The following is a 72,089-nucleotide window of genomic DNA, read 5'->3' as shown; positions in this document are numbered from 1 at the left end:
TTAGCACAGCAGCAAATGTTGAGGTGTCGTTGCAAGGCCAAAGCAGTCAGGGAATCCCACTGTTATATCAACGAAAGACTGAATATAGGCCATCAGAAAGAACACCAACTCCATCACCAACCCTCTCTCAGTCCGCCCTGTCCACCGCTAATTTCACCATATGCAGCTCTCAAGTCCAGCTCACCCTCCCAGAGACTATGAGTAGGTCAAGAAAGTACTCAGTCTCTCATCCGCGTACACTGGGTTTGAACGCCCACATTGCCAAACTAATCTCGTTAGAGATGATGCCCTATCGGTTGGTGGAAAGCGCAGCTTTCCATGAACTCATGGCCTATGCAGTACCACGCTATGACCTACCCAGTCGCCATTTCTTCTCTCGCAAAGCCATCCCAGCCCTCCACCATCATGTGAAAGACCGCATTGTCCATGCACTCAAGCAGTCAGTGAGTGGAAAGGTGCACCTCACAACAGATGCATGGTCCAGTCGGCATGGCCAGGGTCGTTACGTGTCCATCACTGCACACTGGGTTAATGTGGTGGATGCAGGGTCCACAGGGGACAGTGGTGGTGGGACATTGCTGCCTAGCCCACGGTATAGGAAACAGTTGGCTGTAGGCGTTCGACCCTCCTCCTCCAGAAGCGAAAGCTCGTCCACAGAGCGCAGTCGTACGAGCATTCCATCTGCAGCTGCCACTGTTGCACACGAGGTGTCCCCCTATCGAGCAGCCAGTGGAAAGCGTCAGCAGGCTGTGTTGCAGATGATGTGTTTGGGCGACAGACACACCGCGGAGGTGCTGGCCGAGTACTTTCTGCGACAAACTGAGTCATGGCTGGGCAGTATACATCTTGAGGCAGGCAAGGTAGTTAGTGATAACGGCCGTAATATTGTGGCAGCCATAGCCCTTTCAAAACTCAGCCACATACCTTGCTTGGCTCACACCTTGAAACTGGTGGTGCAGTGCTTCCTAAACAATTATCCGGAGTTAACAGCCCTGCTCCAGAAGGTGCGAAGACTGTGCTCGCACATCCGCCGGTCACCTGTACACTCCATTCGTACGCAGAAGCTGCAGCGATTGCTCCACCTTCCCAACCACCGCCTCATTATCGACATTGCAACAAGGTGGAACTCCACCCTGCACATGGTTGAGCGGCTGTGCGAACAGAGGCAGGCCATAATGCATTTGTTGGAGGATACACGTCCTGGCACTTTGAGAGCAGACATGGAGTTGACAGGTGTGCAGTGGTCGAAGCTGAAAGACCTCTGTAAAGTCCTTCAGTGTTTTGAGGAATGCACACGGCTGGTAAGCGCAGACGGCGCCATCCTAAGCATGAGCATCCCACTTATCCGTCTGCTCATGCAAACTTTGACGCACCTTAAGGAGCAGGCGTCTGCAGCCAATGTTGACGAGGAGGAAGAGGAGGAGGGAATCCTTGATGACATTCAGCCATTGTCTGCTCAGGGAACTCTCCTGGACGAGGTGGAGGAAGAAGAGGAGGAGGAGGATGATGATGGGGATGATTACTTAGGGGAGGAGGATGCATCTCGTGGGGCAAGTGAAAATGTTGGCGTGGCAAGGTCTGGTACAGGGTTTGTGCGTGACTGGAGGGATGTGGATTTGCCAGAAAGTGCTCCTCCACCCAGCACTCGCAGTGCATCATTGACACCGGGAACATTGGCCCACATGTCAGATTATGCCTTGCAGATCCTAAAAAGGGACCCCGCATTGCCAAAATGATGAACGATGACGACTACTGGTTGGCCAGCATCCTGGATCCACGCTATAAAGGCAAATTACAAAACATCATGCCACAGGAGAACCTTGACCTAATATTGGCTAATAAATAAGCAACTCTGGTAAACCGGTTGGTTGAGGCATTCCCAGCACACAGCAGCGGTGATGGTTCTCACACGAGCTGTACGGGCCGGGGGCAGCTTGGCAGAGGTGTTTGTGGTGCACACAGCAGAAGTGGCGTTGGAGCCAGGGGTTTCATGACAATGTTGTGGACTCATTTTTCAAGTACCGCTCACACAACTGGTAATACTGCATCGATGGAAAGTGACAGGAGACAGCAGTTGTCAACTATGGTTACAAACTACTTTTCCTCCCATATCAATGTTCTCCCGCACAGGTCATTCCCCTTTGATTATTGGGCCGCTAAACTGGACACCTGGCCTGAATTGGCACAATATGCCTTACAGGAGCTCGCTTGCCCAGCTGCAAGTGTGCTATCGGAAAGAGTCTTCAGTGCAGCTGGATCAATCCTGACAGAAAAAAGGACCCGTCTGTCAACCCAAAATGTGGATGATCTAACCTTCATTAAAATGAACCATGCATGGGTTTCCAAGGATTTTGTCCCACCTTCCCTTGATGACACATAGGTTGCCAGAAAAATGGCTTGCTTTGGTCCTCCTCCTATTCCGTGAACTTGACCTATTTCGCCTTTTGCAGCAGCTGAATGTCCCACATCAACATATGCCACTTTGTAAACCGCCCTAACTGGGCTGCCCCCCCCATGGCAGGGGTCACCACCTAGCGCACGCAACCGTGCGAGTGCCGTCGCCCTGGACAGGTGGGTAGGCCGACTCTTGGGCACGGGCACTGGCACAGGGTCCCTCATAGTGCAATCAAGTGTCTCTGACGGTGGTGGTACACACCCGCCGTCAGACACACCGCCGTACTATGAGGGGCCCAGTGCCAGTACTGACGCCCACGAGTGTGCCCCCCTTGCTTGGGCAGGGCCCCAGCATTTGCAATGTTTACCTCTCCCTGCTCCTCCGCTGTGTAGTCTGGGCTGTCAAATCCTTCACTGGGAGTGCCACTACAAATTGATTGAACTGAAAGATGATAGTTAAGATGTAGCTATGCCCTGTCCTGCTGGCCGGGCTCTAGCTCCAGATGATCAGTGGCTTCCATTTCTTATGGACGTCGACTCACAATTACATGCAGTGGTGGTTTATCATTAGCTTTCACAGTTTTCCTACTCACAAACGTGTGACATTCCGGCGCACATTTTAAAATGTGCCCTCTCATGCCAATCAAATAGAATCGCCTACAGCCTGTGGCTTCTGTCTTTTGCACTCCAAAGTTACGTGACAGATCATGATAGCCAGTGAGCACCATGTTTACATTGCTCCCTGTGATAAAAATCTGATTGAGTTGCGTAACAGTGAAGGAATCAACGGAAGTGCGATACAGCAAGACTTTATTCACAAAAAAATGTTTTCACTGTCTCAACACACAAATTAATTGAGGGTCAGCATCGCCTATGAGAATTGTGATGGAAGTTTTTCCCGTGAATAGTAATTCCTAGATTTCTGCAATCACTAGCCTTTATGTCAGTAATTGTATGCATCTCATTTCCTATTGCGGAGAGGCTGGACTGTATTACTGAGACAGAAATATATATGAAGATTTAAAAATAACACCAAAAGTATATAGTTGTGTACGCCTCAAATGCATTTCCTTTTTTCCACTTTTTAGATTGCTGTGTAATCCATACTGAGAACACGGAGATTTTACATGTTTAAACTATGCTATATATACCTGCTATCCAGTGATAAAGTACCCTTTCTCAACTTTGCACAATCTGGTCAAATCCATACTGGGCCTGAGAACATCTGAGTCTGCCTCCTGATCTATAGACATATTTTTAATGTGTAAACTAGGCTACATATATACGTGTTATCCGGTGAAACTGTACCCTTTATCAACTTTCTACAATGTTGTTGAATCCATACTGGGCCTGAGAACGGCTGCCGAGCAGTTAAGCAAGCTACAGCACCTGTGGTTTGGACACGTAATTTTTTCAGGAATGACGGTTAGGCCTAACTCCGAAATTGCGGTTGACCTGAACTTACTGGGAAATCATCGTTCGCGGGGAATAATCTGAATCCCAGATCCCCATCACTAACGGAGTTCAGCAGGTTATCTGCACCTGTAAGCGACGAAAGCTGGTCCTTTCAGTGTAGCGTGCATGCAGCCCTGGACATGTACGGGAATGCTAGACCTGTTATTGCGCGATCTCACATGCCAGATCCTCGCTTATCCCTCTAGTAAGCTTGACGCGTACTGCTGGGGCATGCCGGAGTCTCGGTTGTTAAAGGAATAAAGCTGAGAAATCGCTAGCACAACTACAAACAAACATACCACACCACACACAGAATCGACAAAGCTTTCAAAGTGTGCATCTTTTCTTTAGGTGGCATGGTTGTGGTTTCCCGGGTGGAGTCCAATTAAGCCACAGGCTCCACTCCTGGTGGTGCCCTTTTGGATATTCCTTTAAGGTTCAGCTTTGCAATCATACTGCCCCCGGAAACCAAAAACTTTGCCTTCATGCTGTTTGGAGGTTCGTGGGAATAACGCCGCCCAATCAGCAGTCGGCATATGGGTCGCCCTCCCAGGGCTGTGGGGTACTCGGTACCGGGCTGGTGTCAGTGGGATGTGTCACAGCAGCGGTGACCCGGACGGTGGCCCTGGGCGCCCATGTAAATGGCGCGGTATAATGGTAAAGAGTTTATATAGATAATTTGACGCCACCTGTGGTGTTCGGCAACATAGATGTTAGGCCGACGCTGCATGCAGATCCTCTGGGACTGATGGTGTTGTGCGGCAAAGATGGTGAAGCTCCCCACAGGTGGAGCTGGAGTCCCAGGGAAGTGTAGATGTAGTGATGGGGGAAAGGCACAGGTGGTGTAGGTGCTGGTACCCAGATGTAGCGGTGCTGGAATAACTGTAGGACACCAGAGTGTGCAGTTCCAAAGCTTTACTCACAGTCTGCAGGTTACACAGATGCCTGCCTCCGTGCTGTGTCCTCCGGGTCAGGACCTCAGCCAACCTCCGGGACTAAAATGGAAAGCTCCCTTCCAACACTCCACCAACATGTACCTTCCTGAACGTCTCCTTTCTAGCGCTTGTGGGGGAAGCACTCACAGGACCGTGGTTCACTGAAGCGCCTCCTGTCTAACAGATGTTCCTCAGACTTTACTTGTATGGCAGACAGCTGTAGCCTTTTCCTTCTGGCTCCCACACGTCGATGCTGGGGCCTCCGAGCCTTAGTTGGGTACAGAGCATTTATAGCTGCTACTTCCCCCGGTTTCTGCTGCAGGGACGTCAGTGTCCCTACAAACTCGGAGACCGGAATCGGGACCATGCGCTCCAGCTAGGAGTGAGCCTTAACTCTGCTCATCCTCCAGCTTCCCTTCTCACGTCCACACACTTCCCCCTCCCTGCACAGAGTGCCCTAACTTACCTCCTCCCGACCACAGAGAGCAGCTCCTCAGCAGTCAGGTTCAGAGGTCTCCCTGCTAGCCTGGAGTGGGAAATGTGTTGTGTGTTGGTTCACTGCTAGAGAGATCCTTCGTTGCTCCCAAGCTTGACAACACACTCCTAGGAGGAAGGTAATGCCACAGTGGCGACCGTACTCTTGGGGACGCCACAAGTGCACTGAGGCCGAGCCACTGCTGGATGATGCTGCTGGTACATTGACCCAGACCACTACATTCCCCTCGCACTCTACACTGCCAGAATCTGACCCCGAGGAAACTCAGGTTACCCTTCCCACATACTATACCACTTTACACGGTGACGAAGAGGAAGGTGCAGATGAAAGTGCAGGTTCCTTGAGCAGGTGGGGGGAGCATACTCATGGGCGATGGCACTGGCACAGGGCACCGCATAGTACGCAAAAGTGTCTCTGCCGGTGGGAGGGCCTAAACAGCCAAGTGCAGTGAGATGGAAGATGGGGACGACAAGGATTTCAGAGTAGAGCAGGGATTCCCTAGCAAGGAGACTTATGTAATTGTTTTCAATGTTGGGACAGCAATTTTTGGGGAGCACTATACTCTGGTGAATGATATATGGGGCCCACCATACACTGGAGCATTCCAAAGGTGGACATCAGACACTGGAGCAGCATTTACAGGGCCCATTATACACTAGAGCAGTAGAAATGGGGCCCATTATATATGGAGCATTATTTGGGCCCATAAGACAGTGGAGCTTCATCCATTGGGACCAACATATACTATAGCATTATGTGGAGCTCATCATATACGGTTTGAAACATTATATGGGATCAATGATTCCATATGGAGAAATATATGGGCCTCATTACTCTGTATAGCGCACTAAGCGCTGGCCATAATAACGTATGGAGTTATATACTGTCTGTTTTTGGAGGTATTGGAGAATTTAAAATGGATATCAGTCATGAGATGCAAGAAGTGAAGTATTTTTCATTGTACTATACTGCTATTTCTCTGCCGTATCGGAGCATCATGAGCTGTGGTATGTGTTAAAGGGGCGCTCTTTGGCCCTGGGCCCACGAAAACCTGGAGCCAGCCCTACCCCCCCACAACTGTAGCCAAATAACCCCCATTTTTGAGTGCGTAACTAGTATTATGAAGTAAATTAAGGTTGACAAGCTTAAGTAATAAGAATTGATGCTTTTGGCATTCAAATGGGCCCTGTAGGTGTGTGTTTCCTGTCCTCCTCTCACTGCTGACTTTAATTCCCCATTGACTTACATTGGGTTTCGTGTTTCGGTCGGACCCCCGACTTTTCCCTATAGTCGGCCGATTTTGCTCGACCCGACTTTTGGAAAAGTCGGGTTTCATGAAACGAAACTCGACCCTAAAAAAACAAAAGTCGCTCAACTCTAGTGGTGAGTTCTCCTTCAATAGAAGTCTTAAAACAGAGGCTGGACAAACATCCGTTTGGGATGATTTAGCAAATCCTGCTTTGAGCAGGGGGTTGGACCAGATGGCCCAGGAGGTCCCTTCCAACTCTACGATTCTATGATTCTATATTTTACATCATTATTTTTCAGATGCCAGGATCCAAAACACAGAAGAGGTGATTCAGTTATTATTTTTCTCGTCTGGTTTTTAGCTTACACTGTGTGAATGAGGTGAGGAAGCTGCTTGTATATTGTAATATATTGTAAGTCCTTACTCCAGAAATGAGTGCACACGTGCAGGAGCTGCGGCTGGCAGATGTCCAGATGTATGACACTGTGATGTGTAATGGACTCCGACTCCTAAACAGAAATGAATCAGACAGATGCACACAAAATAAATAAATGCACGAAGCATTGTAATTAGGTGTCAAACGTTCTCAACTTTATTGAAATTCACAAGATACCAAAAATAGCACAACCCCAGACTCACAAAGAGTCACCCCCCAGCACTCAGGAGAGGAAAACCCCTTGTGGAGGAAACCTCTAGGGAACCACGGCTGGAGGATCAACCTTCCCTTGGGCTTAGACACTTAATGCCCATATAACAGATTGAATGGCAGAATTTAATAATTTGTACATTTTACCAGATTTACAGAGAATGACATATCAATATAGATTATAAATGTGATAAGCCAGATGTGGGAGAGATCTGGTTGCGATATCTGGCACCACATTGACTGCTAGACCCAATTTGTTTGATCTGATTTCCAGGTGTATGTACAGGATCATTTCTCCCTTTTACAGATCCAGGTCCAAGTCTCAAGAAGTTGGATACTTGGTTGCAAGGATTGTTCATTATGGATGACCTCTAATAGGATAAATATCCTCTCCCCCCCTTCTCCTCCCCATCCCAATTTATCCCCAGTAAAGTTATAGATCTGTCCATCAACTCCCAAAGGAGAGCATCTTTTTGTAGAAGGTAACAGAAGGGGATCATTTGCTGGGGAACACCTGTTACCTTCCCATGCCTTGGGGGTGTCTAAAGCAGACAACCCCTTTTCCTGCTAGAACCTCCAAATTTCGCCAACGTGGGCACATTACATGAGTTGGTCAATCTCAACGTCCTCAGATGCATCAGTAATGGCTGTGATCACGGCAGCGTGCCCTTCTGTTATGGAATCTTCTTTATCACACTAGTTTATGACCTCAGAACAGTTGTCATGGTTACTACATGGGCTATTACTGATGCAGGGCCCAAGTATTAACCCTTTCATCGTTGGTAATTGACTTGCATTATAGAGGCAAATTACTGCACTTGTTACCACCAGGCACCTATCATTATGGCTTCCCTTAGGCACCATAAGAAATACAGATTGCAGATTAAATGTACAAGTGTTTCAGGAGGGTTTGGCACTTTTTAGATGCAGAGATTGGCAATTTACAAAGAAGAAAATTAAGTGGAAATTACTTGTAAAATAATATTATGGGGAATTGCATTTCAAGCATTTTCCTATTGTACATTCTACATAGTTATACTGTATAGGTTGGAAAAAAAAACCTAGGACCAAATTCAAACTATCTTCAAAGTTATAAATAATTTAGCAATAGAAAATGTATAACTCAGAATGTCATGTTTTGTTAAAAAAAAAAAATATCCAGACCTTTTTTAGACTGCTCTAACTGTAAAGAACACTTTCATATTTAGCTGCCAGAATTGACTTTTCTCCATTTGTAGAATTGAATAAAAACAGAACATTTTGTAAAAGGTCTCACATTTTTTCAGTAGCATTGGGAATGTTCCGATGTCATTGAATTCTAGTATCTACTAAAAAAAATTGTTTTGAATTTTGTTATCCAAAAAATGGCTGGCTATCCCTATCTTTTCCTATTGCTAGTGTAAGATGGCTGAGCAAGGTTGTCATGGGCGAGCTACTGCTCTCTCTCTCTGGCACCTTACATACAAAATGTGTCCCAGTCCCAGTGTCCTGCTGTGTGTGGGAGGTGCATCACACTTACTTGTGGCCCATAGGTCTCCACTGGCTCCAGGCGCTCATCTACCAGTACCTTCCAGCAAACAATCCAGGGGACACTGAATTCATTAAAATAGTCAAACTGTTAAATGGCAGCTTTCGGACATTACAATCAGGCATATAGGATAAGGCACAACAGGTTATAGTCTTTCCCACAGGTACCAGATGACTTAACTTCAGCCCTGGTATGGGTAGAGAATCCCTCTTGCTAACTCTTCTAGCACAAGGAAGTCTTCTCCACCACTAGCAGTGAACCTGGATTCCATCACCCCCTGCCTCTGGGGGTTTGAGTCCATCTTTCCCTGCAGTTCCGCAGACTTAGTGCATCCAAGGGCCCTAACGTCTATCTTGAGGTTCGCAGGCTGACAGACGGACTCACATGGAAGGGTTGTTTGGCAATCTGCTACCTTGAGTAGCAGGCTCACGCTCTCCCTAGCAGCCTATTGCCTGTGACTGTTGCTGTCACTTCATCACTCTTTCTCTAACTGCCCTTGGCACTAGCTGAACTTGACACTAACTCTTGCTTCCCCTCCCTAATCTTGGTCAGCTGTTACAGTTAACCCTATCTAGGCAAGACTGCAGCCCCAGAGGGTTTTACTCTAAGGATAAGTTCAGATTTGCGTTTGAGTCGGCATACGCAACATTTTTTCTCCGCATCATCTTACGCATGATGGCAAAAAAACACTGCATGTGCATGCATTTGCATGCATTTTGGCATGCGTTTGCGTTATTTATGCACATGCGTTCGATATTTCCAATGTTTTGCAATAGCTTTTCCTTGACATCAGAGACCCAATGGGCATGCCTCATGGGATTTCTATATACAGTATATAGACACACTACACTGAGGAAATCCTCGTCTTTGGCTGCTGTATCCAGCTGCAAGATGGATCTTGACATGCAGAGCTTCTATGATAATCTGGATTTACAATTGAAATTGGCTGTTGCCTTTGCTTTTGATTGAAGAAAGAAGAAGACAAAGACTGAGAAGATGTCGTCGTCGCTACTGGCAACAACCCATCCTAGAACTCTGAGAGAGCCATGGAGCCTACCACTCTTTGTACACCGAGCTACGTGCAAATCCTCAGAAGTTTTTTGACTACACAAGGATGTCTGAACGGAGTTTCAATGACTTGCTGCAACATGTTCGAGGATCCATCACCAGGCATGACACCCAATTCCATCAAGCAATTCCTGCTGAGGAATGTCTGTTGGTGACCCTGAGGTACGTAATTGTGAAAACAGACACATGTTCATAGTATTATTGTTAGAAAACCCATGTATTTTTCCATTTTCTATTCGGCAGATTCCTGGCTACCGGAGAGACCTTATCATCTCTCCATTTCCAGTTCCGGATTGGAGTTTCCATCCTTTCTGGGATTGTTGGAGACACCTGCAGGGCTTTATGTGATGTTCTGCGTCAAGAATTCCTCCCCCAACCCACAATTGAACTCTGGCTGGAAAATGCTTAGAAATTCAAAGACATTGGTGATTTTCCTAACTGTGTGGGTGCTGTGGATGGCAAACACATTCGGATTATGAAACCTGCTGGAAGTGGAACAGAGTATTTTAATTACAAAAAATACTTTTTGACTGTTCTCATGGTGATTGCAGACGCTGAATTTTGATTTGTTGCCATGGACATTTACTCATTTGGACAAGTCCAAATGTCTCTGACTTTCAAAAACTTTGACATGGGCCAATGTTTATATCAAAATAATTTCAATTCTCCACAGCCACAACCTCTTCCCAACACTGAATAATAATAATCTTTATTTATATAGTGCCAGCATATTCCACAGCGCTTTACCGTTTAACAGTTCCAAACATAAGGACCGCCAATGTTGTTTGTTGTGGTTGCGGCTTTTCAAATGTGTGCCAACCTCCTAAAACCTTACTCAAGTAGGGACTTAAATCACACCAATCGGATTTTCAACTACCGACAAGGTCACCAAGAACTGTGGAGTGTGCCTTTGGCTTGTTGGTATCTAAATGGCGCATTTTGGGAACAGCCATAAATCTAAAAATTGAGACAATTGATGAGGTTGCGAAAGCGTGTGTTGTTATGCATAATTTCATCTTTGCAAAAGAGCGACCCAACTTAGAACCTAAGGAACCTGTTACATTGCATGATTACAAAGATCACCCTCTGAGAAATACAGTGGAAGTTGCCCAGATGAGGGATAAGTTTGCTGCATACTTGTTTCTGATAATGGTCATGTAGCATGGCAAGACAGAATGGATTAAGCCACTAAGTAAAATGTACCTGTAATGTTAATATGTACCTGTAATGTTTGCAGAATTAAATAATAAAATACCTGTAGTAAAACACCCATTACAAGTTCCCTCAACAATACAATACACACAAGTGTGTGTTTGCGGCGGCGGCGCTTAAAGAGACAAAGAAAACACAGATATTGTGAAGAAAATAAAAATTTTATTTAACAAAAAAATACTTGGGTTTAGGATCAGGGTCTATCTGAGGTTGAGATGGGGTGGACCTTGGGGTTGTGGAGCAGTAAGGATTGGGTGGTAGTTGATGAGGAAGGGGTTACAGGGGAAGGGGTAACAAATTGAAGGATTGGATCATGGATGGAATCATGGGAATGAATAGACAAACTGGGAGGTTCAGACACATTTGACAACAGAGACACATTGCTAGGTGAGGGTGGAGGTGGTGGGTCAAATTTTGGCAAGGATTTTTGCCTCCGGGTCTTCGTCCTGATGGTAATCTGTTTTTTGTCCTTTGTTTTCTTGGCCGAGTGGGAGTGGTGGCTTCTGTAGCAGTCTTCTGGTGTGCTGCTGGACTGGGCAGCGTGGTGGATGCTGCTGGCTGCAGGGGTGCTGAACTTTGGAGCGTGGTGGATGCTGCATGCTGCAGGGGTGCTGAACTTGGGAGTGTGGTGGATTCTGCTAGCTGCAGGGATGATGAACTTGGGAGCATGGGGATGCTGCTGCTGGCAGCAGGGATGATGAAGTCTGCAGCATGATAGAGCTCTGAACTGGAGGCGGTAGTGGTGGAGGATAGTTCGGTGCTGTCGGAGTTGTAAAGATGCTGGTAATATCCTCTGGCCTGTGGATTGTAGCTTTTGGACTGCCGCTGCAATGCATGGCTGTAAGCAGCCTGGCAGGCCTGCATGATGTTGAGCTGGAATTGAGGCGTAAGGTTTTCAGACACTTCCTGCTCTATTGCTGAAAAAAATGTTGCACCGGTCTCTCAAGGTCGGCTTCCAGGAGGTCAAGGTGTTTGTTGTGACATCCTGTATAAGTGTATTGACATGCTTGAATCCACTCTTCTCGCTGTCACCAAGCACCTTAATCCCATCCTGGAAGACCAAGCTTAAGTACATAAACTTGGGCACGAGTGACCTCTCTCATGTCTTCTGCCACTGACAAGAAGACCCAACAAAAGCAGCGGCAGAGGGCTGGTAGAGGGGAAAACCTGATGGACCTGCGGCTGCCTGTTAGTCAGCCTGTGAGGCCTGACAGGTTGCTACATCACTGGTGGATGATTGGGACTGCGCCTGTTCATTGTCTGGTCGATGAGGGAACGCTTCAACAGAGGATGATCCAGGTTGTGTTGTGCTGCACCAGGTTCTGTGGTGAAAATAAAAGAAAAACATTAGCAAATAAAATGGTTAAATAATAGTAACACAACACAAAAAATACTCAAGATCACCAAGCAAGCACAGGCCTCAGAAAAGGAAGGTTACGGTGGTATTTGTATTTTCTTATTATTCTTTGAGAAGCACCACTTTTAACCTGGTTCTCCGGTCTAATGTCCTTGATGAAGCGATTCTTCATCGAGCGCCAACGGACTCTTATTCTCTTCACTATGAAGAGGGAAAAAAAGGAAAAAATTAATTGTAAAACAATGCACCTACATTTACAGTTTCAATGCGCGTCACACCACATTGCAATACTTACCAAAATCAAATAAAAAATGTTACACCGGCGCCTAGTAAACACACAGCTGAGTTGAAAGCCGCTAGCAAAACAAGCAGATACAGTGTGCACTCTGCCAAACAAAAGACACAAAATAAATGAAAAGTTGCCGCGCTGACAATGCTCTGTGGCCTGAAAGAGTTAGAAGTGAATGAACAATCTGTCATGATCCCAGTGTAGGTTTTTGAGCTGCACACCTGGGGTTAATGTCTGGAGCTCAGTGCAGGTTTTGACCTGCACACCTGGGGTTAATGATGGTGGCCTCTTTCTGGTTCTGGGAGAGCTTCTTAAACCCCTGGGAAGCTTCAATCCCTGCCAGTTATACTTTTGCCTTTGGCCTAGTGTGCTGACCCCTGTGTGCCTGTTTGTTGCTATAGCTTGTTTATACGGTTCTGACCCGGTTCTGTTTCCCGTTGTGAGTTTGCCTGTTGATTTTGTACTGCGTTATTATCTCTGTGTATGACTCATTGCCTGTCCTACCTGACTACTCTCTGCTCGCCCCTCTTGTACCTTTGCAGCTATCTCTGTGTGTGACTCACTGGCTACGTCTTGACTATTCTCCCTGTCTATGCCCCCTGGCAACTTTGTCTCGCAGTTACCCTGCTAGGAGTTATCTTGCAGCTCCTAGCTCTGTGGAGTTTAGGCCACGCCCCTAGCAGTCACGTGCTTCAGGTCTTGCGGCTCTGAAGTACGCATCTACTCGGCTGCTGCCCGCTCCACAGGTATCTTTGAGCACTGTTCGCTTTACTCAGGACACGCGCACTGGCTCAGTGAGCAAGTTCAGTGCGGTGTTCCTGACATTATAACTGGCCTACAATTTTTTTTTCTCTCCTCACTTCTGCAGCATGGACCCAATGTGTGCTTTATCTGAGCAGGTGAAATGCTTGACTCAGTCGCTGCAGAAGCTTAGTTTGAAACACCAAGCTCTGGCTCAGTCCCAACGGCGGGTGGAGGACTCAGTTCAGGGGGTGCTTTCCGCAGGCTTCAAGCAGGTGGGGAATAGAGATGTTATTTTAGTCTCATCTGAATCCCCGGTTAAATTGCCAGATAAATTTTCTGGTAACAATGATGATTTCAGGGCATTTAAGGAGGGCTGTAAGCTCTTTTTCTCTTTGAGACCCCGCTCCTCTGGGGATGAGAAACAGAGGGTGGGGGTAGTGATGTCCCTGCTTAGGGGGTCCCCACAAGCCTGGGCATTTTCGCTTTCCTCTTCTGCCCCTGAGAGAATGTCTGTGGATGCATTTTTTGAAGCCTTAGGGCTTATGTATGATGAGCCTGATAGAGTGCGGTTGGCTGAGGACAAGGTGATGAGTGTCTGTCAGGGGGAGCACTCGGCCGAAGGGTTCTGTACTGAATTCAGACGTTGGGCTGCCGAGATTTCATGGAGTGATGCCGCCCTTCGGGGGCTGTTCCACAAAGGCCTGTGTGAATGTCTGAAGGATGCATTGGCACTTCATCCTCCGCCTGACTCCCTGGAGGATGCCATGATCCAAGCGGTTCGCATGGATCGCAGGCTGCGGGCTAGAGGCATTACGCAATGGGAAACACCATTATTCTTCAGTGGAGGTGAGACCTGGACTCTTCCTATGGCTCTGGAGGTGAGCGCTGTCATCTGTGAGGGAAAGGAAAGAAGACGCCGCCGGGAAAAGCAATTGTGCTTCTATTGTGGGAAATCTGGACATTGGAAGAAGGACTGCCTCTCCTGTCCATCATCCTCCAAGATGGCGGGAAACGACTAGGTCTGGGTAGTAGTCGAGGAGGCTACCCAGACCTTCAGGTACAAATTTCCTCATGTGCAAAAATGGTGCTGCAGGTGGAACTGGAACTTGGTTACGGTCCTGTTCAGACTACTGCTTTCATTGACTGCGGTTCTGCTGTGAACCTGATTGATACTAAGGTAATGACTAGTGTTGAGCATTCCGATACCGCAAGTATCGGGTATCGGCCGATACTTGCTGTATCGGAATTCCAATACCGACTTCCGATATTTTTTCAATATCGGAATTCGGCATCGGAATCGGAAGTTCAGTTGATTGACGGCCTGACGTCATCATGATGCGCGGTGTGTGCGCATCATGATGCGCCGTCATTTCGGGCCTTCCGGGGGTCTCTGCCGGCCTGCCGGGGGGCTGTGCCGGCCTGCCGGGGGGCTGTGTGGACTGCACCGGGGTCTCTGCCGGCCTGCCGGGGGGCTGTGCCGGCCTGCCGGTGGTCTGTGCACCCTGTGGGGGTCTGTACCGGCCTGCCGGGGGGCTGTGCCGGCCTGCCGGGGGGCTGTGCTGATGTCCGGGGGTCTGTGCAAGCATCGTCCGATGGGACTACAAGTCCCATCGGGCGATGCCTGCTACCATGACAGTGATTGACACATTAGCCAATGATGGGACAGTAGTAGTCCCATCATCCGGCTAATGTGTTAAATGTTAAAAAAAAAAAAAAAAAATACTACATACTTGCTACATACATACTACATATATACTACATACATACTACATACATGCTACATACATACTACATGCATGCTACATGCTACATACATACTACATGCATGCTACATACATACTACATATATACTACATACATACTACATACATGCTACATACATACTGCATGCTACATACATACTACATACATACTACATACATACTACATGCATGCTACATACATACTACATATATACTACATGCATGCTACATACATACTACATGCTACATACATACTACATACAGTATATACTACATACATACTACATACATGCTACATACATACTGCATGCTACATACATACTACATACATACTACATGCATGCTACATACATACTACATGCATGCTACATACATACTACATGCATGCTACATGCATGCTACATACATACTACATGCTACATACATACCACATACATACTACATACATACTACATACTACATATATACTACATGCATGCTACATACATACTACATGCTACATACATACCACATACATACTACATACTACATATATACTACATGCATGCTACATACATACTACATGCTACATACATACCACATACATACTACATACATACTACATGCTACATACATACTACATATATACTACATGCATGCTACATACATACTACATGCTACATACATACCACATACATACTACATACATGCTACATATATACTACATGCATGCTACATACATACTACATATATACTACATGCATGCTACATACATACTACATGCTACATGCATGCTACATACATACTACATACATACTACATGCTACATACATACCACATATATACTACATACATACAATACATTCATACAATACATACATAGACATACAGTACATATAACATAGAGTAACATACTTACCAATACTTGTCACATTGTTCCCCGAAGCCATTGTCTTTCCGGAATAAATATTAACATAACAAACCACAAAAATACTCACCCACGATCCGAAGCAGTCCACGAGTGTGTCCCACGACGATCTTGGGTAGAGAACTGCAGCATCAGATGATGCTGCCGTTCTCTATGGGCTGCAGGAATCCAATGACGGAAGGTAGGTATCCTTCCGCACTGTATTCCTCCGCCACTTAAAAAAAAAAAAGTCCCTAGTCTCACTTTATGCCATTGCTGCGTGTGAATTTCCCACACAGCAATGGCATAAAGTGAGACTAGGGACTTTTTTTTTTTTTTAAGTGGCGGAGGAATACAGTGCGGAAGGATACCTACCTTCCGTCATTGGATTCCTGCAGCCCGTAGAGAACGGCAGCAACAGCTGATGCTGCAGTTCTCTACCCAAGATCGTCGTGGGACACACTCATGGACTGCTTCGGATCGTGGGTGAGTATTTTTGTGGTTTGTTATGTTAATATTTATTCCGGAAAGACAATGGCTTCGGGGAACAATGTGACAAGTATTGGTAAGTATGTTACTCTATGTTATATGTACTGTATGTCTATGTATGTATTGTATGAATGTATTGTATGTATGTAGTATATATGTGGTATGTATGTAGCATGTAGTATGTATGTAGCATGCATGTAGCATGCAGTATGTATGTAGCATGCATGTAGTATATATGTAGTATGTATGTAGCATGTAGTATGTATGTAGCATGCATGTAGTATGTATGTAGCATGCATGTAGTATGTATATGGTATGTATGTAGCATGTAGTATGTATGTAGCATGCATGTAGTATATATGTGTTATGTATGTGGTATGTATGTAGCATGCATGTAGCATGCATGTAGTATGTATGTAGTATGTATGTAGTATATATGTAGTATGTATGTAGCATGTATGTATGTAGTATGTATGTAGCATGCATGTAGCATGCAGTATGTATGTAGCATGCATGTAGTATATATGTAGTATGTATGTAGCATGTAGTATGTAGCATGCATGTAGTATATATGTAGTATGTAGCATGTAGTATGTATGTAGCATGCATGTAGTATATATGTGTTATGTATGTAGCATGTAGCATGCATGTAGCATGCATGTAGTATGTATGTAGTATATATGTGGTATGTATGTAGCATGCAGTATGTATGTAGCATGCATGTAGTATATATGTAGTATGTATGTTGCATGTAGTATGAATGTAGCATGTATGTAGTATGTAGTATGAATGTAGCATGTATGTAGTATGCATGTTGTATGTATGTAGCATGTAATTTTTTTTTTTTTTTTTACATTTAACACATTAGCCGGATGATGGGACTACTACTGTCCCATCATTGGCTAATGTGTCAATCACTGTCATGGTAGCAGGCATCGCCCGATGGGACTTGTAGTCCCATCGGACGATGCCTGCACAGACCCCCGGAGCCTGCACAGACCACCGGCAGGCCGGCACAGCCCCCCGGCAGGCCGGCACAGCCCCCCGGAGCCTGCACAGCCCCCCGGCAGGCCGGCACAGCCCCCCGGAGCCTGCACAGCCCCCCGGCAGGCCGGCACAGCCCCCCGGCAGGCCGGCACAGCCCCCCGGAGCCTGCACAGACCACCGGCAGGCCGGCACAGACCACCGGAGCCTGCACAGACCCCCTGGCACGCCGGCACAGCCCCCCGAAAGGCCCGTACAGACCCCAGAGAGGCTGTACAAGGGCAGGAAAGGGTTTTTCTTATTCCGATACCGGAAGTCCCATAGACTTGAATGGGACTTCCGGTATCGGAATCGGCGATACCGATACTTTTTTTAAAGATCGGCCGATACCATCCGATACGATACTTTGAAGTATCGGACGGTATCGCTCAACTCTAGTAATGACTCTTAATAAGATAGGGACAGTCAGGCTTCACGATCCTGTTAAACTTGTGGCAATTGACTCGTCTCCTCTTACCCAAGACGGTATCTGTTGCAGGTCTGAACTTTTTTCTCTAAAAGTGAGTTCCACTCATGTGGAAAAACTAAGTTGTCTTGTGCTAGATAACTTGCCTGCAGGACTGGTACTGGGGATGCCTTGGCTTCAACGCCATAATCCTACCATTGATTGGGTTACAGGGGAAATCACTCAATGGGGATGAAATAATAAATGTGGTAACCTGGGACATCTTGTTAACACTGTTAAATCCGTGTCTGTGTCGTCTGTCGGTCTGGAAGGTATTCCGGAGTACCTGAAGGATTTCGAAGACGTTTTTTCCAAAAGTGAGGCTGAGGCGCTGCCAACACATAGACCCTACGATTGTGCCATTGATTTAGTACCCGGAGCCAAGTTACATAAGGCTCGATTGTTCAATTTGTCTGGGCCTGAGCGCCAAGCCATGAAGGAGTACATAGCTGAGAGCCTCCGCAAAGGGCATATCAGGCCTTCTGTGTCATCTGTGGCAGCAGGGTTCTTCTTTGTGAAGAAAAAAGATGGTGGTTTGTGGCCGTGCCACGACTTTTGGGAACTGAACAAGATAACGGTTAGGAACTCTTACCCGCTTCCCCTCATCCCAGACTTATGTAACCAGTTAGCTTGGGCCCAATGGTTCTCCAAGTTAGATCTGCAGGGGGCCTACAATCTGATAAGGGTTTGGGAAGGGGACGAGTGGAAAACCGCATTCCTCACATCAGAAGGACTCTTTGAGAACCTGGTAATGCCGTTTGGGTTAACTAATGCACCCGCTATTTTGCAAAATTTCATCAATGTTGTGTTTTCTGATCTGATAGGCCGTTTTGTTATTATTTATTTGGATGATATTTTGGTGTATTCCCCTCACAGTCAATCTCACTTGCAACATCTAAAGACAGTTCTCCAAAGACTCAGGGAGAACCAATTGTTCGCTAAATTGGAAAAATGTTCGTTTTTTGTACAGGAGCTGTCTTTTTTGGGGTTGATTGTGTCCTGTGAGGGGTTTCATATGGATCCTAAGAAGGTGCTGGCGATCACTGATTGGGTTCAGCCTCGAGATCTCAAGGGGCTCCAGCGCTTCTAGGATTTGCGAACTATTATAGGAGATTCATTAAAGGTTTCTCACAAGTGGTTAAACCACTCACGGATCTTACCCAGAAGGGCGCTGATGTAAAAAATTGGTCTGTACTCGCTAAGGAATCCTTCTCAGCGATTAAGAAATGTTTCATGTCTGCCTCGGTGTTGGTACAACCTGACCCGTCCAAACCATTCAATGTGGAGGTGGATGCTTCTGAAGTAGGGGTGGGGGCTGTGCTGTCCCAGGGTCCGGCCACCCTTACCAAACTCAAACCCTGTGCCTTCTTCTCCAAGAAGTTCTCTTCAGCTGAGAAAAACTATGATGTAGGCAATAGGGAACTTCTTGCGGTCAAGCTGGAGTTTGAGGAATGGAGGCACTTTTTGGAAGGGGCGGCTCACCCTATCACGGTTGTCATGGATCACAAAAATTTGGCATACCTTGAATCTGCTAAGAGGCTTACTCCTAGACAAGCCCGTTCGTCACTTTTTTTTTTTTCACGATTTCAGTTCTCCATTAATTTTCGACCGGGGTCCAAAAATGTTAAAGCGGATGCCCTGTCCAGAAGTTTTGATCCAGTGTCTCCCCCTGAGCCGCCGTCCTCCATTCTTCCCCCAGGGGTGGTAGTGGCGGGGGTCTCAACTGAGTTGGAACAAGAAATTCTAAGGGCTCAGGCCCTAGCTCCGGCAACCAGGCCAGAGGATAAACTGTTTGTTCCAGATTCATTGCGGCCTAGACTTCTGCAGGAGTTTCATGAGTCTAGGCTGAGTGCTCATCCAGGTATCGCGGCCACTAGAGAGGCAGTAGCCAGGGGTTTTTTGGTGGTCTTCATTAAGGTCCGATGTCAAGGAATTTGTTTCTGTTTGTGGCATGTGTGCCCGCTCCAAAAGCTCGCATAACCGACCAGCTGGGGAACTTCATACCTTTACCGGTTCCTGATAGGCCATGGACTCATCTTTCCATGGATTTTATTACCGGCCTTCCACCTTCCAGGGGCAATACCGTGATCTGAGTGGTGGTGGATAGGTTTTCTAAACAGGCCCATTTCATTCCCTTGGCAGCATTACCTTCAGCAGAAACATTGTCAAGGTTGTTTGTGCAGCATGTGGTTCGATTGCATGGGGTACCCCTGAATGTTGTGTCTGACAGAGGTGTGCAGTTTGTGGCGAAATTTTGGAGGGCGTTCTGTATGAAATTGGGCATCTCACTCTCCTTCTCTTCGGCATATCACCCGGAGAGTAATGGTCAGACAGAACGCACCAATCAATCCCTGGAACAAATTCTCAGGTGTCTGACCTCCGCCAGACAGAAGGATTGGTGTGATGCATTACCGTTGGCTGAATTCGCTTTTAACAACCGGGTGAGTCAGTCCACCAACATGTCCCCATTCCTGATTAACTATGGGTTTAATCCGCATTTTGGGGAGTTTTCTCGGGTGGATTCCGGTTGTCCAGGGGCAGAGGGGTCCGTTCAATGGTTAAAAACCCTCTGTGCTGAAGTCCGGCGTAATAACTCTCGGGCCCAGGGGAGGTACAAATATTTTGCGGATAAAAAGTGAGCCGCGAGAGACATGTTTCAGGTGGGAGAGAAGGTTTGGCTCTCCACACGTAACATCAACTTAAAGGTATCATCAGCTAAGTTTGGACCAAAGTTCATTGGTCCGTACGAGATTATGGAGATAGTCAACCCAGTGGCATATAGGTTGCGTCTCCCCGCCTCCTTAAAAATATCTAATGTGTTCCATAAATTTCTGTTGAAACCCACAAGATCTGTCAAAGAGAACTCGGAGTCTGTTGTTCCTCCAGTGCTGGTGGAGGGTCAATTGAAGTATGAGGTCGGACATATTGTGGACTCTCGGCGGGTGTGCCGCTCTTTGCAGTACCTGTTCCACTGGAAGGGATATGGACCAGAGGAGCACTCATGGGTCCCTGCTCACTCGGTACATGCAGATCGCCTGGTTCGGGCTTTCCATGCCAAGTACCCGGGGAAGCCTGGGGGTCCAGAGGCCCCCATTGAGAGGGGGGTACTGTCATGATCCCAGTGCAGGTTTTTGAGCTGCACACCTGGGGTTAATGTCTGGAGCTCAGTGCAGGTTTTGACCTGCACTCCTGGGGTTAATGATTGTGGCCTCTTTCTGGTTCTGGGAGAGCTTCTTAATCCCCTGGGAAGCTTCAATCCCTGCCAGTTATACTTTTGCCTTTGGCCTAGTGTGCTGACTCCTGTGTGCCTGTTTGTTGCTATAGCTTGTTTATATGGTTCTGACCCGGTTCTGTTTCCCGTTGTGAGTTTGCCTGTTGATTTTGTACTGCGTTATTATCTCTGTGTATGACTCATTGCCTGTGACCTGACTACTCTCTGCTCGCCCCTCTTGTACCTTTGCAGCTATCTCTGTGTGTGAATCACTTGCTATGTCTTGACTATTCTCCCTGTCTATGCCCCCTGGTAACTTTGTCTCGCAGTTACCCTGCTAGGAGTTTTCTTGCAGCTCCTAGCTCTGTGGAGTTTAGGCCACGCCCCTAGCAGTCACATGCTTCAGGTCCTGCGGCTCTGAAGTACGCATCTACTCGGCTGCTGCCCACTCCACAGGTATCTTTGAGCACTGTTCGCTTTACTCAGGACACGCGCACTTGCTCAGTGAGCAAGTTCAGTGCGGTGTTCCTGACATTATCAGCGAGAAATTGCAAATCGGGGTACTCTCTGGTGTTCGTGCTCTATGCTGGTATTGCTCCGTTCCTCTGTAGAGGCCAGTGGATAGAAATAAGAAGGCTGATTTAACTGCAGGGAGCATCCTCCCGTTTACATGAAGAAAAACCCCCTGAAGAGCGTGCCACAGTGAGCGGCTGCAGCCATTAAATGTCACCTGCTTAACCCAGCTGGAAGTACAGCAATGTCTAAAAATCACTAAAGTTGACAAATCCTCGGGTCTGGATGGGATACACCCCTGAGTACTGCAGGAATTAAGTACAGTCATTGATAACCATTATTTTTAATCTTTAAAGATTCCATAACAACAGGGTCAGTACCACAGGACTGGCGTATAGCAAATGTGGTGCCAATATTCAAAAAGGGGACAAAAACTGAACTTGGCAATTATAGGCCAGTAAGCTTAACCTCTTCTGTGGGTAAAATCCTGTTTTTTTTTCTAAGAGATACTATACTGGAGTATCTGAAGAAGAATAACCTCATGACCCAATATCAACATGGGTTTACGAGGGACCGTTCCTGTCAGACTAATTTGATAAGCTTCTATGAAGAGGTAAGTTCCGGACCGGACCAAGGAAGCGCAGATGACGTGGTGTATACGGACTTTTCAAAAGCTTTTGATATGGTGCCAAACAAAAGGTTGATGCATAAAATCAGAAAAATGAGGATAGGGAAAAAATGTGTAAGGCTCGTTTCATATTAGCATTTTTTGTGCAGCGTATTGTGCGCATCCATGCGCATGTGTCATGCGTACCTATGTTTAACATGGTGTATGCATGGTCTTGCGTTTGCATGCATTTGTCTGCGTTTTCATGCGCTTACGTTTTTTCAAGGTGTGCATCTAGATGCGCCAGACACAACCTGTTGCATTTTTGGGTCCGTCCAAAGGAGTCAAAAAAGCATGCGAACGTTTGCGCACGGAATGTGTCAAAACAACGCATTACAGTCTATGGGAACGCAGGCATGTGCATGGACATGCGTACGCCAGTGTTTGCATACGCATGTGTTTTAAGAGTAAACATGGCTAGGAACTGGTTAAAATGAATGCGCATAACGTAAACACATGCAAAAACGAGTGTGCATTTTTGCATGCGTTTCTACTTGCGCACGATGCGCTGCGCACAAAGACGCAAATGTGAAACTAGCCTTAGTGGGTTAAGAGCTGGCTTAGGGATACGAAACAAAGGGTGGTTATTAATGGAGCATACTCGGACTGGGTCGTGGTTAGCAGTGGGGTACCACAGGGGTCAGCATTGGGCCCGCTTCTTTTTAACATATTTATTAATGACCTTGTAGGGGGCATGCAGAGTAGAATTTCAATATTTGCAGATGACACTAAACTCTGCAGGGTAATCAGTACAGAGGAGGACAATTTAATATTACAGGAAGATTTATGTAAACTAGAAACTTTGGCTGATATATGGCAAATGAGCTTTTGTGGGGATAAATGTAAGGTCATGCACTTGGGCATAAGAAATAAGATGTATAATTATGTGCTCAATCGTAAAACACTGGGCAAAACTGTCACGGAAAAAGACCTGGGTGTATGGGCAGACGACAAACTCACATTTAGTGGCCAGTGTCAGGCAGCTGCTGCAAAGGCAAATAAAACAATGGGAAGCAATAAAAGAGGCATAGATGCTCATGAGGAGAACATAATTTTACCTCTATACAAGTCACTAGTGCGACCACACTTAGAATACTGTGTACAGTTCTGGTCTCCAGTGTATAAGAAAGATATAGCTGAACTGGAGCGGGTGCAAAGAAGAGCGACCAAGGTTATTAGAGAACTGGGGGGGGGTCTGCAATACCAAGACAGGTTATTACACTTAGGGTTATTTAGTTTGGAAAAACGAAGGCTTAGGGGTGATATTATTACACTTTAATGTATAAATATATGAGGGGACAATACAAAGACCTTTCTAATGATCTTTTTACTCTTAGACCTGAGACGGGGTCAAGGGGGCATCCTCTACGTCTGGAGGAAAGAAGGTGTATTCATATCCACAGATGCGAATTCTTGGGGGCGTGGCTTAAAGCGTCGATGGAGTATGTCGCACATTTCTTGGTGCTCTAGGGTGACCCTCTACAAAACCGACAACAAGTGCCTAAAGTCTCAATTTCTCCTCAAAAAGGTTACAACTTCTTATTTAATAATTTTGACATCTTTCTTGGATAATTATTCACTTATTTGAGGATTTTTTTCTGTCAAAATCACCAGCAGCTGTTGCCTAGTTACTGGGCCCTGAAGCAGTGTCCCGTTTACCTCACAGTTAACTGACATATTCTGACTGACTTTTTTGTCTTTATTGGCTCTTTATACAGGAATTATTTTATTTTTGTATTTTTTCTATAATTTCCTTCAGCTAAAGGAATATTTTTATGATAAAGAAATAATTTACTCTGGTTTTTGCTTGTGAGGTAAATATTTGGGGGTTTCAGCGGAAATACCAGTACCTCAGTAGTTTCAACATTATTCCTTATGGCAAAAACCTTGTTACCTGGATTCTTCAGTGGGCTTTCCATGGTGGACATTTGCATTTGAAGTGGATTTTCTCGGACCAAAGATTTCACAGACTGGCATATACTGGCTGCTTACATAGTGCTTCCATTGGTGTTGCTGGGACTTGTGTTCCTTCCCCGGAGTCTACATGGAAAGAAGATTGGAGTCTTATAAATTTCAATTTTGAAGTCATGGGACAATTTCTCTCTATTTTCTGGTGAGATAAAGCTGTTGTGGCCATTTGTGCACATTTGCACATGCGCAGGTGATTGTCTGACTGCTCCGAGGTGTTGCGGACAATAGCGGTATTTTGGTCCTGTACGCATAGTCCTGCGGGATACTGGAAGTGATCGGTGGCTTAATTCCTATTATTTATACCTAATCTGCTGTCCCGGATCGGATGTATATTGCTTGAAAAGACTTCCTGCTCTAAACAGTTACCAAGGGATGTGATAATGAGAATACACTCCTACCATATCAAGGAAATGTTATAAAATTTGGTTAAAATAAAAAAAATTCATATTTCGAGACCCCGACCACTACTGTGTTTTAGGCAGTCCCCAAATTTAAGAAGCATCATTGTCAGAAGCTCCATGTCCTCTCTAACAGATACAGGAACTATTCCTTGCAACCAGAAAAAATGTGAAACCTGTCCATTTATAATGACCATGGAGAAGATAAATATCGCCAACTCACATCAGGACTACAAGATCCCACGTACTTTCAGCTGCATCACATCTAATGTGGTGTACTTAATTATTTCTACTAAATGTCCAACTGGCGGTCTGTATGTGGGGGAGACAGGGCAAACGATTAGAACAAGGATGAATTCTCATTGCCACGCAATAAGAGAAAAAAGAATGGATCTACCTGTGGCCCAACATTTGTGTATCCCTGAACACAACACCATGGACATGAAATTACTTGTATTGAAAGGTAACTTCAGATCTCAGAGAGACCGAAGAGTCTGGGAGTATAAACTTATGACAACCTTTGACACACTTAGTGCAGGAATGAATGTGTCGCATGGATTTATGTCTTTTTACATCAATTAAGGAATTTGCTCCACAGACCTTGTGGGGGCATCACAGCACAGAACCAGACTCCAATCAGAGGACAATAAAACTTTCACACTCCTTATCTATGAACTATTCCAATATTTATGTTTATCCCTCTCCCATAATGATAGTTCTGCTTCACGTCACTTGTATTATCTATTGCATTATTTATATGCTGTGTTGTGTATAAAAATGTGATTCTTCGGGTGTTGTATTATCTGTTCACATTGTGCAGCAGTAATGATCCATCCTGGATATGGTTTAATCTGAATGGTTGTGAACTATTTTCTAGCAGCCCTGAGATAGTGAAGAACCTTTTAGGCTGTAGGAACCCACACTGAGTTTGCGAGGAAACCTTGTATGCCTTGAATGATGTTATCAAAAAAGAACCATGCAGGTACGGTGCCAGCCTGTCACTGCTATACCAACACCTGATCCAGGAAAGATCATTACTGCTGCACAATGTGAACAAGTAAGGAAGCCATTCAGGTCATCCTTTCCTATATAGTCTAACATCCATTTTAATAATCCTATTGAGCACATCTCAGACTTGGTTTTATTTTTGTATTTTCATTGGACGCAGTCCTGTGTGCACCAAGGCAAAGAGTGCTTCTGAGTATGCAGCTATAAAGGAAGCTGGTATTTATAGCGGTAGTGCTCATTTTCTTTTTTAATGCAATGTTAGTCAATGATTCAGTGCTCATCTGGATTTTTTTCTCAGCTCAGATTGGACAGAGAAAAAAAATCGCAGCATGCTGTGAGTGGTTGCATATATTGGATGAGACTCTCCAAAGACAGTCAAATGGTGCGAGAAAAAAAAAAAATCGCACCATACATGGACCATGCGTGTGCTTAGGAAACCCGACATTTCATCAGTCGAGTACAATAAATTCACTGCGTGAATCCTCAGAATACAATAGAAGAGATATAGAGACTAAAAAGAAAGGCATGAGACAGTATTACACTGGAATTCTCGGCGGACAGGTGAGGAACATTGTGGCTTATTATTTTTCATTTTACAGTAATAAATGGGAAAAAGAGGGACAGTAGTTTTTTTTTCAAAATATAGGACTTTGTGTGTTTCTTTCAAATAAAGGACTTTATTCTGGCTGTGTATTTTTATATTATGACTATGAGGGTGGTTATTCACACCTGTGTGTGATATGTGTGATGTCAGTGGCCATAAAATAGTTGACATCAACCACAACTCTTACTAGCAGGGCAAGTGGGAAGAGTGAGTCTAAGCGCCTGATTTGGTCCATCTTATGGATGCGCCATTTCTGGTGTCACTGAGAGCTGATGTTCTTAGTCTGGGAGGGGGCCAATATCCATGGCCTTTTCCTTGCCTATTAATGTCAGGCCCCAGCTGTCATTCACCTGCTCATTCATTCTAAGATTATACTGCTGCTTCCATGTATCATCTCCTTGGCTATCCCTGACTATGCTCCTTTAAACTACATTGCTGATCTTGTGTACAAATTCCTTGGCGATCTCTGACTACGCTACCTGCTGGTGCTGCCCCCAGTAGTTGCAATACCACTACTCCAACCCAGATCAGTCCATAATAATAGCCTTTGCTGGTTATTAATTATAAGTGGAACCCCACGTCTTTTTTTGGATGAGTCCCCCATTTTAATACCCAGTAAAGACAAAGTAGACAGCTGTGAGCTGATGTTAATAGCCTAGGAAGCTCCATGTTTATTACCCGCTTTATCAGGCTGTAATAACCGGCAGGAACGCGGGATGCAGTCACACACGTGGAGGCAGAGCAAGGGTTACACAGGTTTATTTACAGGGGGATGTGCTCCACGCAGGGAGTGAGAGATTGCAGGGTGATGGTGAGGAATGGGGCAGAACTGGAAAGTTGACAGGGTAGGCGAGGGATGAACGAGAGTTCAGTAATAAATAAACTTATCGGACTGTAGTCTTTTGTTGTGAGGTAGTACAGGGTTCCAACGTTGGCACCAGCAACAGCGGCGCGGGTCATCTCGTTGCAGTCTCTGACAGGTGGTAATCCAACAGTGGTACCGACGACAGCGGCACATGCAGTCTGTCAAGTCTCTGTCCACGATAAAGAAAAAGAAACAGCTTCTGGGGAAAACAACAGGATGATGGGCGGTGAGAGGGGGTCCTGCTCTCACCACTCTTAGTCACAAGTCCACACGCAGAACGTGTCTTCGCAGGGATGATGCCGTGCTCCTCGGTCAGTCCAGCTATTACTCTCAGGGGGTTCAGATCTGTCACTGCACACGCCAGCCTGCACGCACTAGCGACTGTCTCAGGCTTGTCAATGGGGTCCCCTCCGGTCATGGAGGCTGGCGGGTCCATGTTTACACAGAAGGCGCTCACCGCGTACTGTCAGTCTGTCTCAGTCTTCAGCAGCAGGTCTCTTTTGAGTATACGGTCACTCTTGGGCAGAGCGGGTGCGGTACTCACTGTCTCCGAGTGGCTTAACTCCGCATGCTCCACTCTGCTGGCACAGCTCCGCACACTCCGCTCTGCTGACATAGCTCTGCACACTCCGCTTTGCTGGCACAGCTCCACACACTCTGCTCTGCTGACATGGCTAATTCCCCCAGCACCACAGCTCTTATTCCGGGCAGCAGCGCGGCCTGTTACAGGGTCAGCACTCTCTGGAGGAGGAAGCAAAGTGTGCTCTCCTCTGCATGCTGCACTTACTTGGCGCCAACTCCTGCTGCAGCGCATGCTTTTCCTTCTTATCCCCCCGTGTCAGCTTGCTCTCTCTGGGCTCTCCCTGCCCCCTTCTGTCAGTAGGAAACTCCGTCTCTCCTCTCCTTCCCTCCTGCAGCAGGGGAAGGACCGCCTCCCTTATGCTTCCCCCCCAGAAGCAGAGGATGCAGCCCCTTGAGTTCCGGATCAGTCATGCAGGTACCTACAGTCCGGTCCACCTCCTTACAAGGCTATAAACATCAGCCCCCCAGCAGTCGGCTTTCCTTCAACTGGTTATTAAAAATTAGAGGGACCCCACACCATTTTTTTCTTTTATGTATTTAATTAAGAGCTAAATTCATGTACAGTAAGCTGCACTGCACTAATTATATATCTCAATTACATCTATGTGTGTATCTATGTAACTGTGTCTAAGATTGTTTTATTAGTTACTAACAGAGAATTCCTGTATTTAAAAGCTGATATTAAAAACGCGTTGGATAAGCATTTCATACGAATATCATATGGATGCTAGGTGAGAAAAATTGCATTGTACTCGCATTGCACTTGCATGACACTCATCCTACTTTTCAAGAAGAACATCGGACTGATTTTTTTTTAATGCTGATGAGTATGAGTCGAAAGGCTAAGTTTCCACGATGAGTTTTTCATGAATTTTTGAAGCTGAGTGTATCGTCTTAGGCCACATGCACACATTGAGTATTTGCTGAGTTTTTTGCCCCAATATTTGTAAGCCAATACCAGGAGAGGGTGAAAAATGCAGAAGTGGTGCAAATGTTTCTATTATGCTTTTCCTCTGACCACTTCATTCCTGGTTTTGGCTTGGTTTGCTGGGGTAAAAAACTTGCCAAATACTCAATGTGTGCACATGGCCTTAGGCTACGATCCCGCATTGACTATTTGGTGAGATTTGCATATTTTATGTAGCATTTCTGAACATATTAGGTAAATTAGGTTACTTGCGTTATTTTAATTATGATTTTGAGTGCATTTTTTTAACATTTTTTATTTCATTTCTTTTCTCTTGTTTGTATGTCATGCTTTATTTTGTTGCTGTATTCAAATACGCATGTTACCATATCTAAGTGTAGCATAGCATAAACTTTATGAAGTCTATGTTAGTATCATACACTGGAACTAATAGATATCATAAAATAAATAATATTGTGGACTATCTAATATATAAAGCTCAAAGTGTGTATGTATGTATGTATGTATGTGTGTATGTGAGTGTGTATGTGAGTGTGTGTATGTCCGGGATAGGCATCCACACCGTCGCAGCTATAGCCACAAAATTTGAGAATATGTATGACGGGTATATGGGCATGGGACTATGGGATGGAGGATGTGTGATGGGTATATGGGCACTCGACTATAGGATGGAGGATATGTATGATGGGTATATGGGCACTCGACTATGGGATGGAGGATATGTATGATGGGTGTATGGGCATGGGACTATGGGATGGAGGATGTGTGATGGGTATATGGGCACTCGACTATGGGATGGCGGATATGTATGATGGGTATATGGGCATGGGACGGTGGATATGTATGATGGGTATATGGGCATGGGACTATGGGATGGAGGACAATTATAATTTGTTATAACTAACCACAGTTAGTTACTATGCTCGGGCAGCGCCGGGCTCTTCAGCTAGTATTTAATATAATTAGATTAGTAATTGCTGCTATGTTTGTGTTTAAAAGCAATTAGTTTGTATAAGAAAACAACCACCAGATCATTTTTCTATCACTGAACTGTCGCGATGGACGAATTAAATTAGTAATCTATATTAAAATTTGGTTTCCATAATAGTGATCCAGACCTTTCACAAATAAGGTCACCATTCTTACTTTCATGAAGACTTAGAGATGATAGATGTTTAATAAAAGGCCACCCAGTCAAATCCCATTGTTTATCTTTATTCATATAAGTTATATTATATTTTATTAGATATATACTAAAAATAGCAAAACCGACAACCAATCCGGTCATATATTTAATGAGAATAAATATGGGAGGACTTGTACATGATTATAAATTATTATTACGAGCGCATCATAGAAAACCAGAACTATGAACCCTGTTATCTAAAGCAATGCAGTAAAATATGCAATATCATAGGCAATAAAAGATATCACGTTTGTGCACAGAAATCATAGGCCCCCTTAAAGCTTAGGCCACCTCACCTCCCCCACTGATTCATGTAGTAAAGCTGCTATTTTATTCAGTGTTCACCTTCATTTCATAAATTTGGTTTATAGGGTCAGTCCTCCTTTTGCACACATATTTACCTTTTATGCCGGCCTAACACATTTTTAAAAACAGGGCAGAGTTAAGTATATTAAGGCACAAAATATTACCTACTTTACTGCATCTTACTGTACCTTGGGATACAAGTTTGCAGACACTGTATGTGACTGCAGACTTGTGAATCCTCACAGTGCATAGTGTGTGCAATGTGAAGATTTTCTGGTGCCCGGAGTGGCTGTCATGTGACTGCAAGTTTGCAATTTGCATACTTCCGGCCACATTCCAATTAGACACGTCCACCCTCGCTCAATACTCTTGCATAAAAGGAGGCCACGCATGTCTAGTTGCAAGGGGAACACATGTATGTAAATCACATACTTGCAGTCAAGAGCCTCGGCTCCCACCGTAAAATCCTGGAAGCGTACACACTACACACTATGAGAATTCCTAAGTCTGCAATCACATAGAGTGACCCTTTAACAATAATGTAGGGTATATCAGAAAACCAGCATCCATTGTAGCCGAAATCTATGTTCGCTAAGGACTTGGAGGATTTCATGTTTTAGAACACCAGCAGTCCAAAGATGTCCAAATTGTCCAAAGGGCAATCTTGGCCAAGTTCCCTGACAATGATGTTATCCCTTACATAGTTATAGGGGAGAGGGGGTGGGGAGTTATTTAGACTGGATTTTATAAAGCCATTTTTTCTTGTAGTGTTTGACAATGTTTGATATATTTAGGTTAGTGTAGAAACATTACTCCACTTTTTACATCACTCCCTTACTGTGGTGAGTCTTCAACTGTTATTTGAGATTTTTAAAAAAAATGTGTATTTCATAACTCTGGCTAAACCCTTATTTACATAGCTAAACCATGACCACTTTTGAAGAGCTGAAGATAGAAGTAAAAATTAGCATATTCTAACCACTACTACCATAGACTAGACCAGGGGTCTCAAACTCGGCTGGTTATATGGGCCGCATATAGAAAAAAAATTGAATTTGGGGGGTCGCATTCCTTTGAAGGGCAATGTGACATTTTTAGTGATACCATTTTTTCCTATATACCTTTTCAACATTTTTGCCGTGTTTTTTCAATTTTTTTTAGATTGTTATGAATTTGGTTATAACAAATGTGCACTCATATTGTAGTTATGTCCCCATGTCCAGGTCCCCATATTGTAGTTATGTCCTCATCCAGGTCGTCATATCGTAGATATGTCCCCATCCAGATCCCCATATTGTAGATATATCCCCATCCAGGTTCTCGCATTGTAGTCATGTCCCAATATCCAGGTCCCAATATTGCAGTTATGTCCCCTTCCAGGTTCTCATATTGTAGTCATGTCCCCATATGCATGTTCTCATATTCTAGTTATGTCCCCATATTGTAGTTATGGCCCCATCCAGGTCCCCATATTGTAGTCATATCCCCATATCTATGTCTCCATATTGTAGTCATATCCCCATACAGGTCCTCATAATTATGTCCCTAGGTTTTAGAAGAGGAAAATAGAAAAAAAAGTGAAGCAAAAAATGTGGTACTAATACCCCATTCTGGTATATAGGTATATATATATATGTCTCCAATCCAGGTATATATGTCCCCCTCATCCGTATCCTGATATGTGCATGGGGACCTCATCCCTATCCTGGAATGCATGGCCTCCTCATTTCTATTCTGGTATGCATGGCGCCCAACCCCATCCTGGTATGTATGGTCCCCTCATCCCCCATCCTGATATGTATGGTCCCCTCATCTCCATCCTGGTATGAATCGTCCCCTCATCACCATCCTGGTATGCATGGTCCCTGTAACGGTGCTGCAGTGCAGTATAGCGCAACCTCCACCAGGGGGTGCTGGTAAGGGAAGAGAAGTTGCAAACACAGTGCAGCACCAATGAGAAGCAGAACAGACACCACCTGGTGGCGAAAAAGAGGTCAGCCGAGCTGAGTCAGGAACCAAGAGGGAATGAAGTACAAGAGGTCACAGCAATACAAGTAGTCAAATACAAGCCAGAAGTCAGAACCAGACGGGAACAAAGATAACAGAGACATGAGACAAAAAAACAAGCCAGAAGACAAGCCGGGTCACATACCAAGAGGTCTAAGCACAGAGAGCAAACACTAAGGCAAGTGGGGTGGCAGGAAAAGGAAGTAATGGGATCAGAGTAAACGGGCAGAGGACAACACACGGTATCAAGGGGACAGCTGCTCTAGCCTGGGAGCATGAATTATCACTGATAGAGTTGAGCGAAACGGGTAGAAAAAATTCAAAAGTCGCCGACTTTCGCCAAAGTCGGGTTTCATGAAATGAAACCCGACCTTAGCATGAGGTCGGCCACGAGGTCGGCGACCATCGCGCCAAAGTCGCATTTCAAAAGATGCTTTTGCGACCTTTTTCAGCCAATCAGGAAGAACGGACACTGTGGGCAACATGATGACATAGGCAGCGGTCACCACCATCTTGGAGAAGGGCATGCAAGTGATTGGCTTGCTTTGTGTGGCATCACAGGGGGTATAAAAGGGCAGGGACGCCAACCACCATGTTACTCATGCTGATCTCAGAATAGGGAGAGCTGCTGCAGCTGCTGATTCTGTAGGGAGAGCGTTAGGAAGGCAAAAAGAAAAAAAAACTGCTTCTGCTGCTAGCGCTTTTCACTGTAGTTACTGTGCAGTGAAAGGTGAAGATTTTTGCTTTTTTGCAGCAGCGCTGGTGGTGATTAGCCTGCCTTTTAAGGCTAGCTGCATTGCTGTGTGCACACTGGTGTTCAAACTGCTTTTTTAAAAGCAATCCAAATTGTATTGTTTTGTCCTGGTGAGGTAGTGAGCGTTCATTTTTTCACGCACCGTACAGCGGTGTATGCTCCTCACACCGTACCGTGTAATGGCTGTTATCACGGCCAAATTGAAGCTATCTACGTGTGTGACTCTGTAAGGAAAAGCCGAGGAGTTTGTCCGTTCTTACAGACCTACACCTTATAGTTATGTCCGTTTTTCAAACAGTTTAGTATATTTGCTGCTTGATTACATTCAAAACTAGAGAGAGACAGCATGTGTTAGTCCGTATACAAAAACACTGAGCTTGACAATTTTACATACACCGTACAGTGGTGTACGTGCACGCTCCTCTCTCAGTATCGTGTAACAGCTGTTATCATGGCCAAATTGAAGCCATCTACATGTGTGACTCTGTAAGGAAAAGTCGAGGAGTTTGTCCGATCTTACATACCTACACTCTAGGGAGATTCCAATTCTGTCCAATTCTATATACACCTTGTAGATTGTCATACACTAGGCAATTTCTGCCTGTCACATTGCGGTGTAATATAAACAGGGCCTGACAGAATCCAACTGTGTCCTGAAGTCTAGAGAGATTCCAATTCTCCACAGTCCTCTATACACCTTTCTTACACCATCCAGAATCTGCCTGTCACATTGCGGTGTAATATAAACAGGGCCTGACAGAATCCAACTGTGTCCTGAAGTCTAGAGAGATTCCAATTCTGCACAGTCCTCTATACACCTTTCTTACACCATCCAGAATCTGCCTGTCACATTGCGGTGTAATATAAACAGGGCCTGACAGAATCCAACTGTGTCCTGAAGTCTAGAGAGATTCCAATTGTCTACAGTCCTCTATACACCTTTCTTAGACCATCCAGAATCTGCCTGTCACATTGCGATGTAATATAAACAGGGCCTGACAGAATCCAACTGTGTCCTGAAGTCTAGAGAGATTCAAATTCTCCCCACTCCTATATACACCTTGTACCTTGTTTTACAGTACCATATAGTTGGTGGTTTTTTGGGTACATTTTCCCCAAAAATGAGGAAGTGTGGTGGAAGAGTCCGTGGAAGTGGGTGGGGGTTGGCAGCTGGTAATGATGGTGTAGGTGTTGGTTGTGGATATGCTGGTAGTGGCAAAAGCAAAATAGCACCTAATGCAGGAGGTGTTCAGTCTGCATCATCGTCTGGCTCCACAAGGCCTCGAAGGCTCCCTTTTCTGGGAGTAGGTAAACCGCTTTTAAAGCCGGAGCTTCAAGAACAAGTTTTGGCTTACATTGCTGACTCAGCCTCCAGCTCTATCGCCTCCTCTTCTGAAGTTTTAAAAAATAAAAGCACTGAGTCGTCATTGGAGGCTCATGGTCATGAACCACACCTTTCCTTGTGTCCATCACCCCAACCAAAATTGAAGGATGCGGCAGGCCACACTACAGATTACTCCATGGAGCTGTTTTCACATACCATACCTGGGTTATCAAGTCAAATCGTGAATTACCCATGCCAAGATGAATCTGACATGGAGTGCACTGATGCACAGCCACTGATAGATGATTCTGCTGGTACATTCACTCAGAGCACTACATTGTCCTCGCAGTGTACTGAGGCAGAATCTGACCCTGATGAAACTCAGGTGCACCTTCCCGCATACTATACCACCATACACGGTGACACAGAGGAAGGTGCACATGACATTGAAGAGGAGGTGATGGATGACCCAGTTGTTGACCCAGATTGACATCCATTGGGGTAAGAGGGTGCCACTGCCAATAGCTCAGAAGAGGAGGAGGAGCATCCGCAGCGGGCATCAACATCACAACAGCTGTTATCTGGCAGGCCCGGAGCTGTCCAAAAACAGGTTACAAAAACCAAAAGAGTTGCAGGACAGCTTTGCCAGACGGTCAAAATAGCACAGCGTGCAAGGCCTCAAAATGTCTTCCATAGTAGGAAGAGTGCAGTGTGGCACTTTTTTGAACAAAATCCTAATGATCAGGCAAAGGTTATATGTAAGAAGTGCGCAAAGACCTTTAGCCGAGGGAAAAATCTGAGAAATTTGAATACCAGTTGCATGCTAAGACATTTAACCACCATGCACTTGCAAGCGTGGACGGACTACCAAATCTCACGTACCACATGTGCAACTGCTCCCAAAGAAGGTAGTCAGCAACACTACATTGTTTCCCCCACTGTAAGCCCACCCGTTAGCACACCACCAGCAGCAAATGTTGAGTTGTCGTCGCAAGGGCAAATCAGTCAGGGAATCACACTGTTATTGCAACGAAAGACTGAATCTAGGCCATCAGAAAGAACACCAACTCCATCACCATCATCAACCCTCTCTCAGTCCGCCATGTCCACCGCTAGTTCTACCATATGCAGCTCTCAAGTCCAGCTCACCCTACCAGAGACTATGAGTAGGACAAAAAAGTACTCATCCTCTCATCTGCGTACACTGGGTTTGAACGCCCACATTGCCAAACTAATCTTGCTAGAGATGATGCCCTATCGGTTGGTTGAAAGCGCAGCTTTACGCGAACTCATGGCCTACGCAGGACCACGCTATGACCTACCCAGTCGCCACTTCTTTTCTCGCAAAGCCATCCCAACCCTCCACCTTCATGTGAAAGACCGCATTGTACATGCACTCAAGCAATCAGTGAGTGGAAAGGTGCACCTCACAACTGATGCATGGTCCAGTAGGCATGGCCAGGGCCGTTACGTGTCCATCACTGCGCACTGGGATAATGTGAATGTGGTGGATGCAGGGTCCACAGGGGACAGCGGTGTTGGGACAGTGCTGCCTAGCCCACGGTATAGGAAACAGTTGGCTGTAGGCATTCGACCCTCCTCCTCCTCCTCCTCCAGAAGTGAAAGCTCGTCCACAGAACGCAGTCGCACAAGCACTCCATCGCAGCTGCCAGTGTTGCACACGAGGTGTCCCCCTATCGATCAGCTAGTGGAAAGCGTCAGCAGGCTGTGTTGAAGATGATGTGTTTGGGCGACAGACACACCGCGGAGGTACTGGCCGACTACTTTCAGCGACAAACTGAGTCTTGGCTGGGCAGTCTACATCTTGAGGCAGGCAAGGTAGTTAGTGATAACGGTCGGAATTTTGTGGCAGCCATAGCCCTTTCAAAACTCAGACACATACCTTGCTTGGCTCACACCTTGAACCTGGTGGTGCAGTGCTTCCTCAATAATTATCCGGAGTTAACAGGCCTGCTCCAGAAGGTCTGAAGACTGTGCTCGAACATCCGCTGGTCGCCGGTACACTCCAGTCATATGCAGAAGCTGCAGCGATTGCTCCACCTTCCCAAGCACCGCCTAATTATCGACGTAGCAACAAGGTGGAGCTCCACCCTGCACATGGTTGAGCGGCTGTGCGAACAGAGGCAGGCTGTAATGCATTTGTGGGAGGATACACGGGCAGGCACTTTGAGGGCAGACATGGAGTTGACAGGTGTGCAGTGGTCGAAGCTGAAAGACCTCTGTAAAGTCCTTCAGTGTTTTGAGGAATGCACAAGGCTCGTAAGCACAGAGGACGCCATCATAAGCATGAGCATCCCACTTATGCGTCTGCTCATGCAAACTTTGACGCACATTAAGGAGCAGGCGTCTGCAGCCGAGGATGATGAAGAAGAGGAGGAGGGAAGCCTTGATGACAGTCAGCCATTGTCTGCTCCGGGAGCTCTCCTGGACGAGGTGGAGGAAGAAGAGGAAGAGGAGGAGGAGGATGATGATGGGGATGATTATTTAGGGGAGGAGGATGCTTCTCGTGGGCAAGAGAAAATGTTGGCGTGGCAAGGTCTGGTACAGGGTATGTGCATGACTGGAGGGAAATGGATTTGCCAGAAAGTTCTCCTCCACCCAGCACTCGCAGTGCATCATTGACACCGGGAACATTGGCCCACATGATTCACCCTCTGTTACCCTCCCTTCCTTTGAGGTGCACTCTGTGCGCATCTACTCCCCCTCCAACCTCCAACTGGCTGTCATCTACTGCCCCCCAGGGCCAGCCACCACCTTCTTTGACCACTTCACCACCTGGTTACCTCATTTCCTTTCCGCGGACATCCCTACTATCATCATGGGCGACTTCAACATCCCCATTGACACTTCCCTCTCCGCTGCCACTAAACTCCTATCTCTCACTTCCTCCTTCGGCCTCACTCAATGGTCTTCTACAGCCACCCACAAAGAGGGCCACACACTGGACCTCATCTTCACCCGCCTCTGCTCCCTATCTAACCTCTCTAACTCACCTCTTCCTCTCTCTGACCACAACCTTCTCACATTCTCTTCCCTCTTCACTCCATGTCTACAATCCCCACCCCACAAACTCTCACACCCTCGCAGAAATCTTAAACACCTTGACCTACACTCATTCTCTGAATCCCTTCTCCCTCTCACAGATATAAGTTCCTTACACAATGCGGATGACGCTGCCGCTCTATATAACACCACAATAGCTGTAGCTTTGGAATCCGCTGCCCAAAATACACATACCAAAGCTCGCAAAATCAACAGACAGCCCTGGCACACCAGCCTGACCAAAGAGCTGAGACGAGCTTCCAGGGCTGCTGAGCGCAGATGGAAAAGATCCCACTCCAACGAGCACTTCATCGCATTCAAACAGTCCCTCACTACTTTCAAGACCACACTCGCCACAGCTAAACAAACCTACTTCTCATCTCTCATATCCTCCCTGTCTCACAACCCTAAACAGTTATTCAACACCTTCAATTCTCTCCTCCGCCCCCCAGCACCTCCTCCCTCCCCACTCATCTCAGCTGAAGACTTTGCCTCATTTTTCAAGCAGAAGATTGATAACATCAGAGAAAGTTTTGGTCAACAACCCCCAGAACCCTTCCTCCCGACTTCCCAGCCCTCCACCTTCAAAACCAACTTCTCCACCATTACAGAAGATCGACTCTCCACTCTACTCTCAAGATCACATCTCACCACCTGTGCACTCGACCCGATCCCATCCCACTTCATACCAAACCTCACCACAGTCTTCATCCCAACCCTAACCCATCTCTTCAACCTATCACTAACAACTGGTGTTTTCCCCTCAAGCTTGAAACATGCCTCCATCACACCTATCCTCAAAAAGCCCTCTCTTGACCCATCCTCTGTATCTAGCTATCGCCCTATATCACTTCTCCCCTACGCCTCCAAGCTACTGGAGCAACACGTCTACCTTGAACTGTTCTCCCATCTCTCTTCTTGCTCCCTCTTCGACCGCTTACAATCTGGCTTCCGGTCACACCACTCCACTGAAACTGCCCTTACTAAGGTCACCAATGACCTCTTAACCGCCAAGAGCAAGCGACACTACTCTGTCCTCCTCCTGCTGGACCTGTTGGCTGCCTTTGACACAGTGGACCATTCCCTATTATTACAGGCCCTCTCATCCCTCGGCATCACAGACTTGGCCCTATCCTGGATCTCATCATACCTAACAGACCGGACATTCAGCGTCTCCCACTCACACACCACCTCCTCACCTCGCCCCCTATCTGTTGGAGTCCCACAAGGTTCAGTCCTTGGGCCCCTGCTGTTCTCTATTTACACCTTTGGCCTGGGACAGCTCATAGAATCTCATGGCTTTCAGTATCATCTCTACGCTGATGACACACAGATCTACATCTCTGGACCAGATATCACCTCCCTACTAACCAGAATCCCTCAATGTCTGTCCACTATTTCATCCTTCTTCTCCGCTAGATTTCTGAAACTCAACATGGACAAAACAGAATTCATCATCTTTCCCCCATCTCACGTGACCCCCCCTACGAACCTATCAATTACAGTAAATGACTGCCCACTCTCCCCAGTCCCACAAGCTCGCTGCCTCGGAGTAATCCTTGATGCTAATCTCTCCTTCAAACCACATATCCAAGCCCTTTCCACTTCCTGCCGACTTCAACTCAAAAATATTTCACGAATCCGTTCATTCCTCACCCAAGAATCTTCAAAAACCCTAGTCCATGCCCTCATCATCTCTCGCCTTGACTACTGCAACCTCCTGCTCTGTGGCCTCCCCTCAAACACTCTCACACCCCTCCAATCTATTCTAAACTCTGCTGCCCGACTAATCCACCTGTCCCCCCGCTATTCCCCAGCATCTCCCCTCTGTCAATCCCTTCACTGGCTCCCAATTGCCCAGAGACTCCATTACAAAACCCTAACCATGACATACAAAGCCATCCACAACCTGTCTCCTCCATACATCTGTGACCTCGTCACCCGGTACTTTCCTGCACGCAACCTCCGATCCTCACAAGATCTCCTTCTCTACTCCCCTCTTATCTCCTCTTCCCACAATCGCATACAAGATTTCTCTCGCGCATCACCCCTACTCTGGAACTCTCTACCACAACATATAAGACTCTCACCTACCATCGAAACCTTCAAAAAGAGCCTGAAGACCCACCTCTTCCGACAAGCCTACAACCTGCAGTAACCACTGATCGACCAAACCGCTGCACGACCAGCTCTACCCTCGCCTACTGTATTATCACCCATCCCTTGTAGATTGTGAGCCCTCGCGGGCAGGGTCCTCTCTCCTCCTGTACCAGTTATGATTTGTATTGTTTAAGATTATTGTACTTGTTTTTATGTATACCCCTCCTTACCTGTAAAGCGCCATGGAATAATTGGCGCTATAACAATAAATAATAATAATAATAACATGTCAGATTATGCCTTGCAGATCCTAAAAAGGGACCCCCGCATTGCCAAAATGATGATGACTACTGGTTGGCCAGCATCCTGGATCCACGCTATAAAGGCAAATTCCAAAACATCATGCCACAGGAGAACCTTGACCTAATATTGGCTAACAAACAAGCAACTCTGGTTAACCGGTTGGTTGAGGCACTCCCAGCACGCAGCAGCGGTGATGGTTCTCACATGAGCCACAGGGGCCGGGGGCAGCTTGGAAGAGGTGTTGGTGGTGCACATATCAGAAGTGGCATTGGAGACAGGGGTTTCATGACCATGTTGTGGACTGATTTTTTAAGTCCCGCTCACACGACTGGTAATACTGCATCGATTGAAAGTGACTGGAGACAGCACTTGTCAACTATGGTTACAAACAGCTTCTCATTCCATATCGATGTTCTCCCTCACAGGTCATTCCCATTTGACTATTGGGCCGCTAAATTGGACACCTGGCCTGAATTGGCACAATTTGCCTTACAGGAGCTCGCTTGCCCAGCTGCAAGTGTGCTATCGGAAAGAGTCTTCAGTGCTGCTGGATCAATCCTGACAGAAAAAAGGACCCGTCTCTCGACCGAAAATTTGGATGATCTAACCTTCATTAAAATGAACCATGCATGGGTTTCCAAGGATTTTGTCACACCTTACCCTGATGACACATAGGTTGACAGAAAAATGGCTTTGTTTGGTCCTCCTCTTCCTGGGACTTGACCAATTTCACCTTTAGCAGCAGGTGAATGTCCCACATCAACATATGCCATTTTGTAAACCTCCCTAACTGGGCTGCCTTCTCCCCCCATGGCCGGGGTCACCACCTAGTGCACGCACGCAACCGTGCTGTTGCCCTGGACAGGTGGGTGGGCCGACTCTTGGGGGCAGGCACTGGGTCCCTCATAGTGTCTCTGACGGTGGGGGTGCACACCCGCCGTCAGGACACACCGCCGTACTATGAGGGGCCCTGTGCCAGTGCCGTCGCCAACGAGTGGGCCCCCCCTGCTTGCTCAGGATCACAGCACTTGCAAAGTTGAAATACTTACCTCTCCCTGCTCCACTGCCATGACGTCTTCTGCGTTTCCTGACAGTGATATTCTGATCAGAGAGCGCAATGACATCAGTCTGTATGCCCAGACTAGTACAGGGATTCCCTAGCGAGGAGACTTATTTAATTGTTTTCAATGTTGGGACAGCAATTTTTGGGGAGCACTATACTCTGGAGAATGATATATGGGGCCCACCATACACTGGAGCATTCCAAAGGTGGACATCAGACACTGGAGCAGCATTTACAGGGTCCATTATCCACTAGAGCATTAGAAATGGGGCCCATTATATATGGAGCATTATTTGGGCCCATAAGACAGTGCAGCTTCATCCATGGGGACCAACATATACTGTAGCATTATGTGGAGCTCATGATATACTGTATGGAACATTATATGGGACCAATGATTCTGTATGGAGAAATATATGGGCCTCATTACTCTGTATAGCGCACTATGCGGTGGCCATAATACTGTATGGAGTAATATACTGTCCGTTTTTGGAGCTATTGGAGAATTTAAAATGGATATCAGTCATGAGATGTAAAAAGTGAAGTATTTTTCATTGTACTATGCCGCTATTTCTCTGCGGTATCGGAGCATCATGAGTTGTGGTATGTGTTAAAGGGGCGCTCTTTGGCCCAGGGCACATGAAAACCTGGAGCCAGCCCTACCCCCCCCACAAATTTTGCCAAATAACCCCCATTTTTCAGTGCGTAACTAGTATTTTGAAGTAAATTAAGGTTGAAAAGCTTCAGTAATCAGAATTGATGTTTTTGGCATTCAAAAGGGCACTGTAGGTGTGTTTCCTGTCCTCCACTCCCTGCCGACTTTGCTTCCTCATTGACTTGCTGTTATGGACGGCGGAACGCACCAAATATAAATAATAATAGGTGCATTCGCCGCCCGGGGTCCACCGTGCGGTAGGTGACAAGACCGCTGCTGGACAATGGCAGATGCACCTAGTAGGTGCGGTACTGTGCTCGGGTTAACGTCACCCGAACGCTAAGAGCGGCTCCGTAAAAACACAGAGTCGCTTGGCGAACACTAAAGCAAAGGCGCGGGCCCTGTTAGCGTCACAGAGGCCTGCGTGTGGCGTCACAGCCGCGAACACCAATAGCTGCTGTTACTACAGCTCAGCGGCAGAGAAAGCCACAAGCGTCAGCGCCGAGGACCGGTCGCCGACGGACGCTAGTGTAGGCGTGGAGCAAGTGGCTTGTAGCTTGCCACAACCCTGGAGCTGACTATACACACTCAGTCACCACTCGTAATATCAGAGGGTAGGGGTTTCATAATGAGTCAGACACCAGTCCATGCATCCATCACCATACACACACAGAATAATATGCTACACTAGCGCATGGCCGAGCCGCCATGCAGGGCTTTTTATAGCCATGCACTTCCGGGACCTTCCAGTACTTTGGGAAGGACCAATCAGATCCGACATAGGACCTGCACATGTGACCCCTGCTCTCCACTGAGAGGACAAGTTGCGGGCATGCCCAGTAGCATGGCACGAGGACTTAGCCTCTGGAGCAGTTCCCTGCAAAGCAGGTTGCGCTACCATTGCTGCACCAGAGGTGGCAGCAACATCCAGGCTCACAGAACGAATCTGAGGGAAATGCCTGGCTCGCCGTGATTGCTGAGCAGGAGTCTGAGCGGTTGGAGGAGAATGAGAGACCGCAGGATGTCTGGCTCTGGATTCCCGCTGTGCAGTGCCAGGAATCCAACGCCTAACACTTGCATTGGGTTTCGTCTTTCAGTCGGCCTTCGACTTTTCACGATAATCGGCCGATTTCGTTCGACCCGACTTTTGTGAAAGTCGCGTTTCACGAAACCCGACTCAACCCGAAATAAGGCAAAGTCGCTCATCTCTAATCACTGACATTGGTCTGCAGGCCATAGCAGACTGAAATAGCCCCACAGAACCCAAAATGAGATGGAGAAGGATAACTCCTGCACGACCAGACCGGGGAGAGAATAACAAGAAATAAACCCGGGCCTGGATCAGGTTAGGGCCCCTCTCTCAATGAGGGGCCACCGGCACCCATGACCAGTCCTCAGGACTGTAACCCTTCCAATGGACCAAATACTGAAGAGAATGGCGGAGCATACGAGAATCCACAACCCATTCCACCTCATACTCGGTCTGGCCATCCATCACAACAGGTGGTGGGTGGAGGGAGACTCACCTGAGGAAGACACAGACGGCTTCAGAAGTGCCTTATGGAACACATAGTGGATCTGCAAAGGCAGGCGCAGGCAAAAGGCCACAGGATTAACCACCTCTAAAATTTCATAAGGGCTAATAAACTTGGGGCCCAACTTAGCCGAAGGAATCCTCAACCTTATATTCTTGGTGGATAACCATACCTTATCCCCCACCTGGAAAGCCGGCCCCACTGAATGTTGTTTATCTGCAAAAAATTTATACTTGCCCTGAGCTTCCCCAATGTTTCTCTGAACCTCCCTCCAGACCTCCCCAAACCGCTGAAAGGCCGAATCAGCCCCTGGATACCCTGAATCCAGCCGGGAAAACTCGCCAAAGTGAGAGTGAAACCCATAGTTGCAAAAGAACGGGGACTGATTGACGTGATTATTGAAAGCAAATTCTGCCATTGGTACCGAAGAGCACCAATCAATAAGTGTGTTTTTATATAATAAAATGTATGTTTGGCATAAATTGCTTCGATTGTTCGCTATTTTAGGTGATCGTGACTTTTATACACACTGCTTTTTCTTCCATTGAAATCATGTTGATCCAGCACAGGGGTGGACATGAAAGAAGAAAGAAGAAAATGCAGCCACAGCTGGAGCTGGCCAGTTTTGAGATCAACCCCCTTACGAGTTAAATCAGTGAGGGATTTGACCACCAGGGAAAATCCCTTAATGAATTTCTTTTAGTAATTAGTGAAACACAGAAAACCCTGAAGACCCTTGAGATCTCTGGGTTGCACCCAATCGACAATAGCCTGTATCTTTCTAGAAAGCATAAGAAACCCCTCAGCAGACAAAATGACCCCTAGAAAGGACAATTCTTGAGCAAAAAATGAACACTTCTCCAGTTTAGCAAAGAGCGAGTTCTCCCTGAGCCTCTGGAGCACAGCACGGAGGTGACCCATGTGACTCTGTTTATCAGAAGAATATATGAGAATATCATCCAGATATGAAGCGCCAAATAAAATCTGAGAAAACATGATTAATGAAACTCTGGAATACTGTCGGCACTTTAGTCAGGCCAAAAGGCATAACCAAATTCTCAAACAAACCCTCAGAGGTGAGAAATGCAGTTTTCCACTCATCCCCCTCCCACATGTGGATGAGATTATATGCTCCCCTGTGGTCCAACTTAGAGAACCACCTGGCCACCGACAAGTGATTGTACAAATCAGGTATAACTGGAAGGGGATAAGTGTTCCTTACAGTGATTTTGTTCAATTCTCTAAAATTGAGGCATGGGCGTAAACCACCATCCTTTTTCTTAACAAAAAAGAACCCCGCCACCACAGGAGAAACAGATGGCCGAATGTGACGTTTACGAAGGCTATCAGAGATATACTCCTTCATAGCGGCCCGCTCAGGGCCGGAGAGATTGTACAGACTGGCTTTGGGCAATTTGGCACCAGGAACAAGGTCTACAGCACAATCGAATGGGTGGTGTGGTGGTAGAAGCTCAGTCTCCTTTCCGGAGAACACATCCTCAAAGTCCTTCAGGTACTCCGGAATACCTTCCAGACCGACAGATGACACAAGTACAGTAGTAAGACAACTTCTACTACAATTAGGACCCCATTTAACAATGTCCTGAGATTCCCAGTCTATCACAGGATTATGCAACTGGAACCAGGGGAACCCCAACACCAGTCCCATATGCAGATTGTCCAGAACAAAACATGAAATATATTCCTGGAGCAAGGAACCCTCTTTAAGGAGAAACTTCCCTGAGACAAATTTGATGACATTCTTACCCAATGGTGTTTTGTCAATGGCAGCAACATGAATAGGAATCTCCAGCCTAACTGCTCCTAACTTACACTTGGTCGCCAAGTTAGAGTCAATAATGTTCATGGATGACCCGCAGTTCACAAAAACAGGAGTGGGTGTGAAGCAACTCCCACAACTAGGTTCCACTTCCAACAATATCTTTGAAAATGAGGTAAAAGGTACCTGAGAGTCTGAATGAGCTCCCCGACAATCACCCAGACTCAGCCGCTTGTTATTCAGTGGGCAGGAGGGGCAGTCCTTTTTTCAATGTCCAGGATCTCTGCAGTAAAAACACAGCTTTCCTTCATGTCGCCGTCTCCTCTCCTTCTCCTTGAGGTTGGTGGCCCCCACCTCCATAGGTTCAGACGGTAGAAAAACAACAGGATTAGCAGGGAGTAACAGAACCTTAGTCTCCGATCCATACAGATAGCCTGAGTCATAGCCTCCTCCAATGAGCTGGGTGGTGGATGGAGAGCCAGTGCGTCTTTCAGGTGATCCGACAGTCCTCTCCTGAACTGACAGCTCATCGCAGAGTCATCCCAGGACACCTCAGTGGACCATCAATGGAACTCGGAGCTGTACCACTCGGCTGAGCGCTTTCCCTGAACCAGACCCATGATAGTGTCCTCTGCCAACCTGACACGGTCCGGTTCATCATAGATAATCCTAGGGCCTCAAAGAACCTATCCACCGACATCTGTTCATCTGTTCAGGGGCAGGGGGGGGCAGTGAGGGACTCTCCCTGAGTAAGGAGATAATAATCCCCACCTGCTGAGTCTCATTCCCAGACGATCGAGGTCTAAGAGAAAACAAAGTTTTTACAACTCTCCCAGAACGTGCAAAATTTATTTTTCTCACCTAAAAAGGTGTCAGGAAGCTTAACCAAGAGTTTGAGAGAGTGCAAAGCAGCATCTACAGAATCACCAGGTCGACTAGCAGCATGAGGGGTGGTTTCCTGCAAGGTCTTAACAGTCTCAGTCAACTCTTTTTGTAATTGAGTATAGGACCTGGCTAGAGCCCGATGTTCCAGCGAAAAATCTCACATCATCTGTGTCAAACTGAACACCTGATCCGCCAAGTTACGAATCAGATCCATGTCTAAAGAAAAAAAGTGGAAAATCCCCTTTAAATGTATGGGTCTGTGATAACGTAATGGTGCTGCAGTGCAGTACAGTGCAACCTCCACCAGGGAGTGCTGGTAAGGGAAGAGAGGTTGCACACACAACGCAGCACCACTGAAAAGCAGCACAGGCACCACCTGGTGGCGAAATAGAGTTCAGACGAGCTGAGTCAAAAACCGAGAGGGAACAAAGTACCAGAGGCCACACTTAGTCAAATACAAGCCAGAAGTCAGAACCAGACGGGAATGGAGATAACAGAGACATGAGACAGTAAAACAGGTCAGAAGACAAGCCAGGTCACATACCAAGAGGTCCAAGCACAGGGAACGAACTCTAAGGCAAGCGGGGTGGCAGGAAAGGGAAGTCACAGGATCAGAGTAAACAGGCATCAAGGGGTCAGCTGCTCTTGCCTGGGAGCATGAACTATCACTGACATTGGTCTGCAGGCCACAACAGACTAAAATAGCCCCACAGAACCCAAAACGAGGCAGAGAAGGTTAACTCCTGCACGACCAGACCGGGGAGAGAATAACAAGAAATAAACCCCGGCCTGGATCATGACAGTCCCCTCATCCCACATCCTGGTATGCATGCCCCCATCCTGGTATGCATGGCCCCTTCATCCCTATTCCGGTATACATAGCCCCTTCAGCCCTATCCTGGTATGCATGGTGCCCATCCCCATCCTGGTATGCATGATACCCATCCCCATTCTGGTATGCATGGTCCCCTCATCCCCATTTGGGTATGCATGGCCCTCTCATCCCCAATCTGGTATGCATGGGTCCCTCATCACTCTCCTGTTATGCATGGCCCCCTCATCCCTATCATTGTATGCATAGCCCCTTCATCCCTATACTGGTATGCATGCCCCCCTCATCCCTATCCTGGTATGCATGACCCCCTCCTCCACATCCTGGTATGCATGGTTTTCTCATCCCCATCCTAGTATGCATAGCCCCATCATCCCCATCCTGGTATGCATGGCCCTCTCATCTAGGCAGAGATGCAAAGGGGTCTACAGTGCCTGTGAGCAAATTATGGGCATTGTGTAAATACTACCAATTTGCTGTGGATTTCACTCCTTGCATTGACTGAAATTCTCCACTGCAAGTCAATTTACCCTACAATTTTATTGCACAGCACATGAATAAGAGTTGACAAATGCTGCTACTGTATTATGCTGTAGATTTTCTGCTCGCAAATCTGCAATGATAAATCCACAGTGTGTTTGCACTTATTGTACTCAAGGGGAGCAATATAAATATCTGCCCTGTGAGCTCCCACTAGTGAGGGCTGTAAGCAAGTGCTACAGCTGTGTTTCAGGAAATGGCTCAGTTGCAGTAACATTTTAAATGGAACCTGTCACTTGATTCATGCTGCCCAAAAGTGGGCAGCATGAATAAGATCCTGGCTGCAGAACATCAGCTAGGTACATTTTTCTCTGAAATGCTCTAATGTTGCAGAGAAAATATACAATAAAGATTCAGTAGCTGCGGGTGAGACTACGGGCGTCGCCGCCCCTGATCGTCTTAACCCAGGGCTGCTAGATATGAAAGACAAGAATCCCCCATAGCGAGAGACCTGTCAAACACATGGACTGGCGCTGGGAGAAGCCGTGCACTTGTGCAGTCAGGCTCTGATTCATTCTGCCCGTGGTTTGGGCAGCACGAATCAGGTGACAGGTTCCCTTTAATGTAGTCCCCACAACATGGTCTATGATATGCCACTGTGTTCTGTGCTGAAATTCAGTGTGTCTGATATCTGAGTCCTTAGCTTTAAATTATTCATGTATTCTTAAATAATTTACTAGTAAAATTGAATGAGACTGTAATATTTTCAATAAAATTAAGTCGCATAATATTGTTTCGTTCGAAGACAATGCCATGATGTGTATTTAGAAAAAGAACAATCTTAGATGATTTCCATTTTGAAAAGACTATAGGATGGTAAAGCTATTTCTGATGTTTAGAAATAAAGCTATCCGTCTGTCATCACTTGTGATGCTTCGGTGACATAAATATAATACATTGCACATATTGTACAGCAACAGGCACCGAAATGTTTCACTAGCCAACATGAAGTACACTGGTTTGATAAAAGTGCCATCTACTGGACATAATGTGGGCACGAGATCAAGACGAATGTGAATTAGTTTTCATTGCTCGACTTTTTATTCTTACATCACAGATTACATGTCGCAACATCTGGAAACACTTAAAGGGTGGGGGAGGAAGAAATACTGGAGTGCTGAACAGATCTGGATAATCTGAGTTTCTATTCTGGGCTCCTGGAATATCTTGTTAGTAGGTTATATGCTAATATACACCTGATCTAGATAACTTTCACCATTAGATACATAATTCAGTCATGAGATTTTGTCTGGAGTCTGACACATTTTGTTTGTATGGTTGCTCATGTCACAGATCTGAAAATATTCCCCAATGAAAATAGAGAATAATAATAATATAATATCAATAATAACTAGATGTGTATTTCCTGAAGGAAGTACAGATAGTGCTTTGAAATGGTGCCCGGGCTGCCCCTTTAAGAAAGACTTGCCTGCTACCCCTGCAAGACTTTCAACTCAGGATCCATTTTAATTGTGGGTGCCTCTCAGGGGCCACTTTGGCCTGTGGGGCCCCTCAGGGTCTGATTTGGTAGGTAGGGCCCCTCAGGATCTGATTCGGTGGCCTGGGCCCCTCAGGGCTTGAATTGGTGGATGGGATTCCTCAGGGCCCGTTTTTGTGGCCGGGGCCCCTCAGGGTCATATTTTGTGGGTGGGGCCCCTTAGGGTCTGATTTTGTGGGCAGAGCCCCTCTGGGTCCAATTTGGTGGGTGGGGCCCCTCTGGGTCCGATTTGGTGGATGAGGCCCCTCAGGGTCCGGTTTGGTGGGCAGGGCCCCTCAGGGTCTGATTTGGCGGGGGGCCACTCTGGGTCAGATTTGGTGGGCGGGGCCACTCTGGGTCCAATTTGGTGGGCGGGGCCCCATAGTGTCCGATTTGGTGGGCAGGGCCACTCTGGGTCTGATTTGGTGGGCGGGGCCACTCTGGGTCCAAATTGGTGGGCGGGGTCAATCAGCCTCCGCTTTGTAGGCCAGGGTGGCTCAGCCTCCGATTTAGAGGCCAGGGTGGCTTAGCCTCCGATTTAGAGGCCAGGGTGGCTCAGCCTCTGATTTGGAGGCCAGGGTGGCTCAGCCACCAATTTGGAGGCCAGGGTCGATCAGCCTCTGATTTGGAGGCCGGGGTCAATCAGCCTCCGATTTAAAGCCTGGGGTCACTCAGCTTTCGATTTGGCGCGCCGTTCCTTTAAGACTCATTTGGGTGCGCCGGCCCTTTAAGAATCACTTTGGCGCGTCGGCCCTTTAAGAGCCAGTTTGGCGCACTGGGCTTCTAAACCCACTTTGGTGCACATTTTCTCTCAGGGACATGCGTCATGTGATGAAGCTAGATTTGCATTTGTCATTTGGGTTTCACTTTAAGAACTGATATTATCTGGCAGAAACTGTGTCCTGGTGGGGTCATGTAAAGCTCGTAGGCGTTGGCATAGTAACTGGGTCTGCCTGTGCATATCAATGAACTTAACTGCCGCAACTGATCCTCAAATTTGAATTGCCTCACGACTGCCCCATGTATTCCTATGGCAAAATTTTCCCATTGAAATGCATTGAGACAATGCATTCCAATGATGGGAAAAAAAATTTCAAATGCAAATTGCGTAAAAACTACAAATCCGATCGACACGAAAATACGTAGCACACCACTCGAGGACGCTGGCTTCGAAACGACGCCTCAACGGAGTCTGTGCATGTAGCGGTTCAGGCCGCATTAATTGCGGAAATCAACTGAATAATAATAATTAGCCCAAAACATTGCAGAACATAACAAATTTTATCCCAGTGGATCACAAAAGATCCCACTGGATCCCAAAAGTTAAAGTTTCCCTGGAGATCCCAGTGGATCCCAGTGGATCCCATAAGTTAAAGTATCCAGTGGATCCCAGTGGATCCCATAAGTTAAAGTATCCAAGTTGATCCCAGTGGATCCCATAAGTTAAATTTTCCCAGTGGATCCCAGTGGATCCCATAAGTTAAAGTATCCCAGTGGATCCCATAAATTAAATTTTCCCAGTGGATCCCATAAGTTAACGTTTCCATGGAGATCCCAGTGGATCCCATAAGTTAAAGTTTCCCTGGAGATCCCAGTGGATCTAAGTGGATCCCATAAGTTACAGTTTCCCTGGAGATCCCAGTGGATCCCAGTGGATCCCATACATTAAATTATCCCGGTGGATCCTATAAGTTAAAGTTTCCCTGGAGATCCTAGTGGATCCCATAAGTTAAGGTTTCCCTGGAGATCCCAGTGGATCCCATAAGTTAAAGTTTCCCTAGAGATCCCAGTAGATCCAAGTGGATACCTGTGGATCCCATAAGTTAAAGTTTCCCTGGAGATCCCAGTGGATCCCAGTGGATCCCATAAATTACAGTTTCCCTGGAGATCCCAGTGGATCCGAGTGGATCCCATAAATTACAGTTTCCCTGGAGATCCCAGTGGATCCGAGTGGATCCCATACATTAAACTATCCCAGTGGACCCCATAAGTTGTAGGATCCCAGTGGATCCCATAAGTTAAAGTTCCCTGGAGATCCCAGCGGATCCCTTAAGTTAAAGGATCCCAGTGGATCCCAGTGGATCCTATAAGTTAAATTATCCTGGGGGATCCCAGTGGATCCCAGTGGATCCCATGAGCTACAGTTTCCCTGGAGATCCCAGTGGATCCCAGTGGATCCCATAAGTTAACATTTCCCTGGAGATCCCAGTGGATCCCAAGAGATCCCAGTGGATCCCTAACCCAAACCCTAACCCTAGTGGATCCCAAGAGATCCCAGTGGAACCCTAACACTAACTATAGATGTGTATTTCCTGAAGGAAGTACAAATAGTGCTTTGAAATGGTGCCTGGGCTGCCTCTTTAAGAGAGACTTGCCTGCTGCCCCTGCAAGACTTTCAACTCAGGATCTGTTTTAACTGTGGATGCCTCTCAGGGGCCACTTTGGCCTGTGGGGCTCCTGAGGGTCTGATTTGGTGGGTGGGGCCCCTCAGGATCCGATTCGGTGGCCTGGGCTCCTCAGGGCTTGAATTGGTGGGCGGGATTCCTCAGGGTCCGATTTTGTGGGTGGGGTCCCTTAGGGTTTGATTTTGTGGGCGGAGCCCCTCTAGGTCCAATTTGGTGGGCAGGGCCCCTCAGGGTCCGGTTTAGTGGGCAGGGCCAATCAGAGTCTGATTTGGTGGGCAGGGCCACTCTGGGTCAGATTTGGTGGGCGGGGCCCCACAGAGTCCAATTTGGTGGGCAGGGCCACTCTAGGTCTGATTTTGTGGGCAGGGCCACTTTAGGTCCGATTGGTGGACGGGGCCCCATAGGGTCCGATTTGGTGGGCGGGACCACTCTGGGTCCAAATCGGTGGGCGGGGCCACTCTGGGTCCGATTTGGTAGGGGGCTCCATAGGGTCCGATTTGGTGGGCGGGGCCACTCTGGGTCTGATTTGGTGGGCGGGGCCACACAGAGTCCAATTTGGTGGGCGGGGCCACCCTTGGTTCGATTTGGTAGGCGGGGCCCCATAGGGTGCGATTTGGTGGGCGGGGCCACTCTGGGTCTGATTTGGAGGCCGGGGTGGCTCAACCTCCAATTTGAATCACCTAACGACTGCCCCATGTATTCCTATGGCAAAATTTTTCCATTGAAATGCATTGAGACAAAGCATTCCAATGACGGGAAAAAAAAAATTTCAAACGCAAATTGCGCAAAAACTACAAATCCAATCGACACGAAAAATACTTGGCACACCTCTCGTGGATGCTGGCTTCGAAATGACACCTCAATGGAGTCTGTGCGTGTAGCAATTCAGGCCGCATTAATTGCGGAAATCAACTGAATAATAATAATAAGAAGAAGTTAGCAGCGTTCGGATTACAATATAGTGCTTTTTTCAAACCACTATAATTATAAAATAATAATATAAATAACATAAATATATATTTATTATTATTAAAAACATGTGTCTTATCTGTATTTAGATTTAAACACAAATATAAATATGTCATAGAAAGTAAATAAGGCTTTAGAGAAATGTGACAGTTTTTTTTTTAAATTCATCTGTCCCACCCAAACTACATATTAAACCAATAAAAAACAAATCTGAACTGAGAAAAGTAAGTTAATGTGTATGCACAATGTAAGTGCATATTAACACATGACCATTAACCAGAGAAAACAAAAAGCAAAAAACACAAATATCCTGAACTAAAAGTAAAAAATATACTGCAAATAATGCATAAAGGTAATAATAATAATAATAATAAGGGTATTTAGTAAACATAATTTTGATCAAAATAATGTACAAGCCATCCCGCCATGTCACGGCAACCCTTGTGGGACAGTCCCTACTCTAGTATTTAAAACCTTATCACTTGCCAAGTGGCGTGAATGTGAATAAGGGTCGAGCGGCTGAACCACTTGTAACAGCTTAGGCCAGACTGGATGGCTTTCCCAGCTCAGAAAGAGGGCGGTCACACCCATATATGCACTGAATGCACAATGAAATGAATAAAAAACAAATCTGAACTGAGAAAAGTAAGTTAATGTGTATGCACAATGTAAGTGCATATTAACACATGACCATTAACCAGAGAAAACAAAAAGCAAAAAACACAAATATCCTGAACTAAAAGTAAAAAATATACTGCAAATAATGCATAAAGGTAATAATAATAATAATAATAATAAGGGTATTTAGTAAACATAATTTTGATCAAAATAATGTACAAGCCATCCCGCCACGTCACGGCAACCCTTGTGGGACAGTCCCTACTCTAGTATTTAAAACCTTATCACTTGCCAAGTGGCGTGAATGTGAATAAGGGTCGAGCGGCTGAACCACTTGTAACAGCTTAGGCCAGACTGGATGGCTTTCCCAGCTCAGAAAGAGGGCGGTCACACCCATATATGCACTGAATGCACAATGAAATGAATAAAAAACAAGGGTCCCACAAGGGTTGCCGTGACGTGGCGGGATGGCTTGTACATTATTTTGATCAAAATTATGTTTACTAAATACCCTTATTATTATTATTATTACCTTTATGCATTATTTGCAGTATATTTTTTACTTTTAGTTCAGGATATTTGTGTTTTTTGCTTTTTGTTTTCTCTGGTTAATGGTCATGTGTTAATATGCACCTACATTGTGCATACACATTAACTTACTTTTCTCAGTTCAGATTTGTTTTTTATTCATTTCATTGTGCATTCAGTGCATATATGGGTGTGACCGCCCTCTTTCTGAGCTGGGAAAGCTATCCAGTCTGGCCTAAGCTGTTACAAGTGGTTCAGCCGCTCGACCCTTATTCACATTCACGCCACTTGGCAAGTGATAAGGTTTTAAATACTAGAGTAGGGACTGTCCCACAAGGGTTGCCGTGACGTGGCGGGATGGCTTGTACATTATTTTGATCAAAATTATGTTTACTAAATACCCTTATTATTATTATTATTATTATTATTATTATTATTATTATTACCTTTATGCATTATTTGCAGTATATTTTTTACTTTTAGTTCAGGATATTTGTGTTTTTTGCTTTTTGTTTTCTCTGGTTAATAGTCATGTGTTAATATGCACTTACATTGTGCATACACATTAACTTACTTTTCTCAGTTCAGATTTGTTTTTTATTCATTTCATTGTGCATTCAGTACATATATGGGTGTGACCGCCCTCTTTCTGAGCTGGGAAAGCCATCCAGTCTGGCCTAAGCTGTTACAAGTGGTTCAGCCGCTCGACCCTTATTCACATTCACGCCACTTGGCAAGTGATAAGGTTTTAAATACTAGAGTAGGGACTGTCCCACAAGGGTTGCCGTGACGTGGCGGGATGGCTTGTACATTATTTTGATCAAAATTATGTTTACTAAATACCCATATTATTATTACCTTTATGCATTATTTGCAGTATATTTTTTACTTTTAGTTCAGGATATTTGTGTTTTTTGCTTTTTGTTTTCTCTGGTTAATGGTCATGTGTTAATATGCACTTACATTGTGCATACACATTAACTTACTTTTCTCAGTTCAGATTTGTTTTTTATTCATTTCATTGTGCATTCAGTGCATATATGGGTGTGACCGCCCTCTTTCTGAGCTGGGAAAGCCATCCAGTCTGGCCTAAGCTGTTACAAGTGGTTCAGCCGCTCGACCCTTATTCACATTCACGCCACTTGGCAAGTGATAAGGTTTTAAATACTAGAGTAGGGACTGTCCCACAAGGGTTGCCGTGACGTGGCGGGATGGCTTGTACATTATTTTGATCAAAATTATGTTTACTAAATACCCTTATTATTATTATTATTATTATTATTATTACCTTTATGCATTATTTGCAGTATATTTTTTACTTTTAGTTCAGGATATTTGTGTTTTTTGCTTTTTGTTTTCTCTGGTTAATAGTCATGTGTTAATATGCACTTACATTGTGCATACACATTAACTTACTTTTCTCAGTTCAGATTTGTTTTTTATTCATTTCATTGTGCATTCAGTGCATATATGGGTGTGACCGCCCTCTTTCTGAGCTGGGAAAGCCATCCAGTCTGGCCTAAGCTGTTACAAGTGGTTCAGCCGCTCGACCCTTATTCACATTCACGCCACTTGGCAAGTGATAAGGTTTTAAATACTAGAGTAGGGACTGTCCCACAAGGGTTGCCGTGACGTGGCGGGATGGCTTGTACATTATTTTGATCAAAATTATGTTTACTAAATACCCATATTATTATTACCTTTATGCATTATTTGCAGTATATTTTTTACTTTTAGTTCAGGATATTTGTGTTTTTTGCTTTTTGTTTTCTCTGGTTAATGGTCATGTGTTAATATGCACTTACATTGTGCATACACATTAACTTACTTTTCTCAGTTCAGATTTGTTTTTTATTCATTTCATTGTGCATTCAGTGCATATATGGGTGTGACCGCCCTCTTTCTGAGCTGGGAAAGCCATCCAGTCTGGCCTAAGCTGTTACAAGTGGTTCAGCCGCTCGACCCTTATTCACATTCACGCCACTTGGCAAGTGATAAGGTTTTAAATACTAGAGTAGGGACTGTCCCACAAGGGTTGCCGTGACGTGGCGGGATGGCTTGTACATTATTTTGATCAAAATTATGTTTACTAAATACCCTTATTATTATTATTACCTTTATGCATTATTTGCAGTATATTTTTTACTTTTAGTTCAGGATATTTGTGTTTTTTGCTTTTTGTTTACATATTAAACAAGTTGTTAATTGATATAGGGAACTAGTCCCCTATAAAAATGATACTATCACTGTACATTTTAGTGTTACAGTAGCTGAGAATTATTTTTAAAGGTAACCTGCCATGTCCCCAAATGCTTATAACCTGCAGAGAAATTGTTACCTATCCTGCAGGTTAAGGGCTCGTGCACGCGACCGTATAAATCGGATGAGTGCTATCAGATTTTTTTATCGAATAGCACACTGACCCATGTTATTCAATGAGGTAGTGCAGATGATTTTTTTGACTGGAGGAATCTGTCTGTGAAAAATATCAATGTGACTCCGAAATCGGATGATACTCACCCATTCAAATCTATGGATGCAGGTAAAAAAATCGGATGTCACAGTATCGCATCCAATTTTTATGGATATATTGCAATTCTGTAACATAGGAAACTATAAATGGTCCTGTAAATGATTAGTAGCTGCTGCTGTAAAAAAAAACAAATTGCACATGCACTGTACATGGATGGCAATTGAGAAAAAACTCGTCCCACTTTTCTGGATGAGAATTGCACCAATTTTTTTTTATACTGCCTTTTGACCCTGTTCGAAGGTTACGGGCCCACCTTGAGCTTTTGATAAGTATTTGATGTTGCAGATTTTCGGCAACATTCCTGCACCCATTAAGTAAAATAGGTTACTTGCATTATTTAGAAATGAGCAGCGTGAAACACTGAATAAAATCTCACTTTGGGAATGTAGCCTAATAGCATACAAATGCTGTTCGGCCATCTTACTGAAAATGTGTCTACAAGGAAATAAGAAACTTTTTTTTTTATCTTGGGAGCTACCCTTTATTACAAATAGAAATAAAGGGGCTTTTGTTCATCCTTCGTGTAGCTCAGGGGAATATTACGCTCCATTAGTTTGATCACTTATGATTAATAGTGCTGTCAATCAGATTTGGGGAAAGTCTCCAAAATGCAAATTGGGGAACCTAATAGTGTTCTGAGCCACTGGCCACACCAAGGGTGCACCAAAGCCTCCTCATTTGCATTTGAATTACAATTAAAATGGTAATACAGGTTGTTTAATAAGCATTTTGGGGATGATAGACTCCCTTTAATAATTTTGTAAGTAGAAAAGTTAGATAAAAACAATGCCACATCTGCTCAGGTGTTGTTTTAAGCCTATCGACATGGCTGGTTTTAGACAAAGTGTGGCCCTTAGTAAAATTACAAATGGGTCCTCAAATGCTAACATATTGCATCATCCTACAGGAACATTGTGAGTGCATTTATACTAGCTAATTTAAGACTGAGGCTAGTTTCACACTTGCGCCTTTTTGCGCAGCGTATCGAGCGCACATGAAACACATGTCAAAAGCGCATGCAAACGCTTGTAAACGCTGCGTTTTTTTGTAGCATTATTGTGCGTGGGTCGCCCTCCCAGGGCTGTGGGGTACTTGATACCGGGCTGGTATCAGTGGGATGTGTCACAGCAGCGGGGACCCGGTCCATGGCCCTGGGCACCCAAGTAATGGGGAATTGTAATGGTTTGAATGAATAGTTCGTGACGCCACCTGTGGTGTTCGGCAAGTGAGATGTTAGGCCGACGCTGCATGCAGATCCTCTGGGACTGTTGGTGTGTTGCAGCCAAGATGGTGAAGCTCCCCACAGGTGGAGCTGTAGCCCCAGGGCAGTGTAGATGTAGGGGAAGAGGAGAGGCACAAGGGGTGTAGAAGCTGGTACCCAGATGTAGTGGGGCTGGATGCGTTGGCGCAAGAATGAATGGAGGACACCAGGCTAGCAGTTCCAAAGCTTTACTCACAGTCTAATCTCTCTCTCCTATGGAAGATCAGGTTTCAGTTCAATGTCTTTCGCCTTCTTTCCTTTCCCATGCCAGCAGACCCAGGTCACTCATGTCTGCTGCAGCACCTCCTTCGTCCATCCCTCTCTCAGGGATCTTCTTTCCTCACTCCTCTCTGAGTGGCTTCCTCTCCCAGACTGACCTGTAATTCTAAACCTTCCCGCTCTTTTATGTATTCTCAACTCCACCCGCCTCCCAGCACGTTTCGTGTTCCAAGCAGGGAACCACCAAAGGTGCTCTGCTGCTCTCTAAGCAAGGAGCCTCAATGTGGCTTTGCTGAACTACTCTGTTGTGTGGAGTGCGAGTGTTGGAGTGTGGTCAGGAGCCTCCAACTTACCTGAATGGTGGGGCACCACACCTCAGGAGGAGGTGCAGTACCTCTGTGGCGACTGAGCCTCAGGGGCGCCACATGCGCATAATGACAAAATATTGCAGCTTTTTTATGCATTTGTAAGCGTTTTTCATGCGTTTGCATTTTTTATGTGCAATAAACAGGAGAAAAAATCCTTGAAAAATTCTTGCAACACACTCCACCAATGGGACACCAGTAGGCACGTCTTATAGAAATTCTTTATATAGCCCCTGTTTACAGCTGAATTCTTCACATTTGCTTGCATTTGACTTGAGAAACATGGATCTGCGCTGGAAGAGTTTTGACTTTTACTTGGATCTGGACATGAGGATGGCTCAGGCTTATGCAGTTGCTTGCCATGAACAGAGGGAGAGAGACAGGCAGCGAAGACAGCAGCGGTGGCGTTTGTGGATACATCCCATTATTGAACTCCGGGAGAGCCGTGGAGCGTACCACACCCTCTACAGCGAGCTCCAGGCAAACCCAGAGAAATTTACGGATTATAACCGGATTACCCTAGAAACCTTTAACTATTTGCTTGGTCGGGTAAAAGAAGACATCCGGAGACAGGACACGCAGCTCCGGCATGCGATTACTCCTGAGGAACGGCTCCAGGTCATATTAAGGTACGTTGTTTTGCTAAACCAAAACCTGCAGATTTTTCTTGGTTGTGTCATGTACTCTTCCAAATCTGGCAGAATTATAGTTCTGCCATGTAGTTAGCTAAAGGCTGTGGTAATTTTTTGATGGCATGTATTGAACCAAAGGCTGCAGATATATAATTGTTTTTGTTTTTTTAATTAACGTGTGTAAAAAAAATCCGTGTACACAAATATTAATTTTTGCTTTGTGTCACAGATTCCTGGCTACTGGAGAGACCCTCTCGTCACTGCACTTCCAGTACCGGATTGGAATCTCCACGTTGTCTGGAATTGTAGCTGACACCTGCCGGGCTTTGTGGAACATTCTTTGTCCAGAATTCATGCCCCTGCCAACCGAAGAAAAGTGGTTGGAAAAAACCGAAAGATTCTGGACTGTCTGCAATTTCCCTAACTGTTTGGGAGCGGTTGATGGGAAACACATCCGGATTATCAAGCCCCAAAGAATAGGCTCTGAGTGCTATAGCTACAAAAAGTACTTTTCTACTGTACTGATGGCCATTGCGGTTGCAGACTGTATGTTTATTGTAGTGGACATTGGGGCATTTGGCCGTGGGAATGACTCCCAGGCTTTTAAGAACTCGGACATGGACAGGAGGTTGTATGGCAACAACTTCAATTTCCCCATGCCACGGCCTCTTCCCAACACCGAAGATCCGCCTCAGCCCTTTGTAATGGTTGGTGATGAAGCATTCCATTTGTGCCAAAAACTGCTTAAACCCTACTCCAGCCGTGACTTGAACCTCAACAAAAGAATTTTTAATTACAGGCTGACCAGGACCAGGAGAACAGTAGAGTGTGCATTTGGTATACTTGTATCTAGATGGCAAATTCTTGGCACAGCTATTAATCTGAAACTAGAAACAGTGGATGAGGTGGTCAAGGCCTGTGTTGTTCTACATAATTTTGTAAATTCTTGAGAGCACCCGAACTTAGATCTTGATGTTGCTCCTAATCCATTGCCTGAATTTATACAGCAGCCTCTCAGGTCATCTGTTGAAGTTGGCCAAATGAGGGTCCAATTTGCGGCCTACTTCAACTCAGATGTAGGATGGGTGGAATGGCAAGAGCAAATGGTGTAAAAAAAATTTCTTGTTGGTATGTTAATAAAAAAAACGTTTTTGATACATGTTGTTGGTATGTTAATAAAAAAAATGTTTTGATACCTGTAATGAGTGCATTCTCTGTTTTTACACTCCCAAAACCATTAGCAAGTATCCAGGTGTATCAGTGAATTTATGATGCTGTGTTTTGTGCATCCTGAATTCACTAATACTCCTGAGTAGTTAACTATACATACACACACACACACACACACACAAGTTGTATTACCTTTATAATCTCTACAGTGTGTGTTCAATTAACAGCGACGGTGGAGATAATGCAACTGTGTCACATGGGGTGATTTTACAAAAATATAACACCACTATGGCTTTCATTTAGAAAGCACACTGGTACAATACCCAGGCCTTGTGTCATGCTGAATACTTATCAAATGGTCATTACAATACAGATTAAACTGCAGCATCACTACACTCTTCTGCAAAATATATGGAGAGTTTAAAGCAACGCTGCAGGTTCAAACTCTATTCACCTGCCCAGGTGTCATAATAATGCAAGGCCAGAGTATTTGTCAACTAGATAGAACATTTATTTTCACCATCATTAATCTGTTTCTTCAACAAACACGTAATAGAGCATGTGGTAAATTACAAGGTATATCTATAGTTCCTTGCCTTTTCTCTAATAGTTAAATAAGGACGGTACAAAAAAGGCAAGTTAACCATAGATATGCCTTGCACTCAACACCATCCTCTCTGCCAGGGTTTCCAAAATGTAGTCCTAAATGTCAACCAACAGATCATGTTTAAAGGTTTTCTTTTTTCCCTCAAATGGAATTACGTTAAACATGATTTGTTTGTTGTCTTTGAAGACTGTAGTTGGGGAACCCTGCTCAAGTCAGTGTGTGCAATACACCAGATATCTCCATTACTGATGTTTCTTGTGTCAGTCTTTGAGATATGTGTTGTCAACGAAACCAATCTACATTACTTTTCTTTTCCACAGCAGTCTCTACATTCTTGTAATATTGCACAGACTGGATCCAGCAGGCCACCAACAGATCATGTTATAATGAAATCCATAGCTCTGTTGATAACTGCTTCACAAGACCCAAAAAAAATAGAGGATTCCATACAATGTAGCAGCCAAAACAACAGTATCATCCAGAGCAAGAGTGAAAACAGGATCAAGACAGCAGTTGAGAAAGCAATCACTGTTTTTCCACAAGGCATTGGTGTGTTTGATGCAAGAATATATCTTGCAAAAAACACAACAGCACCATCAGGACCAGAAATCAATGCAGCAGTTGAATACAAAAATCAGTCACTGTTTTCCACAAGGCATTGTTGTGCTTAATGCAAGAATATATCTTGCAAAAAACACAACAGCACCATCAGGACCAGAAATCAATGCAGCTTAAAGACAGCAGTTGAATACAAAAATCCTTCACTGTTTTCCACAAGGCATTGTTGTGTTTAATGCAAGAATATATCTTGCAAAAAACACAACAGTACCATCAGGACCAGAAATCAATGCAGCAGTTGAATACAAAAATCCTTCGCTGTTTTCCACAAGGCATTGGTGTGTTTGATGCAAGAATATATCTTGCCACAAACACATCAGCACCATCTGGACCAAAAATCAATGCAGTATCACAGATCATCTTTATACTTACTGAACGCCCTTTTTGAACTCATAGAGGCGCTGTCCCAGCTATCCATCATCGCTGCGGCCACCTCATTCCAGAGCTGCCGGGTCACCACTGTGTCTTTGTACTGCTGGTCACGGCTGTCCCACAACGGGATACGCTCCTCAACAAGGCTGATCAGGTGCTCATTGTCTATGTACTTTATACTACTTCTTCGTCATCCCATTGTGGAACCTACAAAAAAAAAAAAATTAAAATGTTTGGAATTTTGGAGAATTAAAAAGGTACAAAAAGAAACAGAGAAGAAGAAAGATAAAAGATGAAAATAAAGACAGAAAAAAAACCACATTATATACTAACATTGCGTCTCTTCGCCACGACTTGACTAGACTGCTCCCTCTCAGACTGCTCCCTCTCAGACTGCTCCCTCTCAGACTGCTCCCTCTCAGACTGCTCCCGCACTTCATCTTCACTGCCCGTGTCCGATGTCTGTAAAGAAAAAAAAAATTAAAACACATTTCTAGAGGCAGCTATACTTATCCAAAGGCAGCAACATCCTCACCTCACGATCAGCTTGGGCCAGTTCTTGCCGAGATGGCAAATACAGTGATTCAGAAGAAGACATGCTGAAATGAAAACAAAAAATACATTAGTACATTATAAAATTGTACAAGACACACAGACATTATGTTGAAGAATACTCACATTTTGGCTCCTGAAGCTTGAATCCACAGGTGGAAGGCTCTTGTAGGTTCTTGTCTGGTCTCTGCAAGGCTGTCTGTAGACTAATTGTCTGACCCTGAAGACACCTTCTTTTATCCTCACTCCTACCAAACAAGCTTGTTTAGGGGGAGGTTAAGACAAGGGTCTAGACATTGTTTACTCAAATCGCGTGCGCGCACAAGGCGCTGACGTGCGCGCAGCCAAGCGCACGTCAGTGACCACATAGACTGTAATGCTATTTTTGGGAGCACAACGTGCGCACACGTGCGCGCCCGATTTTTTTAATGATGTAGGCGGAACAAAAAATGCAACATGTAGCGTACGGCGCGTCTGGGCTCACACCTGTAAAATGCGCAGCGCACACTAAACGCTGATGAGCGCATACAATCCCAAGACCCTGCGATTGCCATGTTAAAGATAGGGGAACATTGCGCGTGCGCCCGATAGCGCACGATGCGCTGCACGATAAAACGCTAGTGTGAAGCCAGACTTAGATGAGTTCTATTTGACTATAGTCAAGTAATGTAATTTACCAATGTCTTTTAACAGGCTTATGAACATTGATGGGAAGAAATGATGATTAATACAATTTCCTGTCTCCATACAGTATCATGTTATCAGCAGCATATGTCATATTTTCATAGAGCAATGTGCTGCCGAGAACATTGATTTTTGTACCAGCATAGATGTTCCAATCACTGGATAAATTAGGATGAATTGCTCGTTCAGTTGACTGATTGTCGAACTAGGGATGGTGAGGGAAATGCCATGGAGTTCTAGTGGAACTGAATTCAAAGATTACTGAATACTCAAACATCATATATCTTTCTGAGTTGAATTTGGAGGTCTTCCGCAATGAAGTCAAAGTTGGCCGCCAGGTCACAAAAGTAACCTGGCGCAAAGACTCACACATACATACACTGTACAGGACCTATAAAGCTCTCTCATTCTCTTCAGTTCTTCTATACCTCAACAGGTTAAAGGACCTTTGGGGACCTGACAATCAAGTCACCAAAGGTCCTTCTACAATTCTTACCTTGGAAACTTCACCTGCAGCACTATCAGGGTTGAGGACCTTGGGCAATTTGCCAGTTTTCTTTCCACACCACAATGCTAGCCGTGCCATTGGTATATTAATCCATATTAATGTATTCTGTTTCTCACTGTATTGAAAAGAGATGCCAACTAGCATATCACTGGCACCATGCCCAATCTCCATTAGTCCCCACCCCCTTTTTGATTCCATAGAGGCTGAAAGCTACTCTTTTTTTCTTACTATTTTATGTAGACTCAGTTCACACTTGTTGGTAGAATTCATTCTACTGTCCATTTTGCTGAATAAAAACTGTAATAGTAGTCTGAAAAAAGGAAAAGCTTCCACTATATACAGTAATTCCCTTAAAAGGAATCTTAACCTGATTTTTACTACCCCTTCTGAGACCAGAATGCTGTAAAGGCAGATAGCGAGAGTGCTGCAATTTTGATTTAATAACTGTTTTATCTGCTGCAGAGCTAGCAGTTCTCTGAATACTGAGCTCTGTACAATTCAGCCCACACCGCTGATTGACAGCTTTTTGTGCACACTGCGCATAGGCAGAAAGCTGCCATTCTGTTGGCGGTGGGGATATATAGAGCTCACAAATATGGAGGACTACATGCCAGCACGTTTTCTAGTCATCCAGTCTCCTGCTGACAAAACAGTGAAAACTACAGCAAGCAGCCCAGTAATGAAACACACGTGGTCAAATTTGTTGGTACCCCTCGATTAATGACAGAAAAACCCACAATGGACACAGAGATAACTTGAATATGACAAAAGAAATAATAAATAAAAAATCTATGAAAATGAACAAATGAAAGTCAGACATTGCTTTTTAACCATGCTTCCACAGAATTAAAAAAAAAAATGAAATAGGCCTGGACAGAAATGATGGTACCCCTGAAAGTAATGTGACAAAAGGGACATGCTAAATCACAGTGTGTTCACTAATTAGCATCACAGATGTCTTCAATCTTGGAATCAGTGAGTGGGCCTGCATAGAGGACTACAGATACTCACTGTGCTATTTGGTGACATGGTGTGTATCACGCTCAACATGGACCAGAGGAAGCGAAGGAAAGAGTTGTCTCTGGAGGTTAGAAAGAAAATTATAGACAAACATGTTAAAGGTAAAGGTTATAAGACCATCTCCAAGCAGCTTGATGTTCCTGTGACTACAGTTGCACATATTATTCAGAAATTTAAGCTCCATGGGACTGTAGCCAACCTCCCTGGACGTGGCCGCAGGAGGAAAATTGATGACAAATCAAAGAGACGGATAATACAAATGGTAACAAAAGAGCCAAGAAAAATTTCTAAACAGATTAAAGTCAAACATCAAGCTCAAGGAACATCAGTGTCAAATCGCACCATCCATCATTGTATGCGCCAAAGTGGACTTCATGGGAGACGACCACCATTGTTGAAAAAAAATCATAAAAAAAACAGACTGGAATTTGCCAAACTACATGTTGACAAGCCACAAAGCTTCTGGGAGAATGTCCTATGGACAGATGAGATAAAAATGGAACTTTTTGGCAAAGCACATCAGCTTTATGTTCACAGATGGAAAAATGAAGCATATCAAGAAAAGAACACTGTCCCTACTGACAATGAAATCTCAAGACTAGCAAGGGATTCTAGAGAGAAATGTGCTGCCCAGTGTCAGAAAGCTTGGCTTCAGTCGCAGGTCATGGGTCTTACATCAGGATAATGACCCAAAATACACAGCTAAAAACACCCAAGAATGGATAAGAGGAAAACATTGAACTATCCTGAAGTGGCCTTCTATGAGGCTTGACCTAAATTCTATTGAACATCTTTGAAAAGAGCCGAAACATGCCGTCTGGAAAAGTCAACCTTCAAACAAGAGACAACTGGAACAGTTTGCTCTTGAGGAGTGGGCCAAAATACCTGACGAGAGGTGCAGAATTCTCATTGACATTTACAGGAATCATTTGATTGCAGTGATTTCCTCAAAAGGTTGTGCAACAAAATATTAAGTTAAGGGTGCCATCATTTCTGTCCAGGCCTATTTCATGAGTTTTATTTTTTTTTTAATTCTGTGGAAGCATGGTTGAAAAGCAATGTCTGACTTTCATTTGTTCATTTTGATAGATTTTTTTTTTGTTATTATTACTCTTGTCAGATTCAAGTTGTTTCTTTGACCATTGTGGGTTTTTCTGTCATTAAATGAGGGGTACCAACAATTTTGACCACATGTGTACATTGCTGGAATCAGGATCTTTTTTCCTAAATGATGCTGCTCTACAATGAGGAAACAAAAACCTGGTGACAGATTCTCTTTCAATGTATGATACAGGCACCATTTAAAAACTTGACTATCTGCAAAACTAGGGACTGATTTCCAGCTATCAATTTCTCCATACACTTCCATTGGTGGTGTTGTTCCATGTTTAGATTTCTTCATTTTTTTAATATATTGAGATTGGTGAGAGAGTCAGTGCTTCTGTCTATGGGTACTCTATTGACTTTTGTCCAAAATCCTGTAGAGTTATTTGTACATTTGGAAAGGTATATTTGATGTGGTTCTGAGCCTAAAGTCAAGTACCAGCAATAGCTTTAGCTCTGTCAATGATACAGTCAGTGTAGTACTCTGTGCAAGCTATATTGCACTGACCTAAATATCTGGCGCCAGTGACCATAAGAAAGCAAGTGTCCATTTCAGTAATCCAAGAACTCTTCTTTTTTCTTGTCGCCCTCGTTTTTCCACTTGATCTCCTTGCACAGCTGTTGTTTCACTGTTGTTTTTTTTTTTTTTTTTTTTAAAGCTGCAGCTCCACTTCCCAATCTGTTAGAAAATGAAAGATGCAATTTTTGAACTAGTAGGTATAATGAAGTCTGCATCGAGTAGTCAGGGCCCCCTGAGAAGAAGGGCCACATCTATATTATTCAGCTGTATTGCTGTAAAGCTCTTTTCTTGTTTATCCCAGCAAGGCTCTAATACTGAAGAGTACAGTAGTTATATTTCCGCAATTGTTGCTCAGCTACTAAATTGTGTATTAATAATAATAATGCCTTAAATCTCCCCAATCCAGTATAATTGTAGGCAGTTTCATCCATGAGTTTCATAAACAAAAAGCAAAGTGCTTATTAAACCTTAAAGGTATTCTCTATGTCTCCAGCTCTAATAAAATATTCTTGGTAGACAGTCACCAGAAACTCTGGTGGAAAGGTTAAGGCAGGGGCGGACACACCATTTATGCAACCTGTGCAGCCTCGTTGGGGCCAAGAGGTAAGAGGGCCCACTTATACCTCCAGAGCAGGTGGAATTGTGCATTATGATGGACTGCTAAGGGCCCGTATATTGTTATATAGTGGTCCTCTTCTGTCTGTTTCTGCTAAACAAGTATATTCGCTAACATCTGCAGCACCTTACAGGAGGGTTATGTGGCTCTTTCCAGCTCATGAGACTTCTTTTAACTTAGCTGGTAATTTGCTTTAATCATCTTTGTATGATCCCCGAAGCGACCTTGTGTTTTGTTTTTGCATCTGTTCAGTTTCTGACTCTGGTTTTAATGCCAGTTTGGGCAGCAGGCCAATATCCTGCTCAGAGAACCCAAGTGGCTGGCACGGCTCCAGTCCTTTATTGAGGGAATAACTATACAGCACTGTAATTTAACTAGCAAAATGTGGCAAATCACTGTTATTAATGCCAATAAATCTATTCCTGACAGTTGACAGCATTAAAATATCAATTTACCCAGTGAAGAAAACTCACGCTTTTTTCTTTGGATTTGGCTTGCTATAATTTTAGAAGAATAATGCTAGTTATTAATGACTCCCGGTTGAAATTTCTTCATGGGCTTTGTCCACCTAGAGCCACATGGATAGTAAATAACAGTTATTACCTGTCAATGGCTCATGTTCTAGCACTTAATACCCAATATTGTTTTTTCCTTTGATGTGTTTCATTCTACATTTTTACCCTCTTGTGCTTCTTGCGCTTAGACACGTGTAGTCGTCTTGCCACTGTTGTAAGGCACTAGAGGTGTGGAGAATGGTGTTAAAGTTTTCCTCCTACCAGAACCCATTACAGATCATTTTTACTCCAATGCCTAATAGCAAAAATGAGTCTCTAGGGTGCATAAGAGAGTGGATAGGTGTCACGGATTTACCATGACAGAGAGGGGCCAGAAGACCGCAGGTTCTGATTTCACGTACTCCTGCATAGATTAGAACCACTTCACCATCATATTAAATGGTTCAGGTTTCTGTTAGCAGTGCAGGGGTTAATCTGATTAGCTTGAATGTTGCTGGAGCCTTCCAGCTTTGATCGTCTCGGCTGTTCAGTATTGTACATTCCCCTGTCCTATATATTCTCCATTCTGGCAATAAGGATTGCCAGTGTTAGGTTAATTCTGCCCTGGTTCAGGAATGTGGAGAAGCTTTCTGTTTGAGAAGGCATTTAGAGTGTTCTTCTAAAAACTGTTTGAAGTTTTGTCTGTATGCTTACCCTCATCCTCTCCCATTTTTTTTTTCTACGTTCAATCCATGGTGTCCCGCTCTGTTGTTTCTGAGTGCATATTTGTGTGATTGTTTTTTTCCTTTATCCCTTTATGTCTTCCCTTGTTAGTCTGGGTTGTGTATTCTTATACGCTACTACTCCCCATTTCCATGGGTGAAGGAGGGGACAGTTTAAGGCTAATCTAGGACCTCAGCAAGATACATGGCCCCAGTGTCTTCACCATTAGAAGTAATCTGTAGAGCAGGGATAGCGTGGGCACCCAATAGCTTGAAGGATAGAGAAAGAGCTCCTAGCCCCGGGATATCTGAGCTGTAACAATAGGTGTTTGTAACATAATATAAGAATGGAAATTGAAATCTTAAAAGGCTTTTCACTTTCAGCAAATTAGACCCCAAATGCTTGCAGGCATGAAAAATTATAAAGTAAACCAATAGAAGCTCTTATATATATTGTAAATATATGGTCCATGAGGATGATGAAAACCAATTCAAAATGAACCCTTACACAAAACTGTATGATAATAGTGAAACAATATTTTATTTAGACAAACAATACATAAAATGAATTAAAAGTTGGGAAGAGTTGTCATGACACAAAGAAAAAAGATAGTCTGATGACAAATAGTCTGAGATAATGACAAAGTATGCAATTAATAATTCCTGGTAGAAGGTAAAATGCCTTTAGGGTAAATACTATAACAAGAGGTAAGTAGCTCAAATAGTAACAAATTCAAATAGTGTCCCCCTATCTGACCAAGTTGCTTTGGATAGTGTTGAAGCACAAATAACAGTACTCTGTGGCACAATGAGCACCATATATTCTTATGGACCAAAACAAAACAAGGTATAGTTCAACAGCATAATGAGGGTTGAGTAACCACAAGAGATGCTGAATAGTAAGGGGGAAAAAAGGGGGATTGTCATAGATGACAATGCATCATTAAATTAAGTGCACTGTGTACCCGCAAATATCCTCTAACGGATAGCTCAGTGTATATGAGTATATAAAGTAGTGAGTATATAGAAAACCATATATGGATAATATATGACCAGGTAAGCAGATGTAGCTTAATTTTAGCTACATGTAGCAAAGGTGAATACAAACAGCGGTCTGAAGTCTATAAAGCACTGAGTGCGATTCCTCATGCTTAAAGTAAAACTTCACCTCAGCCAATAGTGGCATATAGGTATTACAGTTAATACATGTACAAAAGTATCAGTCAATTCTGAATAATAGAGGGAAAGAGCTTACGTATGTGACTATAATTACAGTGCACTGTGCAACAAAAATCCTCTAATGAAAAGCAAAAACCTCAGCACATATTAGCATATATGCCAATAAGTATATAAAAATCAAGTGGATAATATATGACCAGGTATGCAAATATAGTTCCATTGGAGCTAGATGCAGCAGAGGTGAAAAAAACTATAAAGTGCCTAGTGATAATCCTTATATTAAAAGTGAACATTCACCCCGGTACATAGAAACATATAGCTACTGAATGCATATGTATAAATAACAGAGGCATTCTCCATGCAGGGAGATAATGGGTTAAGCAGGGGAGAAAGGGAGGTGGTATCAGCACGGTATGGGTGCAAGGTGAGGTATAAGGTAAAGCAACTGTTCATGAAAGGGTTAACTTATCAGTCCGCCGGCTTCCTGGCTGCAGAGCTGTAGGTTCCAACGGTGGCACCCACGCTCACAGTGTCATTGTGAAGAACTTGGGGGTCCGGTTCCCGGTGATGGTGATGAGTCTTCGTTGTCCTAAGCGGGGTCCTTGATCCACGGTTCATCATACGGGATGCAGAGAAGTCTGTGTTACCGCCGGAGCGTGACTCAGCTCGGCCGTAATATGCGGGTGAGGAATTACACAGTTCAAAATAAGTCACCTGGTCTGTGTTAGGCAGCACACCGGCAGCAACCACCGGCCCAGAGCATCGGCAACTTTCGGTCACGGGCGACAATAGGCACACAGCAGTTTGCTGTCCACTGTCAGTGTCCCTGGACACAGAGAATCTACAGCGCGGGCCTGCGCTATCACAATGCTCGAAGGATGAAGCACCAATCTTCCCCTGCTGCACGCTCTGTCTTCCCGCCAAGTTTACTCTCCCTTTCCTGCGCTCAGTGCCTTTTATCCAAGACAGGCCCCCTACTGTTGAATGCAAAGGTCGGTCCGGGTCAGAAACCCTGCCCCCCGGGCAACAATGGTTATAAAATCCGATAGCTCCGGAACCGGCGCAAGAGAGGTACCCCCGGTCTGGTCCATCTTCTTACATTACCACATGTCCAGACGGCGTAAGACGACCCCTTGATGTGATGTGCATTTCGTGAAGCCTTCATCAGAAGGGTACGTATGGGGACACTATTTGCACTGCTTACCATTTGAACTGTTTACCTCTTGTTATAGTATTTACCCTATAGGCATTTTACCATCCACCAGGAATTATTCATTGCATATTTTGGCATTATTTCAGACTGTCATCAAACTGTCTTTTTTTTCCTAGTACCATGACAATTCTTCCTAGTTTTAATGAATTTCATGTGTTGTTTATCTAAATAAAATATTGTTTCATTATGTAAAATAATAAACCCAAATGGAACTCCACTACTACAGAGCCAGATTTTCTCTGCTGTTGATCTGTTCTTTGTCTTTTGGCTCCAGCAGTGAGATCATGTCAATAGTTTGCTTCACCGCTGAAGGAAATAACTGAGCTCAGCAGCGTTACTGATGTAGACAGCATGAGCCGATGAGTTCTGTGATTGGCTGCAGTGGTGATGCATGCTGTTCACATGATGCAGCCAAAATACAGATCGGACCATTAGTGGAGAGCTGGTGCTGGATTGGAGGAGAATAAGTACCATCTGACTTTGTTAAAGGGGAACTCAGGTCTAAGAATAAAAGATTGCTGACACTTATAGTGGATTCAGACTTTTCTTCTTTGACTGGAAAATCCATTTAATTCACATAGTGCAGGTGGAGCTCACCAAATTGGTATATATATTTGTGTGAAAAGACTCATTGACATGCACATGTGTGAAGCTGGCCTAGCTCTGTCTATGCATAGAGTCATAGGTTTCCTGACCTGAAATAACATCCTCATAAATGTCTATCAGACTGTTAGTTTGTGTCAGGCTGTATATACATCACATAGGAGACACCAACACTGCTCTATATATATAAAATAGGAGACACTGGGACTGCTCTATATGCATCAAAAAGGAGACACTGAGACTGCTTTACATACATCACATAGGAGAGGCTGGGGCAGCAGCATATTCATCACATAGGAGACTCTGGGTCATAAAGACATTAGAGGAGGCGTTGGGGCAGATAGACATCTAAGGAGGCACTGGGACTACCACTGTTGTCTTGGTCTGTGGGACGGGTGTACTCTCTGCGTACTTACTCCACCCACAAAAAACCTTCACTGCACACACTGCAGCTTTCTGTAGTGAACAAGAACTGTAAGTTGTAATTGAAGGACTGACGGTCTCAAGCACTGTGGTCCCTAGGAATCTACCCATTGGCCAGATAAAAACCCCCGGAGGTTTTCCACCCCTGGTCTAGAAGAAGTTCAGAATTAGCAGAGGAGCTTCTACAGGAGTACTGAACTGTGTAGCGGTGAATCGAGCTTAGTGATAAACTTAATTAAACTGAACTCGATCTGCCGCTCTTTTGTTTGCCTCTGCTTCTCATTCACCCTCCCCTCTCATGACCCTTTTTCAACAGTGTGCTGTATCTGATCCATTTTTGGTCTGTGTGTCTGAGTTTACAATCAGTGTGATATCTGTTTTCCTGGTATGCAAAAAATATGGATAACACACAGAGTGCTATTCATGTTTATTTAAAGACCCATTCAACTAAGGGGAAATAAACATCAGATCAAAAACAATCATGTAGGCTATAATGAAACCTTGGCTATAAAAAAAACCCAGTCGTGTGAATGGGGGAGAACTGTTAGCTTTCTGCCCCATCTTGCCAAAGGCACAATACAATGATCGATAGCTTAAAGGTTCATTTTAACTCTGTAGCAAATAGACTACAATTATTTCAATATAAAATTTGTTGATTGGTATTTTAATATATTCCAAACAGTCCATAAAAATGAACCATTGTATGAGTTTTGTGATATGGTTTGGCAAGATGGTTAAAATGTCAACTGTAACCATCTGTTTCTCTTAATACTGCTATTTCTTTGAGTGCTTGTTCATCATGTGTGTGTGGCAGGCGGAAAAGAACAGCTAATCCTTCATACCACAGTCCAGCAGAGCTCCTTTTCTGTAGTGCTTATAATACTGATCTGAGAGACACACTGCTGCAAATCCTCCCCCTGGATCATTACTCCACTGCATCTACAGCAGCCTCTCTGGGGCTTTTTGTAGTAATCGCAGTCTTTATCTGTATCCTCAGTGTGCTCCTTGGTGATATTTACTAATAGAAGAACTGAGGCGGGCAAAGCAGCGCAATTTGTTCAGTCAATTCTCAGCATAAAACGTGAAAAAAACCTTAAAAACCTAGAAAAGACCCGGTCCTTGTCTGCCCTTATTCACACAGACGTCAACTTTGACACATGATAAGGTTATTTATACTAGACAGTGTAGGACCGCCCCGACCACAGAGTCACCTTGTCGATGGTGGGGACGACTTTTATGCTATGTTTGATCAAATACAGTATTACTAAGAACTCTGTATGATTTAAATGCACTTTTGCTTTTTGCTTATTTAATTACAGCAGGGTTTTTTTCATTTTGTCTTTTCTAGGTTTTGTGTGCTTTTTAGCCATGTGAACATGCATTTATATGCTGCATGTATACTAACTCAAACCAAGCTCAATTTTTCTGTTTTTTCTTTGTATTTTTGCATTCTGTGCAAGCCGGGGTGTGACCTCCCTCTCCTGAGCTGGAAATTGTATTTACAGGCTTCCCCTGACTGGTGTCCGGTGGTTGGGACCCGGTCCTTGTCTGCCCTTATTCACACAGACGTCAACTTTTACACATGAAAGGGTTTTTAATATTAGACAGTGTAGGACTG

This window comes from Dendrobates tinctorius, unplaced genomic scaffold (assembly GCF_039654945.1).
Source record: "Dendrobates tinctorius isolate UK_male_01 unplaced genomic scaffold, ASM3965494v1 ptg000265l, whole genome shotgun sequence".
NCBI lineage: Eukaryota > Metazoa > Chordata > Amphibia > Anura > Dendrobatidae > Dendrobates > Dendrobates tinctorius.
This window is presented reverse-complemented; position numbering follows the sequence as displayed.